Source organism: Lissotriton helveticus, chromosome 8 (genome assembly GCF_964261635.1).
Source record: "Lissotriton helveticus chromosome 8, aLisHel1.1, whole genome shotgun sequence".
Lineage (NCBI taxonomy): Eukaryota > Metazoa > Chordata > Amphibia > Caudata > Salamandridae > Lissotriton > Lissotriton helveticus.
The window spans coordinates 583,556,060-583,628,148 of NC_136069.1; positions in this window are offsets into that span (position 1 = coordinate 583,556,060).

The window sequence follows — 72,089 nt, forward strand, 5'->3', positions numbered from 1 at the left end:
GAAGACAGAAGGTTGGCGAGCCGCCCGTGTATAGCATGGTACCCAAGTTACCTATCCCAGGGGAGCTGGTTGCATAGATGTGATGTGGTGTCGGAAACCACAGTCAAACCCAACTGGACGACTTCAGGAAAGTGCCACTGCTGGAAGAGGACAAAATGTCTGGAGGAATCCAAACCAAACATGGAATCTTGAAGAGGAGTACCTGAAAGCAGAGAGAAAAGAGTCTATGTCACTCAAGGGTGACCAGGAGACTTGGACGACAAATGCCTTCCGAAGTCAGGTGCTTCAGGGATGATGTTTATGACCTTCACTCTGCAGCTGTGGTGACCAGGCAATGCTGAGGATGACCAGGAGCCGTATACAAGCTATCGTATGTAGGATGTTGAGTGCTGATGGGTCAGTGTCCGGCAGAAGCACAAATAAGTCTTGGCAAATGCAACCCATGCAGAAAGTCAAAAAGGTACAAAGTTGGGACCAGCAAGGTCCTGGAGACTCACCAAGAGCAGGGTCCTCTGGGCAGTTCCTGAGCAATCACAGGAGCCCAAAGGATCAAATGTGACACTCAAGTGGACCCACAGGCCAAACGCACTAGAGTCGCGAGAGGACCTCAGTAGCTCACCAAAAGTTGCAGGCCACGATGCACACGATGCGATGTGGCCATAGATTCTAGTCACAGGAGGTGCTCAAGGTTGGGGCTACTTGGAGCCCAAAGATATTCTTACAAAGTTGACAACAAGCCTTTGCAACTGCAAGGTGGATGCAGTAATCAGGGATTCAGGTATTGCAACCTCCACGAGTACTACTGGCTTCAAAATTGTTGAGAGGGTAGAGCAGGCATTGGGAGCTGTGGAAAACTACCACCTGGAAAGCAGAGCCCACGGAGTCCATAGGAGCTCAGGATCTGCAGACCAGGTGAATTAGTTGGGGTGCCTGCGAATGCAGGGAAGTGACTCCTTCACTGCAAGAGAGATTACTTCGGTTGTCCTGGATGCTTCACAGGCCTTGGACGGTTTCTGTTTGATGCACAGGCACAGACGATGCAGCAGACTGGAAGGGAGACAAAGTCAAGCCCTAATGAAGTCCAGTGAAGCCCAGAGTGCCCAGACGGGAGAATTGTAATGGTGTCTGATCTGAATCTTATCCCATGGCGAATCTTAAAACCTACACCGAGGTAAGCCCTTAAATACCCCAGGTAAAGTGTTGAGAAGATTGAGGGGAGGAGGGTCTGGACAGGGGGGAGGTTACTCCCATGTACTTTGTCCAGTTTCGCCCCAGAGCGGGAGCCAATAGCTCCCAGGACTGTTTTGAATTGGACTATGCACAGGGATAACTAATGTGCCCCTCATGCAGACTTTCTGGTGCTGGTAAGCGCACCCATCCATCCCTAATCCTCTAAATCCTGTCTGGGAGGTGGTCAGACCTCCTTGTGACAGGATGATGATTGTTCCCGAGCTTGGCTCAGCAGCAGGGGGGCAGAAATGTGTCTCTGGTCGACAGCCACCATTTTGTGCTGTCCGGGTGAAGAAGGCTGGCACCGGGAACACTGAGAGCCTAACAGAGGGCTCTTCTAGTGCTTGGAATCATACCTCCTACACTGTTTGTGGTATGGGGGTATGATTCCAACATGTTTGATAACAAACATGATAGGATTTGTTTCAGCCATTTTTGAGATGAGCATTGCATGATTATGCGGCGCCCCTCTATATAGTATATGGATGCTTCACTGATAACCCGTGAGAATGGACTTCGTAGGCTGCAGGGGTATCCTGCTCATGCAGGGGCACCCTCTCACTTAGAAGCAAGCACCCTGCCTTCAGGATTGCAAAGGCCTGCTAATAAGGGTGATTTATAGTTTTTAAGTGCAGTGGCCCTTAGATATAGTAAACCTAAAGCTTTATTAAGTAGTGCATGTACTAACTTACACAAGCTGCAATGGCAGGACTTTAGTTCCAATTTGAATGGTCTCCCATGGGTGACATACACATGCTACAGCCCATGAGGGACTTCTGGAGTACCTATGCTATAGGCACATGGGCACCATATACTAGGGAGTGACAAGGGTACCCCAGTATCCCATGTGGGATGTACCTAAGTACTGAACGTACCCAATTATGGGAGAAAACAGATAGACTGGGATCCTGAGTAGCAGAATTCTAGTCAGACTAGTCAAAATACAGCTTAGCACCAGGATAAAAGTAGGGTAATCATGAAGAAGGACTTAAGAAGAAAGGAAGATGCACTATAAGTGGATAATTTGCTATACTGAAGTTTGGCAATAATGAGATCTTGGAGGCATTCTTTTGATTTAGAGGTGTAATAAGAATATTCAAATTGTTTGGTACGTTGGAGGAGTTTGGTATTCTTTTTCTTTTTGATAGTAGTACAATCTTGGACAAAGGCTTTAAAAGCATTCCAGATGTAATGGAAGTTAAGTTTGTCTGTATGATTTAATTTAAAAAAGTCAAGAAAGAAAGCTGAATAAGCAGAAGTGAAAGATGAGTCTAGAAGTACAGCACTGTTAAATGTCCATCTATTAGATTTAATAGTGTTTGGTAAAATACTAAAATGAATAGATACTGTTAGAACGGGGGTCTCTAGTTGGTGAGGTAGGTACCTTAGTTCAACTAGGGATCCTTGCTTCTAGTCAGGGCAAGGGAGTTACACGCGGAAGATAACCCCTGCTTACCCCCTTGGTAGCTTGGCACGAGCAGTCAGGCTTATCCCAGAGGCATTGTGTAAACGTTTGCGCAACACACACACACAACAGCAACACACTAGGCGCACCACAAACAAAACTCCACACAAGGTTATATATAAAAATACCCTTTGTATTGTCCAAAACACATTAGACTAGTATACACTGTACCGATATACAGGACCAGGCCATGGTCAGAACCATCAGAATGCAGGGAGTAAATATAAAACAACCAGTAAGTACTGGTGAAATACTGTACTTAGCAATATACCATCTTAAGCCTAAAACACATCCTGCATAAACATCAGAAGCCAAATTACATTATGCATAAGCACCATAGCATAGATCATATTGGATTAGGCATAATCAGCAAAATAAACACATTGCGCAATAGACATCGTAAGGATATACCGGACACCTCGGTAACACCTTAGGACCTTGCGCTCTGCCAACCATAGAGGTGAGCCCAGGCCAACTGGCCACCAATAGGCTTCAATGCCCTTTGTCCAAAATGTCAGGGCTTACACGGTGGCCTTCTACTGGCTCCTTGGCTGCCCATGCAGCAGAAAGAAGCAGGGCGCGGGTTGAAACTCCTTCCTAATGAAGGAAAATAGCCTCCACACGCTGCAGCTGCCTGCAACGGCGGTGCAGCTGGGGAGAGAAAATAGGCAATGGCACAAGGCATGTCTCAGGAGCAACAACAAATGCTCAGGGTAATCCCCCCTCACTGTTGCTCTGCGGGGACTTTTGACCACCAGGGGAGGGCTCCGACAATGTGCCTTGACAAACCCCCCAACAGCACACGCAGTGGCCCCACTCACCAGGGCTCTCTGGAGGCTCTCTGGTTTAGACACAGGACTCAGAAGGGGAGACTCTGGTCCCGCTTCTCCTTCCAGCTTCACTTTCTCAACTCCTCACTTCACCAATGGAAGCCACCACCCACCCACCAGGGACTCCTCAGGGTCACGCTCAGGGAGACGTCGACCCTGGGACTTCTCATGCTCCTCCGGACTTTTTCTGGCAACACCACGGGGCTCTCTCCAAACTCAGGGGAATCCCGCTCCGGCCCTTCCAAACTTCTGGTTGACTTTGCAGTAATTGGCTGCCCCGGCAGCCTCCTCCAGATGCCCCAGCCCCGAGTCAGGCACGGGGGCCTGACTTTCTGTCATTCCTCCGCGATCGTCGCTCTCAGTGATTCCTCGAGCAAATGGACGGTGGGCTCTTGCTCTCGCAAGCATGAAATGCGGGATGGGCTCCCGCTCACACCGGCAAAATGCTGGGTGGGCTCCAACTTACAAATCTGCAACTTAGGGGGGAATCCCATGCTGGGATTTCCTTGCAGCTTCGTGCTACAGCTGAGCCCATTCCTCTCCTTAGCCAAAAAAAGTACAGCGCTCACTTATGTGCTGAGCCCACAGTTCCTGAAAGTCCTCAAAGCTCAATGGGGCACAGCTGGGCCTGGGCAGGCCAGCACACAGGGGCCTCCAGCAGGGAGGTAGCCACTCGTGGCGGTCTCCTCCTGGGGCCCAGCAGCAGCAATTTCTCCCAGTCAGTCGAACCACAGCCCAAACACATGGGGCTCTAATACGTACACCCCTCAAAGCCTTTGAAGTCTTTGTGCTCAGGGGGCACTGACCCCTGTCTAAATCAGTTCTGGGGGTCTCCCTGCTAGTGACACCATCCTCCTTTGATAGTGGGTGTCTGGATCCTCAATCACTCAGCAGGAGGTGGAGCCATTGTTTTATGGCAGCAGCCAAGGCCTCTTTACCTCCAGGGTCTACTCCTCCCCCTACACTCCAGATGCAGGTCGTCCTGCTGCTGTCTCACCTCCTTCCCTGGGTCAAGACATTCCCCAGAGCCTATCACATTCACATCCAGAAAGTCAATCCACAACCAGGCAGAGACACACAGAAATGTTAAAACACAAAAACCCAGCCACTAAAAGAGTGGTTTCTAAACATACAATGCAAAAACCTTCTTCACAAAAAGATGTGTTATTAAATTGTGAGTTCAGGCACACAATACTTCACCTCTCCATCTTAAGCCTTTGGGAAGATAAGCTGGAAACATATTACACAGGCAACCCCATTCTGTCCTATGGGCAAGATGGCCTTTCAACAGTGAAAAACGGAATGGAGAGTATTTCACTGTCCTACCTTTCACATACACTGCACCCTGCCCAGGGGGTAACTTGGACCTACCATAGTGGTGTCTGATGTGCATAGAAAGGGAAAGTACGGCCCGGCAAGTGGGTGCACTTGTCAGGACAACATGGCATATGAACAAATTGCATGCAGGCACCGTAGTGGCAGGCCTTAGCTCCCTCTTTAAGGCTAACGGTGTGGGTGGCACAATTAGTGCTGCAGGCACGCTAGTCAAAACCAAAGGGGATGATGGACAGAGTTTTAAACAATGCGAGCACTAACCCCAGTCAACTGATCTGGGTTTAATCCATCATCATTCTTTAGCTCACTCCACCACCCCAGTTCAGACATGGCCATATGCAAATCAGTCTGACCCTGTGCCTCATGGGAACATTCTAGCCCAAACTGCCAAGCCATGTCTTCCCTGGACCAGAACAAGCTTCTTGGAACCAGTTTCTGGCTAATTAGCCGTCATCAGCCAGGCTTGCTTGAATCCAGTGGCAAAGTGAGCAAGGGACCCACATCTGGGCATACCCTGCCAACTTAGGGCGAACAAAGCAAAACCAAAGGAGATGATAGACGGAGCGTTGAACAATGCAAGCACTCACCCTCAGTCAACTGATCTGGCTTAACCCATCATTATTCTTTAGCTCACTCCGCCACCCCAGTTCAGACATGGCCATATGCAAATCAGTCTGACCCTGTGCATCATGGGAACAGTCCAACCTGAACTGCCAAACCATGTCTTCCCTGGACCGGAAACAAGCATCCTGGGACCAGTTTCTGGCTAATTAGCCGTCATCAGCTAGGCTAGCTTGAATGCTGTGGCAAAGTGAGCAAGGGACCCACGTCTGGGCATACCCTGCCAACTTAGGGCGAACAAAGCAAAACCAAAGAGGATGATGGATGGAGTGTTGAACAATGCAAGCACTCACCCCCAGTCAACTGATCTGGGTTTAATCCATCATCATTCTTTAGCTCACTCCGCCACCCCAGTTCAGACATGGCCATATGCAAATCAGTCAGACCCTGTGCCTCATGGGAACGAGTAGCATTTGCATTACCAGCCCTGTTACACATTGTGCACTTCACTAGGAACTTGACTAGTAAGGCAAACATACCAATTATGGTCAACCAAATACCATTACACTTTATACAGGGAGCACTTGCACTTTGACACTGATCAGCAGTAGCAAAGTGCCCAAAGCATCTAAGTTGGCACCAATATGTCAGAAAAAAGGTCTAGTAGGAAGGCACAAAGTTTTAGGGAACTGTGGAAATGGCCACGTCCCACGGATATCGGGTGTGATCTGAAATTAGAATGTGAGTGAGAATAGTAAGTGAACTTGCACAGAGTTTGATTGGAAAGTCTCCAGGCATCAATCAGTGCACGCTGTGAAACGGCTTGTAGACATAGTATCTGAGATTTTCGGGTACATATGCAGAAGAAGAAACTCTATTGATAAAGTGGTCAACAATCTGATTATATTCTCCTGCAAAAATAAAAACATAATCAGTATATTGTACAAGTTTTTAAGTGATATCAAACAGATATCGACTGTCAGGACTAGTAAGGTCATAAAGGTTCAACATAGAAGCCGGATCATTGTTATTCAAAAGACAAGTGAGTAACCATTTCCCCTCAAAATCAGATTCTTTTGAAACTAAATGAACATTAAGTGATTTATGACAAAGTGTAGCAACAACATTTTTCTTACTATTGCCTGAAAGGAAAACAGTACCAACCCACCCTCTCTTCATCTTTATAGATCCGGCTTCAGTAGGTACAGTGCGTTTCTTGGATAAGAGCAATATCAGTAATCAAATGTGATAAATGGGCTAGAACCCTCTGAAATTTAATTGGTAAACCCAAGCAAAGAAACAATTTTAAGTGTCATGGAATTACTAATAGAAAACGGTTATTTAAGCATGAACAGAGAACAAATACGTTGATCCAAATTGGAAGTAACAGAAGACAACTAAAGAAAGACAGAAGGGTGAGGGAGAAGCAAAACCTACTCACAAAAATGTATAGAAATATGCTCAAAAACTGATGAAACAGCATAGGAATATAGACAGACAGGGGAGTAGAAAAATAGAATGAGGACCACAAGTGAGAGAGAACAAACCTATACATATTGTCAATCAAGATGGGGGTATTAAAGATCACACAGAAGGAGAACACATCTGAGCTCCAGGGACGTGACAATAAGGGTAGAAGGTTGATGAGGTAAGAGTATAACTAGGGTAATCACAAGATAATGTTGGGGAATGGAGACCTGTTAGGAGAAAATTAAGGTTAGTATATTAGGACAATTGTTAAATTAGTATTAAGCAGAAGGATAAGACTAATCTAACATTATGTCAGTAACAGACATAAAAGATGCCCAAAGAGATCTTAGAACAAAATACAAATCAAGTCTTGGTAGGTTTGGAGGTGTCCATAGACTCCATCAACATTGTGTTCTGGAACACTAGCTTGCAAGCTTGCAGGGTCCTCATAGGTGTAATTCTTATAATTGTAGGTGACTTTGAAGAGGCATGGATGAAAGAGACCAACAGGGATCCAAGGAAGTGTAGTGCATGTCTGAAAGAAAAAAATCTTTGCACCCCTATGCCACATTTTTTGTGTAATCCTGGGAAAAGTACAAATTGTTGTCAGCTAAAACGTTAAAATGTTATGCTAAAACAGATAACCTTTATTCTTGCTATCAGCTAAGGGTCTTTAATATAGCTATGCAAACAATAATATATCTGGTACGAATATGTATATAGATATAGCCAACGTAAAGAAAAATATGACTCTAATCATTAGCAATACAAGTAACATCAGGAGCAGAACCTGCAAAGGAAATAGTTGAACCAACAGCTCCCTAATCCAGCTGCATGATGGTATCAAGCTATTTTTGAAGCTTTATTTTTTATTTTATTTTGTTTATTTTATAGAGTTTTATATAGCACTGGCTAGACCTGAAGGTATCAGAGCGCTTTACAAGAGAATCAACAATGTAATAGAAAAAGATCAGCAATTACACAATACATCAAAAAATAGGCAATACAATTAGGAGAGGTGGGAAAGGAGAGATAAAAGTGGTGGAGGGAGCAGGGGAGGTGAGAAGGGAGGATAAGGGAAGAGACAACAAGGAGAGATGAAAGGAAGTCAGTCTAAAGCCCAACGGGGTAGGTGACGACCTAGGAGGGAATCCACGGCCCATCTCCCCTATAGCTAAACCAAGTAGAACCATCGGGCATCAGACAGAATAGTTCAGTCTCGATACATTGAGAGAAAAGAGAAGGAGAGACATAAATAGAGGGAGGTGAGAGAGGGAGGATAAGGGAAGAGACAACAAGGAGAGACGAAAGGAAGTCTGTTTAAAGCCCGACTGGGTAGGTTACGACCAAAGGAGGGAATCCACGGCCCATCTCCCCTATTGCTAAACCAGGTAGCTCCATCGGGCATCAGACAGAATAGTTCAGTCTCGATCCATTGAGAGAAAAGAGAAGGAGAGACATAAATAGAGGGAGGATGCGGGAGGAGACGACAGGAGAGACGAAAGGAAGTGCAACAATGTGGTTCAACAATATAACAGAAAAAGATCAACAATTACACATTATATCAAACAATCAGCAAAACAATAGGAGAGGAGAGAAAGGAGAGAGAGAAGTAGTGGGGGGTAGGGGAGTGATAAGCGTGACTCAAATCCACCCGAGTGACTTACCACACTCACCTATAGTTACCCAATAATAAGTCAGCTGGACAGTGGAGAAGAATAAACAAGGCAATTTTATTAGGCCACAAACTCCCAAATGAGAGGGCCCCGTCCGACCTCACTCCTAAGAGTGCGCCGAGAGGACTGACCCATCCCATCACAGTAATACATTATAACAGGATACATTAGAGTAAAATACGCCCAGTCTGGAAAAATACTGGACCCCTGGAAGAGCGAACAATGGCCTCAAACAAGAGGCATCTGCACCTGCAATGGCAACATTTCTTATCTCGGTCCAAGGCCGCGGAGCCAGGCCTCAGCGTCTCCAGCACATGAGAACACCACTGATAATGAATTTGCTATAGTTTCGATCACAGTTAGCCGAGAAAGGAAAACTACTGCGTTAGCATTTCTTTCTCTATTCCTACGGGAGGGGGAGCGAGTGCGACTCGCACGCAGAGAGAAACAATCCAAAATGGTGGCACACAAGCTAAGCTAAGAAAACATAATAATGTCACACGCATAGATGAATATTAGATGAAGAATATGAACGTAAATGCATAAATGAATATATCATTGGTTAGACACATCATGCTAACTCATAAGCGTAAACGTAAATGTAAATGGGCGGGGCATCGGGAAATGAAACCTATCAGACCTCCTTTTAGCAGGATGTGGCTAACATGAGCACAGCCTTTATTAGCTAAAAGAAGTGCCTTTACAGCAAATGCTAGGGACAAGGTATCAGATCACTCGAAGATATCATCATCAATAAGCATCAACCAATGAACATTATGAAGTTCCACATCATTGGAAACAGGATATTGGCGTGTGGGTCTCCTAGGAACTCGTAAATTGCTGGCACACATGGAGCAACAAGGGGGAAGGCAGTAGATGCATAAACAGCAGGTCAGTAATATACCCACGACTCCCACAACACCCATCAAAATCTTCCAACCCCAGGAGGAGAAAACACTCCACAACCATGTCTTTAACGACCAGGTGCCCGTATCCTGATGAAGTTCAGCTGCCAATCTATGGAGCTTCTGTACAGCTAAGTTAACAGTCGGGCCGAGTCAGGAATATATACACAACAAGACGTCCCGATGACGCGACAAGCTCCACCCCTGTCTGCAAGGATGACGTCAAGCACCATCCTGTTCTGGATCGTAAATAATCTCATAGCCTGCATCTCAATGGACATATTGGCTGCAATATCAGCCTCCGTATTCACTACCTTTTCCATTACCCTTGAGAGTCTCCTAATAGCTCTACTGTTAAAGATAGAACCCCAGAATGGCAGTAAACCCTTAGAAAAATCTGTAAATTGCTGCAAAGAAGTATCAGTCTGATCAACATCCTCAACTTGGAGTGCCCTCCTTTTACGCTGTCCAGGCATTATGGCAAACCTCCGATGAGTCTTATGATAATCTGAGGGTACCACATAAACAGGGGGAAGCAAATAGGCCAGGTAACAGACCCCACCCCAACCCTCAGGCAACCACAAGTATCCATTACCCCCGCATACAAAATAAATATTCGGAGGAGTAACTAAAGAAGGACTAAGGGGCAGGCAAATTGAAGCAGTCACATTGCAGGAGCTGTCCCCCACCTTAATAGGACCCCTCCCCAAAATACAGAAAAAGGGTGAAGGTCCAACAACTGCCAGAGGTACCAGAGAACGACCACTACTATTTGTCGCAGGAGGATGTCTATAGGCCAAAGGAAGAGTTCAACTGTAGAAAACATTCCCTCACTTTGTCAGTGTCGTTGGGTGTCACAAATCGTTCTACCTTCTTCGAGCAGGTCTCTAAGAATGTCTGATCAAAACGTCTCTTTCAGGTGGCTCCTCACCCCTCAATGAAGCATCCGAGAAGGGGACATACTGAGGGAGCGACTCGCATTCGTGATCTGCAACACCACCTTTCACCCATTCGTCATACGGCAGTGGTAGAGGGACCCTCTTCACATGCGAGGCATGGGTCCACGCATTCCGGCCCTCAACCCGAAGTGTGGGGCGGGTGGTCAGGAGCACCTGTCGTGGCTCTGACCACCTGGATTCCAAGCAGGACTTCCGTTGGTACTTCTTCACGACGACCCAGTCTCCTGGTTGGATGGTATGACCCGGCCCCTCCGGCAGCGGCTTCAGGGTGTCTGCTACCTGCTGATGAACAGAACGGAGATCTTTAGTCAAAGCATACAGGTAATCTATCAACAAAGGGTATTCAATTTCTGAGAAACATTTAGGTCTAGGAACACCCCACACGTTGGCAGGTCTGCCAAATATGACCTCGTGGGGGGAAACTCCTGTCTTGGAATTGACTGTCACTCTAGTGGAAAGCAAAGCCAGGGGAAGTGCATCTGGCCAGCGTAACCATGTACTCTCCTGTATCTTGGCCATTTTGAGTTTTACGGTCCCATTGAATCTCTCAACCAAACCCGCAGCCTGAGGGTGTTGTGCTGCGTGGAATTTTTGAGATATCTGTAATCCTTTACATATCTGCTTCATTAATTCCGCATTAAAAGACGTGCCATTATCACTCCAGATCACCCGGGGCAAGCCATATCTCAGAAAGTACTCTTTAATCAGCATTTTAGCTGTCGAGATGGCTGTACAATCCTTAGTTGGAAAGGCCTCCACCCACCTACTAAATGAGCATACCACCACCAGGACGTATTTAAGGTTGTTAACCCTCTCCATCTCAATATAATCCATCTGTATTACTTCGAAAGGAAAAGATGGAGGGGCAAAATTTCCAACTGGGACAGGTGTTCCCTTGCCGAGATTGGATCACTGACATAACCTCGACAGACCGAATATCGACTGGACAAAATATCGATGACTAATTATCGACAACAAAATTATCGATTTACTATACTTACACAACAAACATCAAAAATATCGACTACACAATATCGACTACTAAAAACAACGACTACAACAATATCGACTCACAACATTATCGATTTCTAAAACACCGATTATTAAATATTTATATAACAACAGTCAAAATATCGATTACACAAACATAGATAGCAAATTTATCGATTGTAAAAAAATCGCCATTAATAGATCCTAGAATAAATGACTTTATTATTTAATAATTAAGTCATACTGATCATAAAAAATCAGATTGAGTTAATATAAATAGATGACATATATTATATATTTTCATAACATTTACAACACACAATAAATAATAACATACATTTTATAATACATAAACAATGTTTCGACCTTCTACACATTTCTTACAACTAATTATATATATTCCTCCACTTTACAAATATCAAAATAACATTACCTAGAACATTACCTATACAAAATAAATCCTTACACATTCTATAAACGTTAATTGGCGTCACCCATATAAGGTAACCAATTAGCATAACAGAAAAAAAATTCAAATCAACAAATAAAAACAGACTATCCATTTAAACAACCAATCCTATTTCTGAAACAATTAACCTAATACTATATAAATGAAATAATAAGTAACTAAAAACGCAGTATACATCTCCTAAGTAAAGGAAGACGAAACTCTGCTGGATTTCGGGAAGAAAACTGATGGACTTCAACAGAAAGAGACCTACACATATCTAAAGTAAGTACTACTACATTATTAGTCAGCGAAAATGTAACTCTCAAAGCTCACACCTATATTTTAAAGCAAAATACATCAAATATATCTTTTTTTTTTAGCACTCATCCTACAGACGAAAAAAAATACAGAAGACCTACACAACACCTGGACATCAAAAGTTACATATAAAAAAGTAAGTATATATTAGAAATGTAAAATCGAGAACTAATAGATAGCTAACTAAATCTAAACTAGCAAAAAACGTCGAACATATTATCATAAATAGTAATAAAATATTTCTACACATTTTCTCAACTTCCACAGGTACAAAAAGATATACACAGAAAATAACAGTTTGAAGAACATCAACAGCTGAAAATAACGACTTGAAAGCATCAAAACATTTACAGGTAAAATACAAATGTGTGAAACTGCATAATGTGATTAGAACATTTTTTTTTCTTAAAAAATATTTACATTCTCTTTTAATTACCTCCTAGCACTACAATACTATCATGACTGAAGGAGCTAAATTCATTTATTCACAAAAAGGGAAAATGCTTCTTTGTTACATGGGATATGTCTACACTCAAGAGAAACAAAAAGATTTGAAAGTGTTTTGGAAGTGTACGAAATATTATGCCAACAAATGTTATGGTAGAGCTATAACTCAGGAAACTACTGTTACTTATACTAAAGAACATAATCACCCACCCAATGTAACAGAAATAGAGATTAGACAAATGCTAGATTCCCTTAAAGAAGCTAGTACTAGCACTGATCAACCAACAACTGCTATTCTGAAACACCATTTAAGTGTACTTCCCCAACATGCTTCTAGCCAATTACCATCTATAGAATCCCTTAAAAGAACAGTAGCTAGACAAAAAAGAGCAACATGCACTACTCCTCCCACACCAAAAACTTTAGAAGAAGTCCAAATTCCCCCTGAACTCTCTGTAACTCACAATAAAGACAATTTTATACTCTATGACAACAAATCTAAAGATAAAAGAATTATACTGTTTGCCACAGCAAACAACATGACAAAACTTACCCAATGCCAAACTTGGATGATGGACGGTACTTTTTCTGTATGCCCCAAACCTTTTTATCAATTATACACCATCCATGGTCATTTCCAAAATGCAAATATTCCATTCCTTTATGCCCTTCTACCAAACAAACAGCAAACTACCTATCAAGAAATACTAACTGAAGTCAACCAACATACTAACAACTATTTTCCACAAAAAATTATCATTGACTTTGAAAAAGCTATGATAAACAGCATCCTTAAAACATACCCACACACAGCAATACAAGGTTGCTATTACCACTTTAATCAATGTATCTGGCAACATCTACAAAAATCAACCTTGAGTATCCAATACGCCACTGATAGCACATTTGCTTATCAAATCAAAAAACTCATCGCCCTAGCCTATGTTCCACTAACAGATGTAACTGAGCACTATAACTTATTAATAGACAGCCCCTACTATAAAAGAAACGAAGATAAACTAAGCCCTATGCTTGACTACTTTGAAGACACATGGGTAGGAAGGCTACACAGATCAGGCCATAGAAGACAACCCAAATACCAAATAGCTTGGTGGAATGTCTACCTTAGCACACTAAATAAGGAAGCAAAAACAAACAATGCAGTTGAAGGATGGCACAATGCCTTCCAAGCAACTACAGGCCGAGGAACACCTACCCTTCACAAATTAATACAATCCTTACAAAAAGAACAAAGTTACCAGGAGCTCCGAATGGAGCAATCAGTAACTTTGATTGGACCTAAACTCACCAAAGAAACTAAAAAAATGTATAACACACTCCAAAGTCAAGTTACCCTCTATCCAACTAGCAAAGGACTAGAATATCTATCAATGATTGCCAAAACCATTCTTTAAAACATTACATAACTATACACGTAAAACTAAACATATTTTTCCTAAAAATCTTCATTCTAATATGTAACAAATTGCAAATAAATTATCAAATACATAATATTAACATATATAAAATGTGTTTAGATAATGTATTTACAAAATGTTACATACAACGTAATTAAAGCAAAATTAAAAACAGTTTTCCCACCCATTAAAATTCCAGAAAATACTTACATTTCTGATGCAGCTTCAAACGTAATCCAATTCCAAGCAATCCATAGGACACCATTCCAAAAACCTATACAATCCATGAAAGCCCAAAAAAAAATGCAAAAATACAAGCAAATCCATAGCGACTCCTTTCCACTTCAGTAGACACCAGATACCATAGAAAACCCGAAAAACCGTAATGGCGAAAAATAAACGCTCCAAAAAATGTAAAAACCCAAAAAATAGTGTGCAAAAATAAGAGTATATAATACTCGTTACACAGCTGTGATCAAAAAAGAAGGGAGTCCTCCAAAACAGCGAAACGCGACGATAACCTAGAAAAAATAAATAACATACCCACCCACATAAAAACACCCATACATATATAAAAACACATATTTATACATCAAACATATTATCTTAGTAACATTTAAACATATTACCTCACCTCACACACCTACAACAAAAACGCGGTAAAAATCCAATATCGTACACTCTATCTAACACCGAACACACAATCTTCTCTAATTAACTCTACCTACATAAACATAAACACAGCACACATACACTAGCAATAAGTTCAGAAACTTATAAAACACAATTAAAACAAACTTACCCTCTCTAACGCGAAGCAGCACCCAACCGCGATCTGTTGAAGCACCAAATACGCCTAAGTAACATTACGCGGTTAAAAAGTAGTCCCTGTATTAAGCTCAATACTATTTAATTTCTATATTCCAACACTTAAAAAAATACACAGAGTATTATATTAAGTGTAAATATTTTTTTAAAGTGTATAAAATTATTTCATAAATATTCATAAGTTTGAAATAATTATTCAACTGTTATGTTATAGTTAAAAAATTATTTTTTGATTTATAAATACATTTAATAAATAATGTTTATGTAAAAATAAATTGCATATATAAGTTTGTTACAAGAAATCATTTTTTTAAATTTGCAAATATTAAGTAAAACATTATGTATGTATATAATAAATGTTTTTGGTGTTTATGTATTTAAAAATGAATATTATAAATATGTTCAATATTCATAATAATTATTTCCAAAAATATAACATGACTTGGTAAAAAACAAAAATGTTACAATAACAAAAAAATGTACATAATTTTCAATCACAATAAATTCAATGTGTATCTGAATAAATATTTTGTTATTAAATAAAAAGTACATATTACCAATTTGTTTCAGAAACTATTTAAATGTTAATATATGTAAAATATAATAAAATTATGTTAATATAATTTATGTGTTAAAAACATATATATGTACTTCATATTTTTGTTATGTTAATAAAAACATTGAATGAAAATTTTTCAATATAAATAAAAAATGAATCTCTACTTACAAATAAATTTTTATATGTGAATAAACAATTTTTCATTTATGGCATTTAACCCTGTCTATGTTTCCTTCTTTATTATTGTATATAAATATTATTTGCATATTAAATAATCTATTAAAAAATACCTTATACATTTAAATATTTGTAAAAATGTATTAATATTTAAAGTCCTACAATACCAATAATTATGTTTAATGTATATTAATAGAAATATTTTATATAAAATATATTAAAAAATAACTAATTTAACAGACATTTAAATTGACCATATTTTAACCCTGTATCCCTCTAACCTAAAACCCCAAACTGACCCAAAGCCCTAAAAACACCCCTTTACCCACAAACTAAAAACTGACCCAGAACCCACAAAATACCCCTTTAGCCACAAACTGAAAACTGACCCTGACCCCTAACAATACCCCTTTACCCAAATACTGAAAACTGACCCTGACCCCTAAAAATACCCCTTTACCCACTAACTGACAACTGACCCTGACCCCTAAAAATACCCCTTTACCCACTACCTGAAAACTGACCCTGACCCCTAAAAATACCCCTTTACCCAAAAACTGAAAACTGACCCTGACCTCTAAAAATACCCCTTTACCCACAAACTGAAAACTGACCCTGCAACCAAAAAAATACCCTTTACCCAAATACTGAAAACTGACCCTTAACCCTAAAAATACCCCTTTACCCACTAACTGAAAACTGACCCTGACCCCTAAAAATACCCCTTTACCCACTAACTGAAAACTGACCCTGACCCCTACAAATACCCCTTTACCCACTAACTGAAAACTGACCCTGACCCCTAAAAATACCCCTTTACCCAAAAACTGAAAACTGACCCTGACCTCTAAAAATACACCTTTACCCACAAACTGAAAACTAACCCTGCAACCAAAAAAATACCCTTTACCCAAATACTGAAAACTGACCCTTAACCCTAAAAATACCCCTTTACCCACTAACTGAAAACTGACCCTGACCCCTAAAAATACCCCTTTACCCACTAACTGAAAACTGACCCTGACCCCTACAAATACCCCTTTACCCACTAACTGAAAACTGACCCTGACCCCTAAAAATACCCCTTTACCCAAAAACTGAAAACTGACCCTGACCTCTAAAAATACCCCTTTACCCACAAACTGAAAACTGACCCTGCAACCAAAAAAATACCCTTTACCCAAATACTGAAAACTGACCCTTAACCCTAAAAATACCCCTTTACCCACTAACTGAAAACTGACCCTGACCCCTAAAAATACCCCTTTACCCACTAACTGAAAACTGACCCTGACCCCTACAAATACCCCTTTACCCACTAACTGAAAACTGACCCTCACCCCTACAAATACCCCTTTACCCAAAAACTGAAAACTGACCCTGACCCCTAAAAACACCTTTATCCACAAACTGAAAACTGACTCTGAAAGAAAAAAATTACCCTTTACCCAAATACTGAAAACTGACCCTGAACCCTACAAATACCCCTTTACCCACTAACTGAAAACTGACCCTGACCCCTAAAAATACCCCTTTACCCACTAAATGAAAACTGACCCTGACCCCTACAAATACACCTTTACCAAAAAACTGACAACTAACTCTGCACACAACATATACCCCTTAATACCCAAACAGAAAACTAACCCAGAACACTAAACCAACCTCTTTCCCCAAATACTAAATAATATATATATGAGAATATCTATAATTATATATATATATGTTATATATATCTTTATATATCTAATTATAAATATATTATATATATGTAATTAAATGTAATTATACAATTATATTTCATATATATATATTGTATATTAAATTATTATAATATTAGTTATATCTATTTATATCTATATAATTAACATATTTTATTTATTTAACAATTATTTCATTATGAATACCAATTAATTAATTAACATATCTCATTACTTATAATTAATTTACTTCCCACCCTATACCCCTATTAACACACAACCCACTACATAACATAAAAAAGTGAGATGTAACATTATTAACTGTAATTGCATTAATTTAAATACATTTACAATTACATAAAATATAATTAACATATTTTATTTAATTTACAAATATTTAATTATTCATAACAATTAATTAATTAACATAAATAATTACTTTCAATTAAATTACTTCCCACCCTATTCCCCTATAATCCCACAACCCACTACATATCCTAAAAAAGTTAGATTTTACATATTGAACAATAATTCCATTTATTTAAATAAATTAACAATTAAATTATATATAATTAACATATTTAAGATAATTAACAATTAATTACTTATTCTTACCAATTAATTAATTAACAGATTTAATTACTTACTATTAAATTACTTCCCACCCTAATCCCCTATAATCCCACAACCCACTACATGACAAAAATGATTTAAATAAGCATAATTCTCAAATAAGCTATTACAATAACATATTTACCAATTACATATTATATATTTAATTAAATAGTAATTTAACAATAAATTACATATTAATACCAATAATTATATTTACATATTTAATTAATTAATACCAATTAATATATTTACATATTTAATTAATTAATACCAATTAATATATTTACATATTTAATTAATTAATACCAATTAATATATTTACATATTTAATTAATTAATACCAATTAATATATTTACATAATTAATTAATTATATTTAAAATACTTCCCACCCTATTCCCCTAAAAACCCACTACCCGCTCCTAGAAATTATTATAGTAATATAAAAAATTTTTAATGTATTAATTATTTTTAACATTCATTCTATATAAATAAATAAATAAAATTAATACATTTTGACACAAAATGCTATTATAAAACATTAAAACAGTGTACATTGAACTATTACATATTATATATATACATATTAACATTCGATATCATGAGAGTCGATATTGTGACAGTCGATAACACAACTTTCGATATTTTTTAACTAATAAACATATCGATATTTTTTACTTACGATATTACTTACTCGATATTTTTTATGTCGATATTTTTTACATACATTACAATCGATAAAAAATAAATCGATATTACTTACCTCGATATTAATGCCATCTCGATATTCTCTAGTCGATATTATGTCCAGTCGAAATAAATGACTCGATATTAAGACTGTACACCGCCGAGATTATGTCTTAAACAAACCATGCACTGCTGCACTAAATGCGTTGCCACCTTGGAAATGTTCTTATTGCTCCACACTGGGTTTAACAATTTACATATTCCCCTAGCACTAATATGAGCTGGCCTGTGGGCCATTGTCACCACTGGGAGGACATATGCGTCTGGGAGTAGCCATCGTCTTTTGTCTGTCACATCCGTCCAACATTCATCCGAATCCAACCTACCCCCGCCATCCTTCCATGCCCTCAACTCGAAGTCAGTTGCTTTTTCCTGTATGTTCCGCACACTTTGTACAATGTTCGCGAACATATTAACGTCCGGCACCCACGTGCTGGTCCTGCCACAAACATCCGTGGAAGTCTCGCCCTAGCCGTCTCCTTAGCTGTCTGATCTGCAAATGCATTTCCCCTTCCTACATCATCTACCACCACTTTGTGTGCACTACATTTGATCACTGCCAGTCGTCTGGGAAGCGTCAATGCTGTCAATAGTCGTAGTATCAATGGGCCATTCTGAATCCTTTGTCCGTGTGATGTCAAAAATCCCCTCTCCGCCCACAGTCGCCCATAACTATGAGCCACGCCAAAGGCGTACTGGCTATCAGTATAAATATTCACGTCGAGTCCTTCACTCAACTCACACACACGCATCAATGCTATTATTTCTGCAGCCTAAGCTGAATGGTACGGAATCCTAGAAATCTCCACCACTGTTTTCAAAGTCGTGACTGCATATGCTGCTGTTGAGGTACCGTCTGCAAGTTTGAAACAGGAACCATCAACATACAGTTCCCCGTCAGAATCGTCTAGGGGGGTGTCTGTCAAGTCTATCCTTCCCTTTGTCTCCTCCTCTGTCCGAAACACACAATCATGTACTTCATCGTCCTTTTCATCTGAAGGGATAGGTATCAATGTGGCCGGGTTCAGCGTAGCACATCGTTTAATCATCACATGGGGTGCAAATAACGTCATCTCATAATCTGTAAGACGAGCACTAGTTAAATGCTGCGTCTGTGTTCTGTTCAATAAAATGTCCACAGCATGCGGTACCATTACTGTGAGAGCTGACCCCAGGACGAGCCCTGCCAATTGTCTAATTGAAACTGCAGCAGCCGCTGTAGCCTTTAGACAGCTCGGCAAAGCTCTGGCCACATTGTCAAGCATTGCAGAAAAGTAAGCGCACGGTCTCTGTTTCCCGCCAAAACATTGAGTTAGGACAGACAACGCGCAACCTTCCGCCTCGTGTACATAAAGCACAAAAGGCTTCTGGTAATCAGGAGTTCCCAAAAAAGGTGCAGAGCATAAAGCAGTTTTTAGTAACTCAAACGCTTCTTGACATGCTGGAGTCCAGGGTAGGGGTTCGCACACCTCTTTAGTAGTCAGGTACAGAAGGGGTTTTGGTAATAAGGCATAATTAGGTATCCACTGGCGACAATACGAGGTTATTCCCAAAAACGCGCGCACCTCTCGCTGCGTGTTAGGTACAGCCATGTTAGTTATCGCCTTGATGCGTTCCGGTGTCAGCCTCCTCCCCTCCTTCGATAGGAGATGACCTAAGTAGGTAACCTCCTGTCGACAGTATTGGAATTTAGGAAGGGACACCTTGTGTCCTTTGTGAGTCAAATGGTGCAGCAATTTAACAGTGGACTCACGACACCCCTCCTCGGTGTCTGATGCTATGAGAATATCATCTATGTATAGCAATAAAACATTACCCTCAGGAAGTTTCAAATCATCCAATTGTGCCTTCAAAGCCTGACTATAAATGCTGGGACTTTCTGTATAACCTTGGGGAATTCTACAAAATCTAAAACTTCGGCCAGCCAATGAGAATCCGAATAGGTAACGGCTATCTGGGTGCACAGGAATACTAAAGAACGCATTCTTTAAATCCAGAACAGAGAAATATTTGGCAGAGGGAGGAATCATTGTCAAGATCGTGGTAATATCAGAGACTACCGGATATTGGGGCTCAACCACCTTGTTAATGTGGCGTAAATCAATCACAAAGCGGCAAACATCAGGTGTACCATCACTGGCATCGGTGGAGGGCCTTTTAAGGATCGGAAGAATAGGACTATTACAACTGTTAGAGTCCGTCTCCTCCACTACCCCGGACCGGATCAAGTCCTGTATTATGTGTAACAAAGCCTTCTCTCCATCCCTGGATATCTTATACTGGGGTATTCGAGGCAGCCGGGCTCCCACCTTAACCTTGATGGACACAGGGGCAATATCCATTTTTCCCAGATCGGTATCACTACTAGCCCACAGACTCTCGGGAATCCCCTTAAACTCAGCCGGGAGGGGCTCATCCTTTGAAAAGCACTGCTGTGCACACGAGACAGTAGGACCTAACGTGAGGTACACACCGTCTGGAGAACAGTAAACGGTAGCATTCAATCTGTTCAGTAAATCCAAACCCAGCAAATTCTCGCCACAATTCGATGTCAGAAGGAAAGGGGAATCAACAGTGAAAGGACCAATCGTAAGAGCAAGAGGCTTAGAAATGGGGCTAATCACCGGAGTACCTGAGAACCCTACGGAGATATTATTTTTGCCAGACAGAGCCGCCCCTGGGACCTGAGAATGTGCCACCAAACTTTTCATAGCACCCGTATCCACTAAAAATTTCTGGGGAGACCCTGACAAATCTGCAGTCACGTAGGGTCCTCGTTGATCAATATCCACAGAAACCGGTCCCATGCTCTGTCCTACGCTGTCCTAGTTGTAAGAGAATCCATTCAGGTCATCCATAGTACATGCGTCGTTGTAGTACTGTCTATCTCTACCATTGTCACCCTCTGTTTGAAAGTGTTGTCGATCCCTGTCCCCATCAAAGCAATTTCCCCCGGTCGCCTGCCTCCGTCAGACTGTCTATCATCCCTACGAAATTCACCCCGACCTCGTCCCCTGCCTTGTCCGGCGGTGGACCGAAGTTCTGGACAATCTCTCCACCAGTGCCCCTCCTTTTTACAGTTGGCACATTGATTCTGCCCCAGACGCTCTCTTTTCTCTCCCCTTCCATAACTACTTCCTCCTCGACCAGCCACAATTGGTGGGGCTCCACGTCCCCGACCCTTCACCACCTGCTGCAGTAACACTCTCGTCTTTAAATCCTTGGCTGAGCCATACTCAGAATACCAGAGGGGGTGGATGTCGTCCACGTACTCTCTGACGCCTGCAATCGAGCCGATTTTTCCAGTAACAGATTTGTTACGAATCTATTAATGAAAAGGCGCAGGCCACCATCTTGGGAGATATCCTGACCACTGAAATCCATGAAAGTCTCTTCAAAACGAGTGAAAAAATCTGAAACCACCTCATCCTTTTTCTGTCTACATGCAGTCAACTTATCCCACTCTACCTTCTTAGGAGGAATAAGGGAGTGCATATATTTTATTATGCGTCCTGGTAACGCCAAAATCTCAGCCTTCGGCTTCTCCCCTGGCTATCGCTCCTTGTCCCAATCCTTAAGTTCCTCCCAGGTACCACCCAGCTCTTCTGCATGGTCCGTACCCTTTACCTGTCTCCACACATCCACCGGAACCAACAGCCCAAAAAACAACTCTATATCTGCTAATGTCATGACTGTCGAGGAAGCTGCTTCTGTGAGCTCTTTATAATAGGCAGGCAGATTTTTTCTCGAGTCGGGCAACTGGGCCTTCAATGCTAATACCTCGCTCCTTTTCCAAGGCGTATATACCCCTTGTTCTTGGAAATGCGCATCGACACGAACTCGGGTGACATTATTAGTGACCGGGTCTACCACCTCAGGCACTTCAGGGTGAAAAATAGGGTGTACCTCCCGCATTGGATGTACCCCAGGGAAACGGGGCTCTCCCGCCGACGGCAACTCATTTCTATACTCTAACAAGGACCTCAAACTGCATAACACATCTTTCATTCCAGTGTTAGCGCTATAGGCATTATTCTTAATGTCATGAAGAATCGCCGGTGCCTCCCCACCATACCCCTGTTCCCACAACGCTATCAATGTCGTCGACATATGCCATAAAGCATGCTGTTGCATCAGAGGTTCACAATCCTTCATCGTGGACCAAATGATTTCAATTGAATAAATATTATTTCTAGCCCACTGGCAAGCCTGATTAGCCACCACCGTTTTCTCATCCAACCCGACAGCAGAACGCGTGAGCAACTTCCGTACCTGAGTAAGCAGCCCACTTTCCACACCCCGAGCCGGGGTCACCAATCCACCTTGAGGGGTAGCGCTAGCAGAAACAGTAGGAAACGCAGGAGAGGCCACAGAGAGGGCAGGCGAGCTCGCTGCCAAGAGGGAGACCAGGGGCGCTGTCAATGAAGAAGTGACAGAAGACAGAGCTTGTTCAACATCACTCAACAATTTTGGAGCGGAAACGGAGGAGGTGGTGGGGGTGCCAGACAAGGGAGAGGCACTCGTCTGCGGAACCGTAACCACTGCAGAGGAAACAGAACCCGTCAACACAGGTTACAAGGCTTACGGGGCATTAGGGGGTATGGGGGCGAGCGTTCAAAATGTCCTCCATCTGATCTTGTTCCTCTTCTCTGACCACATAACTTTTGCTGTCCTGTAACCTGAAAAGCCTGTCTGCGCGCTCAATCCGCTGCTCATTCTCTCTCTTAGTGTGTTCTCTCGCCTTCTGCGCCATTGTCTGTGCTGCTCTTTTCTGAGCTGCCTTCTCTTCTCTTAGCTGTCGCTCCTTCACTTCCTTCTGCCACATTCTCAGGGAATCGAACATACTCTGGCGACTACGCCTAGCAAACAATCTGTCTTGTAAATAATCTAATTTTGCCACATCGAAAGAACCAGTCAAAGGCCACCGCAAATCCACATTTCCTTTCGTATATCTGTGCCACAAAGTGTTAAACAAAATCGGAGGCAGTCCATGTTTGACATACATCTTGAAATTAGGGGAGCCCGGCCAGTCTAGTGTCTGAGGCGCCACAGCAGCACCCAAGACACCGCAGTTTACTAAAACACGGCATCGCCACTCACTCAATCTCACACCAACACGAAACTTTCACCCCCCTCTCACGAACTCGCGGGTCACACAAATACAACGAAAAACTCACACACACACGTAGTCGCACTTCCTATTTTGCCAAAGAAACCCTACCAAACACGTGTTACCAAAATGGGACGAGGCCCGTCGACCAAGTCCTGGGGAACCTGGACCCTACCGCAGACCGAACAGTGCACACACTGTTCCAAAATTGAGGAAGACATCCGCCTCCCAGGCGGCACTACAGATCGCTGCGCACTACACCACGTGAGATCCGGGACCCGCGCCCAGCGAACCACACACCCTAGGGTTCGGGTAAGTCCCAAAATCCATCCACAGTGAGCCACGCCTCGACAGCAGTACCATCCGGTCGGATGACAAAATAAACGTCCCCCCAATCTCCACTAAGTCTGTCAGGGCGCCACTCGCACCCTGAGTTCCCCGGAGCACACTAGCCCCAGGAGCACACCAGCTCCTCCAATCACCAGAGACACACCGGTCTCGTGGAGCATCCCAGCTCCCTCAATCAACAGTCGGACCACTCACCTTCTGTACGCGCTAACGACCTCTACCGTTCTCCACCACCGGCTTCCAGGACCAACACGGTCAGCTCCAAAGTTCCGCCTTCCGGACTCTGGCGCAGGATCATGAACCGGGACCTCTCCTCAGCAGGGTGGGGCAGCGCTGCGAGAACCAAGCTCGGCATCAGAGTGGGTACCCAGAACCACCGTACTGACCAGAGGGTCCTCGGCCTTCTGCTGCCCATTTACGGGTGAGAAAGATCCTTATCACGGAGTCCCTGTTCGGGCGCCATCTGATAAGTGTGGCTCAAATCCACCCGAGTGACTTACCACACTCACCTATAGTTACCCAATAATAAGTCAGCCGGACAGTGGAGAAGAATGAACAAGGCAATTTTATTAGGCCACAAACTCCCATATGAGAGGGCCCCGTCCGACATCACCCCTAAGAGTGCGCCGAGAGGATTGACCCATCCCATCACAGCAATACATTATAACAGGATATATTAAAGTAAAACACGCCCAGTCTGGAAAAATACTGGACCCCTGGAAGAGCGAACAATGGCCTCACACAAGAGGCATCTGCACCTGCGATGGCAACATTTCTTATCTCGGTCCAAGGCCGCGGAGCCAGGCCTTAGCATTTCCAGCACATGAGGACACCACTGATAATGAATTTGCTATAGTTTCTATCACAGTTAGCCGAGAAAGGAAAACTACTGCATTAGCATTTCTTTCTTTATTCCTACGGGAGGGGGAGCGAGTGCGACGCGCACGCAGAGAGAAACACTCCAAAATGGTGGCACACATGCTAAGCTAAGAAAACATAATAATGTCACACGCATAGATGAATATTAGATCAAGAATATGAACGTAAATGCATAAATGAATATATCATTGGTTAGACACATCATGCTAACTCATAAGCGTGAATGTAAATGTAAATGGGCGGGGCATCGGGAAATGAAACCTATCAGGAGGTGAGAAAGTGAAGGTAAGGGAAGAGACGAAAGGAAGTCTGTCTAAAGACCAACTGGGTTGGTGACGACCAAAGGAGGTAATCCACGGCCCATATCCCCTATAGCTAAACCAGGTAGCTCCATTGGGCATCAGACAGAATAGGTCAGTCTCAATACATTGAGAGAGGAGAGAAGGAGAGAAATAAAAAGAGGGAGGAAGCGAGAGGAGACAACAAGAGAGATGAAAGGAAGTCTGTCAAAAGACCGACTGGGTAGGTGACGTCCAGGGAGTGAATCCCCGGCCAGTCTCCCCTATAGCTAAACCAGGTAGCTCCATCGGGCGTCGGACAAAATAGCTAGATCTCAAAGGACGAGGGAAAAATTCACAGATAGAACGTGGGGGGCTAAAGGGCCCAGACAGGTGAGGGCAAAGGTCAGAAGCAGGAAAGTGGTTGCATTTGTATCATGAATCAAAATTCTCTTGGCAGTGAAATAAGTAGCACATTAGGAGCAGCATAAGGTAAGACACTGAATCAAACCACAGCAACAAATTAAGAGGACAATGAAATATATCACCTTTTCTAGAATCCAATCCCAACCACCAGACAAAGAACAGCTTCCACTCTCCATCCTTTAACATTTTCCAAAATGTCTAAAACATGATGAGTAATATTCTTTTCCATATTTGTGGTATCGACCACACACCGCTCTCCTATTATTGCGCATGCACCACCGTTCTTGGCCAAAATAAAATCAACTGCAAATCTCGTTTGTTCAGAGTATATGAGCATACTTTCCAACTGAGTTTTGATGTCTCGTAAAGCTGCCACTGTAGAGTTAGATAAAATTAGCAACTTACACCCAAAATATTCTCTAGCTCATTCACCCCTGGCCATGGCAGTACAGCCAAATGTAATAATAGAGGAAAGGATATATCCAAAGGTGATACCATTACTATAATTATTAACTTCCAAATCGGTAACTCTCTCACAGAATTCCTTGGTCAATGTTCTTTTTACCCATCTTATATTTTGTCTACTATACCTACAAGGTACCCCAACAGGTAGCACCATTTCCAAAGCCAAGTCCTCTGTATACATATTAGAATATGTCCCATTTGAGAAAAAATAAAATCCTGGATGTGCATTGAGTGGACCTTGATAATCTAATGGAGCATGTCTAGTATTCATTCCCTTCATACTAGGATCATCCCACGCATTACATTTTTATACACCATTTCTCCAGCACAATTTAGATACAAACAAGCGTCAGTATTGTTTATTTCAGGGCAACACACAGGATAAATACCTGCCTCTTGAGTAACAGTCAGATCTTGGTAGTGCCAACCTGTCAGGGTTATATTCCTTTTACCAAGGTACAAATCACCATAATACATTTCGGGCATGCATCCAGGGTACCCTGTGGCCCTCAGCTTTCTGTAATATAAGCAAGGTCCAGGATATCCCAAGCCAAATTCACCTTTTACCCCAACGAACTGGGGAGGGCAAACATATGTGTAATTCACCAATGACAAGGGGTAGGTGGTCCATATAGATACAAGTCGTGTTATCCCCAAATAATTTTCAATGTGTGTCTAAGAAGATATTGCTATACATGGCTCTTTTGCTATGATATGAGGAAACAGCCTGATATAAGACACATGATTAGGTAACTTCAGAGTATTCCAATATCCAGAACAGCCCCCCTCCCACCATTAGGAACAACAATGTAACCACAACCCAAAATATTTTCTTCCTCAGCAACCAGTCAAAACCAACCTGCCCGTGGTGCAGGGCAACAAGAAACCGTTCATCTTCTGCATGAGGTCGACCAAACAGATACATGTTTACTACAATTTTACAAATCAAATCACCAGAGAAAGAGACGTTATATGATTGAGCCAGTGATCCAGTGATGGAAGACACAAATAACAAAAAGAAAAAATGTCAAAAGAGAATCAGGGTCCGTTTCAAGCCTCCCTGGCCGGCTTCTATTGTCCAATACTCGTGGTGCTATTGAGCACGCCACGGTGGAGCCATACTGTTGTAGCCCATCTACAACTGTTCAATGTTCTCAGGATAGGGCACTCTCCCTCCTTGGAAAATACCCTCAGCTTATCCTGTCCTGTGTCACAGGTAGTGCACCAAATCTTCCACTCTCTAATCTAATGGGAAAATGCAAAAACAAGGGGCATTGGCACTAATCTTATCCAATAAAGTCCACACCTAACTACACTCACTTCTCATCTGGTGTACTACCCTTCCGTCAAGGATGCAAAATTGTACCTTTCTACTTTAGGCACTGTCTCATCTCGGAAAATAATTTGAAATTCAAGGGGTGCCGGGGACTGAGAATCAGGTTCCTGCAGATCAGATGAAGTGAAACCCGAGCATCCCTAATTTCTGTGGGGAACTGCCGCATTCAAAATGGCATTATTTTTTTCCTCGATCTGCATCCAAACTAGTTGGGCATCGGAGAATGGAAGAAATCTTGGGACTTTCTCTGTCTCGTGGTCTCTAATGCTATCACATACCCAGGCATCGTAGGGAAGGGGTAGCGGCACCTGTCTGCAGTGGGAAGCGTGGATTCAATGCTTCCGATCTTCCACTCTTACCACCGTCCTCGTTGTGATGAGGACCAGTTAGGGTCCCTTCCATCTAGGCGCCAAACTGTCTCATCTCTGGAAGCTCTTCACCAATATATAATCACCAGAATGAATGGTGTGCCCAGGCCCCTCTAGGCTGAATGTAACACCTTGTGTATCTGTTGATGAATAGAATGCAAGCTTTTAGTGAGTTCATACAAATAATCAACCAATAAAGGATAAACTGTCTTCGGTCTAGGGCCATTGCAACCCAGTACTTTCCTTAATTTTTGCCAATTTTAGCTTGAGAGTACAATTATACTTCTCAACTAAACCTACTAACTGAGGATGATTGGCTGTATGGAATTTCAGCTTGATGTGCAAACCATCGAACACCAGTTGGATCACCTTTGCATTGAAGTGACTTTTGTTGTCACTCCAAACCAAACGGGGCAAGCCGTAGGGTGGGAAAACTCCTTAATAAGAGCCTTTGCCATTGCCATGGCATTGTTTTCCTTTGTTGAGTAAGCCTCAATCCATTTGCTAAATGCACAAACTAGCACTAACACATATTTCTAATTATTACCTCGCTATAATCCTCTGTAATCCAACTGGAGTACCTCAAAAGGGAAAGAAGGGGGTGAAAAATTACCAGAAGGTGTAGGGGTACCCTTCCCAGGATTGTGTTTCAGACAAATCATACAGTGTTCACTAGATGAGTAGCATCTTTTTAAATATTGTCATTTAGCCACACAGGTTATTTTTATTTACAAATGCCTTTGGCTCTAATATGGACCGAACCATGTGCAGTGATAGCTACGGGAAGTACATATGCATCTGGTAGCATCCATGTATGTTTCTTGGATTTATCTGTCTAGCATCCTTCCTCATCTAGATGCCCTGTACTCTCCTGCCATACTGCCAACTCCTCTACTATTGCATCACCCTCTATCTCTCTAACCAGCTCAATTCTCAAACATACCAACGTCTGGTACCTATCTAGCAGGACCTGCCACAAAAAATGTTGTAGTTCTCGACCTTGCTGTCTCTTTTGCTATCTGATCGGCATTTCCCCTCCCCGCATCATCCGTAATTGCTTTATGAGCACTACATCTGACTGTTGCCAATCATTTGGGAAGAGTCAAAGCTTTCAGAAGTCAACAGACCAAGTTGAATTTTGGTCCCATGTGGAGTCAAGAATCCTCTCTCTGCCCAGAGGCGTCGACAATTATGGGCCACCAAAAGGCATACTGGCTGTCAGTAAAATATTGACAGCCAGTCCTTCACTTAACTCACATGCTCGCAAAACAGCTATCAGCTCCGCAGCCTGGCTGATTGATGAGGAACATGTGACATCTCAACTACAGTATGCAGCATGGTAATAGCATACGCTGCTGTAGTGGTGCCATCTGATAATTTGGAACAAGAGCCAATGACATATAGTTCTCCTTGAGGATCAGATAGGGGAACATCAGTCAGGTCTACCCGTCCATTTGTCTCCTCATCTGTACGAAACAGACACTCATGTACATCCTTATCCTCTTCTTCCGAAGGGAGGGGTAGTAACGTGGCTGGATTCAGTGTGGCACATCTTTTAATAGTAATATGAGGAGCAAACAATGTTTATTCTTAACCAGTCAGACGAGCACTGGTATGGTGCTGCATCTTTGATTTAGTCAAAAGTACATCCACAGTATGCGGTACCATTACTGTGAGATCATGATTGAGAACGAGCCCTGCTGATTGTTGCATAGAGACCGCCGCAGCGATGGCTGCTCTTAAACAACTAGGGAGGGCTCTGGCGACAGGGTCAAGCGTAGCAGAAAAATAATCACACTGCCTCGGCTTACCTCCAAAGGCTTGTGTTAACACAGAAAGTGCACAACCAGCTGCTTCACGTACGTACAACATGAAGGGCTTCTTATAATCAAGAGTGCCAAGCACATGTGCAGAGCATAGCGAAACTTTTAATTGTTCAAAAGCATGCTGACATTCATGCGTCGAAGGCAAGGGTTTATGCAAATCTTTAGTTATCAAGCGCAGCAGATGTTGTATTCATAAAGAAAAAGCTTGCATCCAGTGCCGACAATACGAGGTGATGGCTATGAAAGCTCGCACGTCCCTCTGAGTCACAGGGACAGGCATCTTGACAATGGCATCAACTCGCTCAGGTCTTAGCCTCTGACCCTACTTCGATAGCAGGTGACCTAAATAGGTGACCTGCTGTTGACAATACTGGAATTGGGAAAGGGACATTTGATGTCCTTTGTCTGCTAAATGCTTTAACAATTTGACCGTGGCATCCCGACAACCCTCTTCGGTGTCAGAGGCTATCAAAATATCATCCACATCATGCAATAATAAAATACCTGCAGAAAGAGAGAGTCCAATTGACTTTTCAAAGCTTGGCTATAAATACTAGGACTTTCAGTATACCCCTGAGGAACCCTACAGAATTAAAAAATGCTTCTGCCGGCTAAATCGAAGCCGAATAAATACCGTCAGTCAGGATGGACAGAAATGCTGAAAAAACATTTTTCAAATCCGTAACAGAAAAGAATTTAGCTGTGGAAGGAATCATTGTTAAAAGGACGGTAATATCAGGGACTACTGGAAATTGAGGAACAACTATTTTGTTTATTTCCCGCAAATCAATCACAAAACGATAGACATCAGGATGTGCATCAGGGAATCCACAGGTGCTTTTTTAAGAATAATGTGAATGGGGCTATTGCACACGTTCACTACTGTCTGCTCTATCACCCCTGATTTGATCAGGTCCTGTATAATCTGCATCAAAGCTTGTTCCCCAACTTGTGATATTTGGGAATATGAGGAAGTACAACACTATCTTTGACCTTTATTGAAACTGGTGGTATGTGTAACAACCCCACATCCGTATCCCCTGTGGCCCACAATGAGGACGGCAGATCCTTAAATTCAACAGGAAGCGGTATATCTTTTGCAAAATACTGGTTTGCACCAACCACATCATCTCCAAAAGTAAGATAAACATCATCCGGGGAACAATAAATGGTGGCATGTAACGTCTTCAACAAATGCAGTCCTAATACATTTTCCCCACTTTTTGCCGACAACGGAAATGGGGAGTCCACAGTAAAAGGACCAACAGTAAAAGCAAGAGCTTGGGATATGGGGCACACAACCTGTACGACTGAAAAACCTACCGAAACATTGTTATGGCCAGACAGCGCTGCCCCGGGGACCAGCAAATGAAAAACAGAGTTTTTTATGGCACCTGTATCCACCAAGAATTTCTGTGCCAAACCATGCAAATCTGCTGTGACATAAGGACCACGCTGACCTACAGAAATTTGGACAGGTCCCTCACACTGTCCCTTGCTGTACTAGCTACAGGACATCCCTCTAACTTCATCCATATCGTAATCGTTATGATAGTACTGCCTTCCCTGGGGTCATCAAAATAATTCTGATCTGAACAACCCCCTGAAGATCTACCAATGTCATCCTCATCCCAACCAACCTGTCCAAGGCCTCTTTCACCTGGACTCTGGGTACTGCAAGTTTCTGCAACAGTTCCAGATACTCGCTACGCCAATGTCCCTCCTTTTTACAATATGCACACTAATTCCGCCCCAAGTGTGCATCACCTCTACCAGCACCCTGTGACCTTTGCGCTGGACCAGTGCCTCGACCCCTTCCAGACCCACTTGCAACCTGCTGCAGAAACACCTTCGTCTTCAAATCCTTACTCATTTTCTCCACTTTATCCTTTTACTCATTTTCTCACTGCTCATAATATTGAGCCATACTCAATATCACTGAAGGGGAGGAAGTAGTCCAAGTACTCTCAGAAGCTTACACGTGAGCCGCAATTTCAGGAAGCAAATTCTTAACAAACCTATTAACAAACAAACAAACACTGCCTTCATCTGACAAATCCTGCCCACTAAAATCTAGAAACACCCCTTCAAAATGAGTGAAAAAAATTGAAACACGCTCCTCTTCCTTCTGATAGCATGCCATTAACTTGTCCCAATCCACACGTATAGGTAATAATGTGGCTTGGCAAGGCCAAAATCTCAGCTTTGGGCTTTTCACCAGCCTTTCTCTCCTTATCCCATGCCCTAATCTCATTCCAAGTACCACCCAGCTCCACAGCATGGTCCTGCGTATGCACTTGCCGCCAAATGTCTACTGGCTCCAAAACCCCAAAAAACATCTCAATGTCTGCTAAAGTAATAATTTACAAGGAGGCAGCCTCTGTTAATTCTTTATGATATGCGGTAGGAGTTTTTCCTAGGGTCAGGTAACTGACTCATGAGAGCAAGCACCTCACTTCTCTTCCATGGGGTATAGACCCATTGTACCCAAAAATGAGCCTCTACCCACTGCTGAACCACATCTCCATTCTGGTTACGCTGTTCTGGGATCTCAGAATAAAAATAGGGTGCACCTCTCACATTGGAAATTGGGACACTGTAGTTGGAGTACGATTATGCAATCTTTCTCGATAACCGAGAAGCGTCCCAACATTACCAAAAACTTCTGCAGAGGCCATACCAACTGAATATACACGATCTCGAATATCATAAATAACTTGAGGAGTTGTGCCTCCAATACACTGTTCCCACACACCAATTAATGTAGACGACATATGCTGAAGGGCATGCTGTTGTACAAATTGCTCAAAATCTTTCATCACACTCCATATATCTTCCACACTAAAAATGGGATTCGGAACCCATTGTGCTACCTGATTTGCAACTGTCATCTTCTCCTCTTCACCCACATTGGACCAAATCAATTCCTGCATCATTTGCTCCTGTGCCACCGCCCAATCCACTCCATCTGACACTCGCTCCGGTGTCCCAACACTACCCAACACCATGGATGAAATGCCTGGGAAAGACACAAGAGGTACAGACACGGGTCACATTGTCAGCAATGACTGTGTGGTGGATGTAAGAGAAGGAGGAGAAACATGAGGGGAAGCAGCAGACAATGGGGGGGTGCCTGCAGTCACCACATTCGCATGTTGCGAAACTGGAGGGGAGACAGATAGTGCTGGAGCTAAAGCTGTTGAATCTGCTGAAAGACCAGAAGGGGGCGGTGGGGCAACAGAGGACTGAGGCGATGGAACAACAGGATGTATTCTCTGAGGGGCATAGGGAGGTGGGGGAAGAGTGTCCAACAGATCATCCACAAAAGGATCCTCACCCTCTGGTACAACATAGGACTTATTACATTGCAATCAAAACTTCCTATCTGAACTCTCAATACTCTTTTCAGTTGACTCCTTATCATAAGCTACAGCTTTCTGAAGCACTGTTTGCATTGCTTTTTCGTAGACTCCTTTTCGGCACGTATACGCCTCTGTTTAGCTTCTTTCTGCCATACCTGCAAAGTATCAAATCGACTGCCTACTTCTTCTAGCAAATAATTTGTCCTGCAAATAATTCCGTTTTTGTTCATCAAAGGTACCTTCCAGTGGCCACTGAAGCTCAGTATTGTCCCTCATATACTTGTGCCACAATGTGCGAAACACAATAGGGCCAATACCGTGCTTCTCATACATCTCAAAACTCAGAGTGCCTGCCGGAGGTGCAGGCTGCCATTCCTACAGCTGATGCTCAGCAGAACAACAGCGGCACCCCAAGCACAACACTTTACTCCAACAAGGCATTCTAGCATCAGACGCATTCTCTCTCCACCTAAATCCTTTTATCAAGAGTCTATCGATTTCTTTGGGTATACCTTCACTAGAGAAGGACTGAAAGTTGACCCCAAAAAGGCGGAAGCGATCAAAGCAGCCAGCACTCCGCGGAACCCTACAGAAATGCGCAGCTTTCTGGGTATGGCGACCTACTGTGGCCAGTTCATCCCAAATCTGGCGGATCTTGCAGAGCCCTTGAGAACTCTCACACGGATGGACCACAAATGGGAGTGGACGGTGTCAGCAAACAAAGCATTTCAAGACATAAAAACTAATCTCCTGGACACGGCAGTGATGGCATATTTCCAACCGCGTCACAAAACAGAACTAATAGTGGATGCCAGCCCAGTGGGCCTAGGGGCAGTGCTCCTGCAGGAGCACGGACCGGAGGTATGGAAGCCAGTAGCATACGCAAGCAAAGCGTTATCAGACACTGAAACTCGATACGCCCAAATCGAAAGAGAGGCCCTAGCCATAAAATGGGTGTGTCAACATTTCCACCTATACCTGTGTGGCCAAGAATTCACCGTGGTGACGGCCCACAAACCGCTGTTGCCACTGTTCGCGGGGTCCTTCAGGCTGGCACCCCCACGGATAGAGCGCTGGGCCGTCCAACTCCAAGGGTACAACTTCAAAATCGTCTTCCGACCGGGAGCACATAACCCGGCTGACTATCTATCCCGGCACCCGGACGCCGCCAGTCAAGGCCCGACGCAGGAAGATGGGAAGGAAGCGGAAGAGTTCGTCCACATGATATCGCAAGCCGCGTGTCCAGAAACAATGACACTGAAAGAGATAGGGGAAGCAACTGCAAAGGATGAAACGTTATCCAGAGTGTGCCACGCTCTTGAAGGGAATCGATGGGCACATTTCCTCGATGGGGCACAAACCCTTCATCCAGAAGTCAGACACACCCACCAACAACTATGGCAAGTCAGAAGTGAGCTAAGTGAGGGAGTTGAAGGGGTCATCCTCAGAGGACATCTGATCGTCATACCTGAGAGCCTCCAGCAGAGGATACTAGCGCTGGCCCACGTCGGACATCAGGGAATGGTCAAGACGAAAGCCCGCCTGAGAAGTAAAGTCTGGTTCCCCACCATGGACAGCGTCGTCGACGAGATGTTGCGCTCCTGTCATGCCTGCACCATCACTGGCAGTGATCCGGCACCCACACCGGTGATTACAGAAGACGCTGCCCAGACACCGTGGTCACACCTAAGCATCGATTTTGGGAGTTTCCCAGACGGACGGCACACGCTAGTCCTGGTAGATTCATTCTCCAAAGTCCCAGTGGTGGAAGTAATATCCTCAACGGCTTTTCCCCAAGTCAAGAAGGCACTGAGTCGCATCTTCGCCACTATGGGACTTCCGGACGAAGTCAGATCAGACAATGGGCCACCCTTCCAAGGGAGAGAGTTTCAGAACTACCTCGAGAGCCTACAGATCAAACACCGGAAGATTACCCCTCTGTGGCCCCAAGCCAATGGGGTGGTCGAAAGACTGATGAGGACAATCAATCGAGCTCTGAGGATCACAGTAGACAATGGAGAAGACCCAGAAACGGCTCTGGATCAATTCCTAGGGGCCTATCGGCAAACGCCACATAGTACCACCAAATGTGCCCCAGCACATATACTGTTCAAGAGAGCGCCCAGGGATAGCATCCCAAACGACAGCACGTGGGTGCCTGGAGACAGGAATGACGATGCCATTCAGGCTCGGAGGCAAACCACCAATCTCAAAGCGAGCATGGCACGTCATGTCAAGGAGCCTACACTGCAAGTAGGAGACACCGTGGTGGTTCGCAACCAACACCCGGGATGGAAATTCCGAACACCCTACGAGCCCGAAGTGTGGGTTGTTGACCGGATTCAAGGGGGGACCGTGGTCACCGCCCGACGGAATGGGCAGGTAGTGACATGCAACGTGTCATGCTTCAAGAAGGCGAGAGAACCAGCGACAGACCATAAAATAACAGAACACTCAGAGACTAGAGAGGACGGAGATCTGGATCTTGGGGCCTCGTTCCCAGGATTTCCGATGGCAAGGCATTGCAACGGGGGCTCACCCAGGGCGGCAACACAAAACATCACGAGCAAGCCCAATCGACCGAGCATGCCCCTGCGAGGTGAGGCGGAAGACACAACCCCGGCTGGGGTTGCCACACCCCCATTTGCCCGGAGCCAGCGGTACAGTCTGCGATCCAATCCAAGACCCAGTCAAAACCTGAGAGACTTTGTCTGGACATCTCCCTAAGGCAAGGGTTTTGATTCCTGAAAAAAACAGACTAAATTGAAGGAGGGATGTAGAGAGCCACCCGGGCTCTCCTATACAATGTTACTACTCTGCCACGCATCCACGCATACCCCGGGGCGGGCTCGCACCGGGGTATAAATAAAGAAAGCGGAAGACCACTCAGGGTCTTTCCGGCTGCCCTGCAATACTGTCTCTGTGTCCCTTATTGCCTGTGATCCCGCGGCCACGTGTCAGGCCCCGACCTGGCTCTCTACAATTAATACCAATGTAATACATGCCAACAGTTCAGATCAAGAAAGTGGGAGATTTTCAAAATAATCGGGAGTATGTATTTTCCCCTTTGGCGTTTCTATTGGAAGCAGAGGCATTTTCAGCGGAAGACATCCAAAATGTAGCCATTTTATGCTTCAGAAATCGGGAGTCTCCCCTGGAATCAGGTATATTGACATCTATACAATGGACACAAAGTGCACGCTTTTTGCCAGCCTTGTGCAAAATGTCCAGATTATATTGTAAAAGTTCCACTATTTTATTGCAGTTCTTTTTCATGTTAAAGTGCTGTCCTACAAACACAGGAAATGCACCGATTGTCTAAACATGAAACTGATTAAAAAAAACTTCTAATAACAAAATATAAATCAACAGCAAAAGGCTGAGTAAAGAAAAGGGAACGCCATGTAACTTCCTTGCACGTGACAGTTTAAAGTTTCTTATTAAACTTTGCTACATTTAAAGTCAATTTTATTTTGACTTCACCTTTATTGGAACTGCTGCTTTTGCTGACTTTGCAATGCATGCCAGAGAGAACCTGCTGTGTGTTCTCAGAGACCTTAGGCTACCCAATTAACCTCTGTGTGTTTTGACCCTTTGCATTTCTACTACTCATGCTTTTTTTCCATAAATATTGTATGCTCTTTTTATTTCTTCCCTTGCTCCGAAATGACCTTTGCATTACTTTGTGAAATGAAACGCCACTTTAATTGTTAAAAATGGGCACTAAAATGGCTCTGAAATATTTTTCAGTACACTATTGACATAACATTATTTTTCTTTTTGGGAAAGAAAAAAAAAGTAGTATGTAAATATAAGCACTTAAATTAAATAGTGCCGGCACTGGGGCGTTATATTTTTTCACCTGGACTTATCACACAAAACATTCTAGAGCAAATTTATCAAGCTCATTCCCAGACTTCTGTTGTAATTAAAGTACCAGCTGGGATTTGTCCCAGTTCAGTTTGTTATTGCTAAACTTGTTCAGTCACATTTATATTCGATGTCTTTTGCCACATTCATTTCATGTTGCACTTTAGATGTCCATGGATAGGAAGCACTGGCGAAGCCAACGGGTTTGCCTTTAATGGGCAAACACATGTTGACTGCAATCGTGCTTGGCTGTGCGTCCACGTGTAGGAAAGTCATCCTTTTTGCCCTGATTCTCGACCCCCCATTTTGTGACTGATGCTTGTGGTTACTGGCTCTGAACAGGCCCTGGGCTCTGCTAACCAGGGCCAGTGCTCTATTCTCTAAAGGTGTAAGATATTTGGTATGATTCTAATTGGCCAAGACAACCTACCTGTAAGTCCCTAGTATATGTTAGGGCATGTAGGTTTAGAGACCCTAGGGGACTTAATGCACGTAAGTGTTCACTGCTGTTGTGCCTGCCATCATTTTAAGTCACCACTACTGCACAAGAGTGCCCCTGAAGGCGGATGGCAGGTTGGTCGGACAGGGAAGAGAACCAAAACAAAAGTCTAAAATGACCCGAGCTGCCTGATAACTGATACACAAGTGCTAACAAAGTCACTGATACTATATGGCATCGCTATACAAACAGATAGATTCCCTCAAGGGAATAAGGAAAAGTGGAATGGAGAAAGTAGATTTTTTTTTATTATTTATATTATTTTATCAAAGTTCATCAGAAAATCCTGAGACATAATAACAGATCAAAAGACATGGATATATATGAGGTCCCACATTTACACACTCAATACACACCAACAACGACAAATACACGCATGCTCATACATTCTCCCCACGCATGGAAAATTCACAGTTTGTGATCTAATCAGGATTCAAATTTGTTCACATATGTGATACAATCTACAGGAAAAGCATACAGTAGTCAATAGTCATTGATATGTTCTCTTGTTATTGAAGGTAAAAACAAACAGAGGCACAAGGTTCTCCAGCGCCAACGCGCGTTTCGGTGTCAACCCAATATGGGTCACACGTTCATTGGGGAGGTCAAATCAAATGTGGGACCCAAGAATAGATGCGTCTGGATTGGGGGAATCTGCGTAAACTGATAGCGGAGAAGAGGTCAGTCGGCAAAGAGCTTAGCAAACAAGATTGGTGGCCTTGGATAAGTACAGCTGATGTGTGGGCATTCATGATGGTCGTCCAACTCAACTTCACTTGAGGTTCAAATGCCTTGGGGTGATTTTTTGGATAGGTCCATTCTCCAAAAGGAAGGCGCTCAATGGCGCTTATTCAGGACAATGCACAATTTATTTCGAATAAGATATTCGACGCGACGGCCGAATTCCTCCTGCAGCGTAAAGGGGGTACGTTCCCGCTCAATGTCAGATCAGCTGACATCATTTTAAGTCACAGCTGCCTGGTATGAAAATATACCTATTTTTAAATTCAACTTTGGAATTAAAAGTACTTCAAAAGCCAAAAACTACTGTTTTAGTACATGTATTTCACCCCTAAGGACTGGCCTATTGCCCTAAGAGTAGGGTGCATTGTTTTAAAAATCAAGGGCATTATAAAAGATATTTTTTAAGCCCTGTCCGGAAAAAAGCAGCCAAAGACATTTTTCCATATTGTAGTGCTACTAGCCATATAGCATAACATGGGAAGGCATTATTAGAACTTAATAAAATCTACCTTTACTTGGGAGCTAGCTGGCAATCTCATTCACAGTATCGAAATAATGGTTACAATAAATGCAACAATTTGCCAAGGTCAGATTTATTGTAACTACTACAGGAAAGTGGTTTTAGAACTTAATACCCTGAAGTCGCCTGAAGCAGCCTTGTAGCAGCCTCTTCTGAATTGATCATCTTTGACAGCATGGGCAAGCTGCTCCCTGAGTAGCTGTGAAGAGGCTTGGGGTTAAAACAATACATAAGCACAAAGAGGTATCCTCACCCACTGTTTACTGGTTGGGCATGGCTAGTTAGCATGCTTCATCATCGGGTCTCATCTTGGTCCCTAAAAACCAGGATGGACTCAATCATATTTGAGAGCTCATTCAATAAGTAGTAGCAGTTGGGGTCTTGGAGGTAAAAAATATTTTGGACAACCCAGTTTTCCCCTTTATTGGTGGTTGTTCAGGTAGGTTTGACAACTAAATGGTGAATAAAGAATGGGAATAATGGCCCTATTACCCTATTCACTTGTTGACATGTTTCAGCCCATAGAGTGTGGCCACTAAGAGTCTTTGGGGTCTGAAACAATACAGTCATTTGGTAGGAGGAGATGTGCTTCCTTGAGAAGCCAAGGAGAGGGAAGGGGATGGGAGATAAGCTGGACTTCAAAAGCAGGAACACAGTTGTCACAAGACCTAGGCCAGGCCCCACATCCTTGCTCCCAAGTCAGATGGAAGACCCCTAATTAGATTGAGAGAGGGGTTGGACGAGCATAGTGAGTTGTTAGTCACACCTTTTGGATGGGTTTCACAGACGCACACATAAAATAGCAATTTTCTCCATTTTGATTTTTGATGCACACTTGCATTCTGTGTTAAACATATGTCAAACTTCACAAGAAGTGGTCCTAGCAGAGGGAAGTAATTATCACCCCTATAGGCTTGCCAGCCCAGAATAGAGGATAAATATGGGAGAGCTTCAGAAGCTCCTCAAAACTCTGCCTGGAACAAAAGAAGGACTGCCCGGTTGGAAATTTGGACTGCACCAGAGCATGCTTGTACTCAAAAGGACTGCAGCTCCTGCACTCTCAAGCTTCCACAGAGAAGGACTGTGCCTGACGTAAGGAAAAAGAGTGGACTCCCTAATCAACAACAGGTACAACATATCTGGAAGTAGTTACCTGAAAGTACCAAGAGAGGCTCACCCCAGCTGATCAGTTACAACTGGATTTTTCCTGGACTGAGCAGGTGTATTGTGAGAGATTGAGTCTTGGCACCCAAGAGGCAATCTAGAGTCTCTGAACCCTTGACTGGTGCTGCTGGACACTTCTGTCCCCAATGGAAAAAACAAGGAACAAGATCTAAAACTTTGGAACCTTTCTACAAAGTTTTTATAAAAAAGTCTAGGAGGAGACTTGGTTCGACCTTGAGAATTGCATGGTTGTGCTGGTTTATCCTGCTGAAAGTTCCAGAGGTCCTCGCTATCAACGCAGAGGACAAAGACTGCCAGAGACTAAATGAGGTATTGTGCTGCAGCAGGCCACCATCTTTGACTAAAATGTTGGATTTAAGAAGCCCAAAAAACCTCAGATGTGCCTGTCAATGAGAGAAAAGCTTCCAGAAAAGACTAAGGGCCTCATTTAGACATCAGCCGATAGGTTACTCCCTCACAATGGTGACGGATATCATGTCTGCAGAAATATAAATCCTGTAGCATGCAATGGGATTAATAATTTGGCGGACTGGATATCCATCACCGTTCTGACGGAGTAACCCGTTTGCCAACATCTAAATTAGTCCTTAAGTCCAAAGATAAACTTTTGACTGAGAAATAGCCCTCATCCTATTCGACTCGCACTCCATTGCGGTTGACATAAAACTTTTACTTTGTCACGTTCCAGCTTGACCAGCTAGCTGGTAATATAGCTATAGCTTTATGATTTTAGGGGCTAGCATGCACACATTTTTATCAATCTTAAAAATGTCATATATCTGGTTTCCTACACTGGATTTCTTATGTTTTGGTGTCATTTTGATGATAAATACCCACCTGCCAAACACCGCCCTCAGAAAGTCGCCTGGTTCATCACAGGACTACAAGAAACCAGAAAATCCTGCAGACGCCTAGAGAAAATCTGGCGAAACCAGAAAACCACAGAAACACGGAATAAACAAGGGAGCGCCATGAAGGATACCGCCAGCGTATAAGAGACACTAAATGAACCTTCATAAGAGACAAGATCCAGACCAACACGACCAACGCCAAGGAACTGTTCAATGTCATACAGCAGTTTACTAAACTCCCCAGCGAAGCCACGGACATCACTCCTACCCAGGAACTCTGTGTCAAGCTCAGCACCTACTTCCACCTAAAGCTCGAGGTCCTCTACGACAACTTCAGCAAACAAATGCCGGAAAGCACCCCCCCCTATGCCGCTGATAAGCCATCCATCATGACCTGGTACCCCCCCATCATCGAACACATCACTGCGACCATGAAGAAAACTCACTCAGGCGCCCCGATGGACCCCTGCTCCCACACATATTCCACAGGGCCGCCACCGCAATCTCACCTGAACTAGGACGGACCATCAACGCCTCCTTTCTATCCGGCATCTTCCAAGACAACTGGAAGCGGGCAGAGGTTAAACCCTCCTCAAGAAACCGAAGGCAGACCCAACAGACATGAAAAACTACCGCCCATCTCTCTCTTCCTCTTCGCAGCCAAAGTCACGTAGAGACTCGTAAATGCCCAACTTACCACCTTCATCGAAGAGAACTCCATCCTGGACGCCTCTCAGTCTGGATTCCACCGCAACCCCAGCACCTAAACTGCCCTCCTTTGCGCCACTGATGACATCCGCATGCTACTTGACCAGGGACACACTGCGGCCCTCATCCTTCTAGACCTCTCTGCAGCCTTCGACACCGGGTCACACCGCACGCTCCCAGCCAGACTTAACGATGCAGGGATACAAGGAGCCACCCTCGACTGGATCCAATCTTTCTCTCCAGCCAGACTTAGAGGATCAGCCTCCTTCCCTTCCACTCTGAACTAACCGATGTCAACTGCGGATTCCCCCAAGGATCATGGCTCAGTCCCATGTTCTTCAACATCTACATGGCCCCCCTCACAGCCATTGTCAGACAGCATGGGCTCAGCATTGTATCCTACACCGACAACACCCAGCTCATCCTCCCGCTCACGAAGAATCCTGAAGATACCAGACTCTGTTTACAGGAAGGAATGAAGAACATGGCAGCCTGGATGAAGATCAGCAGTCTGAAACTCAACTCAGAAAAGACTGAAGTCCTCATCCTGGGACCCTGCACCTCTGCCTGGAACAATACATGGTGGCCCCCCGCCCTCGAGAATTCACCCAAATCTACAGACCACAGCATCATTCTCGACTCCTCCCTCTCCATGAACCGCCAAATCAACGCCGTTGCCTCCACCAGTTTCAACTGCCTGTGCATCCTCCGCAAGACCCTCAAGTGGATCCCCCCTGACTACAGAAGGACCGTCACTCACGCACTCATAACCAGCAGACTGGACTACAGCAACACACTCTATGCTGGAATCAACAGAAACCTTCTACACATACTCCAAACCATCCGGAACGCAGCAGCCAGACTCATCTTCGAGGCACAGCATCACAATTACATGACCCAGCACCTACCAGACCTACTCTGGCTCCCCGTCAAGAAGAGGGTTACGCTCAAACTCCTCGCCCATGCCTACAAATCCCTCAACAACATCGGACCCAATTACCTCAACGAGAGAATGTCATTCCACGTGCCCAAGAGGAACCTCCACTCCGCTGACCTTACCCTGGCAGAGGTCCCGCACATCCGCAGAAACCAACCAGGTCGGAGAGCCTTCTCCTACATCGCAGCCAAGACCTGGAACACGCTCCCTGTGACCATCAGACGTTTCCCGACCTTGCACACATTCAGAAAGGACCTCAGAACCTGGCTCATCGACTGAGCCGGAGCTGCTCCCTTCCAGTGCCTTGAGACCTTCACGGGTGAGCAGTGTGCTTTACAACCCCTGATTGATTGATTGATTGAAGTATATTTTCATGAATTGGTGGTGGATTTTTATTGTGTTGCATCTTTTACTTATTTACTGTTTTGTTGATATCAAAAGCTTTAGACATCCCTCTCTCTTAAGTCTGACTGCTCTTTTGCCAAGCTACCAAGGGTGAGCAGGGATTAATGTATTGAGACTATGGGCCCAATTCCGATCCCTTTAGGAAGGCCTCCAGACAGGTTTCCAGAATGAGCAATTCCAATTCTGAGCCTATATTTCCGACCTAATCGCCCCCCATTCGGAGCGATCAAGTACGATGCAAAGGTCTCGTCTGCGCCAACTGAAGCATTTCCGAACCTGATCCTGGCAGTCCGAATCATCTGCAGCCAAAATGTGCTGCGCAATACAACCGTCTACCAAACGAGCAAGTATGATGAACAATTCAGACAGCCAAGATATCTGTGGGAATCAGACTTCTGGGGTTGTAGCTGGCCCCCCTTCACCCTGGGCAATCAGAATCAGTCCTGTGGGGGTACCCATGGGTCCCCCCTTTTAATGCATGCACACTGTGGTGGACGCCACATGGTGCACGCTTTTCCCCAACAACCCCTTTTTGCAATGGGAGCCTGTGTACGCATTCGGTACACAGGGTCCCATAGAGTTCAAAGGGAGTCAGAGCAAACTGAGTACATCACTATATGGATGCATCGGAATCGGTCGCACGGACTCCCAGAGCACGATTCACTTGGAAAGCTCTCCGGGACAGAGTCGGTCGGAGAGCTTTCCTAACAGGATTGGAATCGGGCCCTATGAGTTTCCAAATTAATGCCAGACCTACTGGTTTGATGATGCTTGTTTTGTCTTAAGCAGATGGAGTCTGTACTATCTTCTGCACGTGTGTGTAAGCTTCTATGTGTATATGTGTGTCAGACTCCCCCACCTTTCTTGATTAAAACATTTACAAATCCTATTACAGTGCAAAACACAAGACAAAAATAGATTATTTTCTGAATACAATGCTTGCATTACAATAATACTTTATTATTTGATCATTCAGTTTGCTTTTAAGATGTAAAATAGTCCCTCCTGCATTCAAATGCAGTCAATTCATAGGAAACAGAATGATACATAAAACAACCAATGGTGGGAAGTGAGGGAGAAATATTGCTCTGGGTAGAACCATATGCCGATCTATGTAATTTGCATCAAAAAGTGTTGAAAACAGCTGTACCTTCAAAGCAGACCTAAAAATGTGGTTCTTTGTCTGCACATATGCATTACTTCAGAAAATGTGCAGTCCTGTATAGAAAAACAACCACTTGCATTCTATCCAACATTTCCATAAATATTTAGTTTATATTTCAAAATATCAGAAATAATTCCTTTGGTTAAACATGTGCAAATCACACAGTCTGGAATTTGCTAAATCCTATCTTATTTATCTCAAAGATTTGTAGCCAGTTGATGAGATGTTGAAAGACAGGAAGAGCTTTTTAAAACTACTTTCATCACGAAGTCGACTGATAAAAACATTTGATATATCTGTAAAGAATCACTTGAATTGGGGGGTGGAGAGGCACAGGAAGAAAAAGACTTTGTTCCAGGCAAAAGTGTTTATTCTGAGTGACGTGTTATTCCATTAGGTAACACTGCACCCGATAAATACGCATAACATATGATATATTAGTAATCAGGTCAGTATTTTTGATCATTCTAAGTTCTACACCACAGAATGGCATTTTTCTAATATGCATTAGCAATTTAGAAAATGCTAATAGCTTGTTTTATTCATTCTGAGCTGTAAAACTCAGATTCTTTTAATACTGACAGTGGTTACCAGGCAAAGTTAGCACTTGGGAAACGTGTGTTATTACATAAATAATTATGATACAGATGCAAACTCCTTGTTGAGCTTAAATCAAGGTAGTCAGGGAGTCAGAATGAAGCCTATTGGGTAAACGGAAATTTACTTTTATAATATTGATCCTTCATGTATAGTGTATCTTAGTTTACAGAATACAGTTCAGAAACTTTGTTGGGGAGATGCATGTGGCTGTACAATGATTCTAATAATGTTAATCAGTGGGCTCCCCTGGGGCTTAAATATTTTTTTAAATCAGCTGTTTCTACTGTGATTCTGCAGGACTCCTGTGGAATCGCAGCAAAAAAAAGCAAAAGGCTACTGTCATTCTCTTCATGAAATATATGTTGAAGGGATTGTGAGTAGGGTCCCCTCTCTGAGCTCATTTTGGGCCCCGGGACAGGAATTTTATTAAAATGGGTGCAGGGCTTGGCTCCCCTCCCTAAGCATTGAAAGTCCTGGGTGACCCCATTCCCCAAAGTCGATTTTGTTACAAAAAGGGAGAGTCGTGTTCCCCACTCCTTGAGCCTGTGAAGGCCCCGGGGCATCATCCCTAGGAAAAAACACACAAGATGGAGTGCCTCAAGAGTCCAACAATTGTATTGTAGCGTTTGTTCTCTTTATTTGTTCTCTCCTCCTTTCATGTAGTACACATAGTTCAATGGTGTCAATATCAATGTACTCTTCTCGAATATCAAAATACCATGGCGTGGTATGAAGTCTCAAAACTATTCTCTTTATTATTCTTCAATACATCAGAGAAACAGCCTGGCCAACGCATTTTGTCCTCTAAGAGGACTTTGTCATGGTTAATGTATTTCTTTACAGCAATTTCACATTGAAGTCTAAGGGCTTGATTTCAATGCTGTTAGGAACGGTTCTGAATCCCTTCTTACCCTTGAGCCCTTGTTACCAACCGAATCTTACCTTGTTCCCAATGACCAAGTACGATGCCTAGAAACCGTACAGGCTGTCCGAATCAGTTCCGAAAGGCATCCGGACCGGTCAAGCCTTCTCGAGCTGAATTGTACAGCTCTCTGCACTCAGTCTCCGAGCAAGCGAGTACGATGACCGATTCGGACAGGCGTTCCGCATCGGTTTGCCCCATACAAAATGGCCTTTGGAATCGGTATCCCGTGGGGGGTAGCCATGGGACAAGTCTTCCCAGCCATGTACAAGAGGGCAGGCATCATGGCGTGCCCACCGCAGGGTGCAAGGTTTTCCTTAACCACCCCTTTTTTCAATGGGAGCCTGTGTTCTCGTTCTGAACACAGGCTCCCATTGAAGTCAATGCGAATCCAACCGAACGATGTTGGGAAGCAATGTAGTAGGTCGTCCAGACTAGCAGGACCCGATTCAGTAGGATACGCATCTGGATCTGATTTGTTTGGGGCAGTTTCCTAACTGCATCATAATCAGGCCCTAAGTGTGAAATGAATGAGTTCTCCCCGAAATTCTTGACTTGTCAGTGAAAGTGGTGGTATGTTTTATTATCCGGTCTGAGCTTACAGAACATAGTGGAATGTGAATATTAAGCTGTGATATTTATATATGGTCATCTGGTATTTCTATACAACAATATAGGAGTAGTGCGAGTGTTCAAAGAATTCAGGGAGAACTGATCCATTTCAAACTCAAATTTAAACTATGCAAAAAGAAAAGGCAAGTAATATGGCATAAAGTGGCTTATTTTGTAATAGTATTACTTCATTATTTCATCATTTTTAAACTTGGTAACACAGTCTGGTCATTGCTTGCACCTCAATATTACCAGCTTCATACCCAAATATAGCAATACATAAGAGAAAGTTCACAAGCTCTTGAAAGTTTTCCTCTGTACGCCAACAGGTGTTGCGACATTTGTAATAACTTATGAATCATTTGAGCTAGAAACACATTTATTATTGAGCAAATCAACGGATTATGCAGGAGATGATGGATTATGTGGCAGCAGCAGCAGGAGAGGGTCCCAGGCAGCAGCAGGAGAGGGTCCCAGGCAGCAGGCTCTTCAGGCAGCAGCAGGAGAGGGTCCCAGGCAGCAGGCTCTGTGAGCAGTAGAAATGTGAGGCTCACTCCCACAGATTTATAGCCCCCTCGGGTCGTTTGAAAGCTGCAAAGCAGCAACAATTGCTTGTCCAGGTCTGCCTCTTTCAAAAGTAACCAATGACCGCCTCCGCGGTGGCGGAGCACACCTTCTGCGACTTTCAAATCTGCATCATGCCACCGTGATCATCGCTACCATTGGCTGTAGGCAATGCTCCATGGCGGTGATGCACCACGGGTGCCCGGGGTGCACTACCGCGATGGTGCATCATTCAAAAGTATTCAATGACCGCCTCCGTGCTGGCGGAGAACACCTTCCACGACTTTCAAATCTGCATCATGCCACCGCGATCATTGCTACCATTGGCTGTAGGCAATGCTCCATGGCGGTGATGCACCGCGGGTGCCCGGGGTGCGCTACCGCGATGGTGCATCATTCAAAAGTATCCAATGACCGCCTCCGCGCTGGTGGAGCATGCCGACCACCATGTACACATGTTCATATGCCAATGGCTACCGCACTTGTTAAGGGGGTGGTGCTGGTGTCATACCGCCGGGGATAGGCGGTAGGTACCGCGATGCATGCGGCGGAGCATGCCCACCACCATGTTCACATGTCCATATGCCAATGGCTACCGCACTTGTGAAGGGGGTGGTGCTGGTGTCACACCGACGGGGACAGGCGGTAGGTACCGCGATGCATGCGGCGGAGCTTGCCCACCGCCATGTACACATGTCCGTATGCCAATGGCTACAGCACTTGTGAAGGGGGTGGTGCTGGTGTCACACCGCCGGGGACAGGCGGTAGGTACCGCGATGCATGAGGCAGAGCATGCCCCCCGCAATGTACACATGTCCATATGCCAATGGCTACCGCTCTTGTGAAGGGGGTGGTGCTGGTGTCACACCGACGGGGACAGGCGGTAGGTACCGCTATTTTCATAACCATTAATGGCTATGTCAATCCTGAACAGTGTATCAGTACACAGCAGCAACATGGTGAAGGGCACATCATTGTACACACAATGCCACACTTCCATGTCATCCACAGGTGGACGAACGTTCAGTGTGACACACTTTGGTCTGTGGTCCCTGCCATGTTAGTTATGCATTTGATGGCTGATGATGCTTGACACTCTTGAGCTGGTGTTAATGATGTAGTACAAATCAATTTGTTGTGGGTCAGTGATGACCTTGACAAGGTTTGTGTCACTGCCTTGTATCGTATCAGAGTGGTGCATTCACAACAGCTCATGCACACAACTGAAAGTTTTCCTGATACTGTGATCATTGTGTTTATGGATGTGTACAGAGTTTACATGATGCATTGAGGTGTGACAGGTACAGCAGATGGGTATGATACAGATATGGTAATTTCTAAAACATTGACGGATGTTGCAGCACCTTGCCTGCACATGTGAATTGTATTCTCCCGTATGTGCGCATTCACATTCCCCGATGTGTTTGTGGCACTTGTGTATTGTCAGTGGGGAGGTGTGCCCTCTGTGTGTATCAAAGGGCCACTCATGTAACCTGGTGTGTCATGCATCTCTCAGGCAGTCTTTGTTTTTCCATGACCTCATTGATGGTATGTGCTGTGGCTATCTCATGATGGTTGTCACTGACATTTTCAATTTTACATCTCGTCTCCAGGAGGAGGCCAAATCTACTACGTCACCTGACAGTGCTGGAGGACATGGAGAATGAGGCAATAATACGGAAATTCCGCCTGGATAGACCAACACTGAAGATCCTATGGATCTATTGGAGCCCCACCTGCATCCTCGCCGTCACTATCCAACGGCATTCACACCCACATACAAGGTGATGGCAGCACTCCACTTTTTTGCGACAGGCTCCTTCCAGGAGACCATGGCTAGCGCTGGAGGGATGTCGCAGCCCATGTTCAGCATGGTGCTGAGGGATGTTCTTGCAGCCATGATGCTGTATCGGAATCGCTACATCCATTTGCCTAGGGGAGGAGAATTGGCTGCCATGAACGGGGACTTCGATCCCCTTGGGCACATCCCACATGTTGTTGGTGCCATCGATTGCACCCATGTAGGTCTGGTGGCACCACAGGCGATGGAGCACATTTATAGGAACTGCAAACATTATCATTCCATCAATGTGCAGGTGGTGTGCCTTGCGGACATGACCATGTCTCATGTGTGTGCGAAGTATCCTGGCTCGGCGCATGATTCGTACATCATGAGGAACAGCATGGTGCCACGGATGATGGAGAATCTGCATCCCGAGCGGGCTTGGAATGTGGGTGAGTATGCCTACTGATATAGCGTGCTGTGTGTTACCTGATGCACTCTGGCTGTGCAACATTGCAATGGGTGTTTGTCATTCACAGGTGACTCAGCATATCCCAGTAGGCCATGGCTATTAAGCCCCCTCAGGAATCCCAGGACCCCGGCTGACATCCGCTACAATGAGTCAAGATTCCGCTGCCTTGACAGGACCGGAGGTGCACTGGCATACTCGCCTGGGAAGGTGTGCATGATCGTTGTGGCATGCTGTATGCTGCACAACTTGGCCATCCACAAGGGCGTCCCCCTGCTCCTGGACGATGGTGAGGAACCAAGGCCACCACCTGCTCAAGGACCTGAGTCCAGTGATGAGGACAGTGGAGAGGAGGAAGGAGTAGACCTGCACCAGCAGCTCATCGACCGCTACTTCACTTGAAGGTGGGTGACGAGGTACAACGTGTACATTGTCTGGAGTGGTTGCTGTTATTGTGAAGGGCTATGCGCGGATGTAACCGACAGGCACACGTTTAGTCACATGTGTGTGGTAAATGTGACATTGACGTTCCATATGGGGACGTATGCTGGACCCTATTTGTTCACACCTGCAGCCCATTGTCTAGTATGCCTGTTGTGTCTTGTGTATGTGTTGTGTAGTGTTCTACCTGTGATGCCACAATGAGACCAGTGACTGTTGTTCTGTTGTGTCTGTGTAGGTGCTACAGATGAATACTGCCCTACATACTGTACATCATTTGGACACATCATGGACATTGTAACACTGTACATATTGCACTAAAAACGATAATGCACAAAATCAGGTGTGTCAGGTATTTTATTTTGAAAGTGGACATGCGAATAGTGCGGGAATATTTACATGAAGGTGGGGAATGAGCAGTGAGTTGACAGTTTTGTTCGATGAGATGCAAGAGTAGACACCACATGGATGTGGTGACCCAGTCCAACAGACAGGTGCCATTGCCAAGGAAATATGGGGGAAGACAGTCCAAACAGTGAATGCAGTGGGGAAGAGGGTTTTCATCACGGCTGGCTCAGTGACTGGCATGTGGCAGGTGATTTGCCTACGAAGACTCCCAGGCTCTTCTTCAGATGCCCACTAGATCATTTTGGCGGTGGGGGGCCTGCTGAATGGCCAGCGGCGTCAGAGGACTCGCCCCTCTCTGTTGGCCGCAGGGGAGGAAGGTGCACTGTTATCCTGCGGCACAACAGGGGGGTCGGAGGTGGTGGTTGGAACACAGGCCTGTCCCTCTGCAACGCCACTTGCTGGCCCATGAGGTCCACCATCTGTCCAAGGTGGTTGTCGATAGACCTCATCAGTAGGATGAGCTCCCTTAATAGTTCATCAGACCGGCCACTTTGTCCCTGGACTTCTTGGTATCCTCCACAACTCGGGTATAGTGGTCCAGGGATGGTGTCCACTCCTCCCGAGGTCTGGTGGTGACCCTGGCCCTCCCACCTGCTCTGCAGCCACGGACCTCTTGCCTCGCCACTGTGGGTCCACGCACTCTCTCCCTGCCCTCCACAGTTGTTGCTGTGGGCTGGTCATCCCCTGGGACAGGGAGGGTGCTGCAGGTGGTACTGGTGGTACTAGTGATAGTGGCGGTGATGGTGGTGGTGGCTGCGGTGGAGGCAGAGGCCGTAAGAGCAGGAGTCTGCTGCGCTGTTGTGGAAACAGACGTGGTGGTGGGGAGGATGGGGGCCTGGGACCTCTGGGACCTCTGGGTCTGAGGCACACCAGATGGGCTCGGCCGCAGCTCATCGTCCAAACTGTCCAGGGAGTCCACATCTGAGAGTCCATGTGCCGGGGGTGGAGACTGGCGCTGCTGGTCATTGGGGTGGTCCTCAGCAGTGAGTTCTTCATCACCTGTGGAGTAAATGGGGAATGGTCAGTGTTGGGCCCTGTGCAAGTATTGTATCATCTGCGTATCATTGACTGTCTGTACACTACACAATTATGAAGTCACCAGTAGTACAATTCATGGCAACACTGTGTATAATATCATAGTGCAGAGGAACATCATTTACTCATACATGTTGAATGTCAATGCAAAGCATGCAATTGTTCTTGCGTTTAGGGATGCAGGTCTACCACACACACACACCAATCGGAAGAGTTAAGATAGCTACCTACCTGTTAGGTGAGGGTGGAGAGTGCAATGGCTGCACATGCTCCTGGGTGGGGGTGGCCTGTATCCTGCTCAGCTGTGGGCCAGGGGACATGCTGGGAGTAGTGATACAGGCCTCCCAACCCCACACAGTGCACCAATACCAGGTGGCTACCTACCTGTAAGTCTGCTTGTTGAACTGTGCAATGGCTGACACTTGCTCCTGGGTGGGGGAGGCCTGTATCCTGCTCAGCTGTGGGCCAGGGGGCACGGTGGGAGTGGTAGTGCAGGCCTCCCTCCAACAGACAGACATCACAAGCAAGATAGCTACCTACCTTTTAGGTGAGGGTGAAGAGTGCAATGGCTGACACATGCTCCTGGGTGGGGGTGGCCTGTATGCTGCTCAGCTGGTAGCCAGGGGGCATGGTAGGAGTGGTAGTGCAGGCCTCCCTCCAACAGACAGACATCACAAGCAAGATAGCTACCTACCTGTTAGGTGAGGGTGAATAGTGCAATGGCTGACACATGCTCCTGGGTGGGGGCGGCCTGTATCCTGTTCAGCTGTGGGCCAGGGGGCATGGTGGGAGTGGTAGTGCAGGACTCCCTCCAACAGACAGACATTACAAGCAAGATAGCTACCTACCTGTTAGGTGAGGGTGGAGAGTGCAATGGCTGACACATGCTGCTGGGTGGGGGAGACCTCCATGCTGCTGGAATGTGGGCCAGGAGGTATGCTGGGAGTAGTGATACAGGCCTCCCAACCCCAAACAGTGCTCCAATACAAGATGGCTACCTACCTGTAAGTCTGTTTGTTGAACTGTGCAATGGCTGACACATGCTCCTGGGTGGGGAGGCCTCCATGCTGCTGGAGTGTGGGCCAGGGGGCATGCTGGGAGTAGTGATACAGGCCTCCCAACCCCAAACAGTGCTCCAATACAAGATGGCTACCTACCTGTAAGTCTGTTTGTTGAACTGTGCAATGGCTGACACTTGCTCCTGGGTGGGGGTGGCCTGTATCCTGCTCAGCTGTGGGCTGGGGGCATGGTGGGAGTGGTAGTGCAGGCCTCCCTCCCCCATATAGGCCTCCTAAGCAAGATGGCTAGCTACCTGTTGGGTGAGGGTGGACAGTGTAATGGTGTTCAGGTATTGCAAGGAAGTACTTCTCAGTGTGTTGTTTGGCATTTGTTTGTACTTACCAGCCTCCGCTCCCCAGGCTACTCCTGTGAGACTCTCAGGAAGCAGTATGGCAAGCACCTTCTCTTCCCATGGTGTGAATGTTTTCGGTCGGATGGGAGGGCCACTGCCAGTCACGTTCACCAGCGTCTAGTTCTTGCTCCTCATCTCCTTGACAACCCTCTTGAGATCATGCCACCGCTTCATGATCTCCTTCTTGGATCTTGGGGTGGTCCCTACTGCATTCAACTTTTGGACTATCCTTTCCCACATTTGTGTCCTCGTGGCTAATGGTGTCTGTTGGACCAGGCTACCAAACAGTTGTGGCTCTACTCTCACAATATCATTGACTATGACTGTCAACTCACTCTCGGTGAATTTGGGCTTTTTCTGTGCTGTCATGGTGTGTGGTGGTTGAGGTGTTTGTGGGTGCAGGGGTGTGGGTGCAGGGGTGTGGTGTTGATATGTGAGGTGTGTTGTGTGCTGGGGGATTGTTTGTGCTGGTGTAATGGTGGTGGTGCTGGTAGTGGTGGATGTGTGTGTGTGCTGTGCTCTTTGCCTCTCCTGTTAAATGTGGTGTATGGCCTTCTCTTCTGGAGTGTTGCAAAGGATTGTGGTTAGTGAAGGGGGTGGCTTTATACTCAGCTGTGTGGGTGTGTCCAAGTGGAATTTGGGTGTCAGGTGTGTTGTGGAAGTTGTCCTGTGCTGTTTTATTTTTATTTGCATTTATTTGTTTTATTTATATGTGTGTTATGTATTTGGGGGGCATGGCTACATTTAGTTGTGCAATGTTTGGCATCACTGTGGTGTTTTGGCATCGTCCGCCATGTTTTTCATGTCCCGTCCGCTGCGGTTGCTATGCTGCACTCTTCCGCTATTTCTCCCATTCACTCCTGTGTACGTCCGCGGCGGTCGGTAACAGCGGTTCCGACCGCGACACCCTCGGGGATATCTTAATTTCCCGTGCGGTGTGTCCGCTGTCCTTGCAGCGGGTTTTTGCTTTTCCGCAGCTTTTCTGACCGCTGCGGTCGGTTTTTGGCCATCACCGCCCGCGTCGGACAGCTTTGCTTGGCCCGCTAACGCCGCGGTCGGTCTTTAGTGGCAGTTGATCCTAATGTGGCCGCCGGTGTATCCGCGGTGCAGGCGGGCGGTTGGTTTCCGCCCGCTATCCTAATGACCCCCTATGTGTTAATAGCCCTCTCCTATGCACCCAAATTGTGAGATAGCTGCCTCAAGATTTAATTGTTGCATAAAGGAGGTGGTAGAATGGATGCAGGAAAGCTGCCTTAAAATAAATTCAGGAAAAACAGAGTTGATGCTTTTCAGGCAATACTACATCTTTTTGGAGCTCAGCTTGGTGGCCCTCACAGCTGAGCTCCCACCAATACCAGTCCACAAAGTTAGGAATCTGCGGGTCATTTTTTACATCAAATTGATTTTCTCTGATCATGTAAACCAGATTGCCTCTGCTCTTTTCACTTTTAAGGTTTTGAAAAAAATCATTTTATTTCTTCCTCTAGAACTAAAGAAAACGGTGATCTCTGCACTTGTAATTTCGATGCTGGATTAATGTAACACATTTTATGTGGGTGCACAACAGAATATTCTTAAAAAGCTTCATATACCGTAGAATGCAGCTGCTCATATCCTGTTAACTATACCTAAGTTTAGCTCTATCTCTCAGAGCATTCCAATCTCCACTGGCTGCTGTTAGAGAGCGGATAACATTTAATGCTTCTGCTTTGCCCATTAGGCCCTTCACAAAGTTGGCTCTCTCTTCTTACAAATTCAGATTAACTGGTACATACCTTCGCACAACCTCCGATCCCTAACTGCTAATAAAGTGGTAAATCCCAGGATGAAGAAAGCCACCTGAGGAGGAAAAAGTTTTTCCTAAAATAACTGTAATTGGTGTAATGCTCTGCCTGCTCACCTGAGAACGCACACAAACCTGCTTCACTTTAGAAAGCTCCTAAAAACCTGGTTATTCCCTGCTGTCCTTTAATCAGATCTTTCTTTTACCCTAATGTGACACTCTTTTAGACACAGCACCAAGACGCCTTACTGGTAGATGCACGCTTCACAAAGTATATTAACATAATATAACATAATTCCAGAATACTCAATGCCACACTATGACACTGTACCCAAAGACATTCCAAGCAACAACACCCCACTTGATAACATGGCACACACTGACACCTCACTCAAGAACGCTGTACTCTATGATTTGAACAACAGTTTTATAAAAACTTAAAAAAAATAAATTCAATGAAAAAATTAAGGTTAAGGCTTAGTTAAAGTTCTGATTTTTTTTTCTTTCTATACAAAACCAACTTAAACTACACAAACCATAGGCCTTTTAAAGTTGTAGGTATAACTAACACTTTGAAAATGTGCCCCATCTGAAACTTCCTATAAATTGCACACCTCGATACACAGTCTTGCGAACTTCCTAGCCACGCTACATTAACTATACCTCTGCACAATGACATGGACAGCGTTATTTCATTAGACATGTCATAAGTCTTTTTAGGAAAATTATCATGTAACATGCTATAAGTGATGCAAAATGAATGGGTTTAAGAAGTATATGGAGAAGGCAGTTTTATTCAGAAAAACATTTTCCTCAGGAAGTATGCATGCTCTAGATAAAATATATTTGACCTGAATATGCCAAAATGTTATTCCCCTAATGCTTTTCTCTTTGAACATGCTAAGATTTCATTCCCCCATACCTTTTCCCCATCTATGTTTTCTTCCCAATTCTCATAGCCTTGCAGAGCAATAATTTCCACAAATCCATGGGATAATATCGGATTGTGATTGGTAATTAGATTATTGTGAGGTTTTTCTTCTTTTTGTAAATAATGGAAAGCTGTTGGAGCTGATCTGTTATCCTTTTTGAAGTAAGGGAATTTTGTTTAAAAAAGTGTGTGACTATTTATGGGTGGAACCCCCTGATACTCCTGCTGTGTATAGTTTTATATTTCTCAAGGAGTGCTGGTTCTGCATATGTAATGGCATCTGTAAATAAGGGTCCTAATTAACTAAGGTAGTGTATACCTGTATGTGCTTTAATATCCCTTTAACATATGTTATGTCCCATTGGACAGTAAAGGAACCAGATATTATAGTATCATCAAGAGCAAATTTGTTAAATATATGGAATTTGTAAATGTTCAGTAGATCCCATGATTTGATAAATAACCTTTGCCCAAAGTATATCTTCTACTAAAGGATATGCAGTGATGGTCACAGTATGAACATCCCAACACAGTTTTGAACTACTGGAAATGGTACAGTTATATTGGAAATGTAATGTCCATTCGATAACCACAACACTATGATCAACAAACTAATCCACATTAAGAGAAAAAACACTCCAGTAACAATCCAGAAATAAGACCACAGTGATTTGCATAAGTACCTGTCCAAAAATTGGTAGCAAACAGAAAACCAGCGGTGTCTCAAAGAAACTGTGGAGTGTGTCAATATTTCGTCTAATTCACAGTCAAGCTCATTCTCATAAAGTGCAAGTGCATAATTTCAATTGATGTTGACTCATTTGGTGGTTCAGTATAAAGCACAGCAGCAGTTGAAACTGTTTGGTTTGTTGAAATCCCAGCATCAGACTCTTACATGGAAATTGGCACTTGGTGTTAAGCTGGAGACATAACAGGCTGGTTTGAAACTCAATATTTTATTATGACTGATCTTTTCTTGGTAAAGTTCCTTAATAGTAGGGCTCTAATCCGAAGGAATTTTGGTGTCAAGGGTTGTCTATTAGACAGAATGTGCCACTTAATGTTTTTTAACGTGATAGATAGACACCTTCCTATTTTGCCTTGAGCCTGGCAGTGGTGGAAGGATTACAGTCTACATACGGTCTACTCCAGGAAATTAAATGGGTGGCCATTAAGAAAGCCAAAATACTTTTTTATCAGGAATTTTTTCTTCAACTAGCTCACTACCTATGGGTACCACCGTCTGCAGTTTTCAAAAGCTTATCTTTGCAGGTTGCCAAATTAGAATTCTTCAAATTATGTGACTTGTCTCTGACCTCTTGGACTCTCTGAAAGACATTCAAAAGTTGGCCCTGGTCAAATTACTTTTCTTCCTTCATCTTTCTACCACTCTCAAGATCAGCAAATATATAAATGTGCCTTGAGCCTTGTATATGGCGTGCAACCACCTATTACTCCTGTAGGCAATTTGTTTAATGCTCTTTGCGCTCCATACAGATTATGTAGAAAACTCAGTTGTGCACTTAATACCTTAACGGTCAAGGTTTGCTTAAGTGTACTGATGGCGGTCTCTATTAACCTATTGATCTATGAGAGAGAAATGCAGACATACTCCCAGATCCGAAAAAGCATCCCTGAATGCCATTTTAGCAAATGCAGGGCCATTACTTGAATAACAGGTATGAACTGCATCCATAGCTACTAATCACTGCAAGTGTTCTATGACCAATTGAGGATCAGCACTCCTTTACAGCCAAAATTCACAGGATCATAATCAGCAGTAACTAATATATACCTATATTGATTTAGTGGATCGATTGGCCTGATACATTTGAGGTAAATTACCCAGAAGGAGTTATTGGAGATAGTAATGGGAGACTGTGCAGCGGAATAGTAGTACTAGTTTATTTTTGGACAGATGTGCACATCCTCACACCTCCCTAGAGGAATCCCGTCATAGGGTTTCACACTGGACCTCACTCCCTCCAATTCTATCCTCTTCCTCACAGGGCAAACTGGTCTTGGCAAGCAAACAGGAGCTGTTGCTCCAGGCTACAGGACAGGTGATCTTGCTGACCTAGACAATGTCCCCTCACCTAGCAGGGAGACTAGCAGAAATCTTGTAGAGCTTACCCTTCCCACATAGCACATCCGGCTGCTTGGCACACACAGACTTTGGGTGTACATATCTTCTTGTACTGAGTCAACTTGCCCAGTGATTGGATGGAAGTTTGTAAATTGCATTAGACTTGTTTTCTGTTGAATGCTGGCCCCAAGTCAATATGTGCTGCTTGATTTGCTCTAACCACCTGTGGTAGTACACCCAAAGCATTTTATTCTCTCTTCGCATTGGCAAAATGCTCCTTTTGTGTTAAGTGTATGAAACTGTTAATGTGCCTCATCATTGAACAACTAACTTCTAGTAGCACACCACTTAAAGTAGGCTGTGGCATTCCTCCAGATACTACAAGAGGTTATAGAACTATCCTGTGGCCACCAAATTGAGTAATGCAGGCATTCATGACAATCGGTGTTATTGTTGTGCAATTCCTATTATGAGGCAGAATATCTGGCTCCAGCTGGTGACATAATTATATAATATTTTGCCTATTGAATCTAATTGTTTTAATTATATCTCCTTCTTCCATTGTGGCAAGGTGTGGAACTCTAAATTTTAAAATGTTACTGAGTGTTTGTGTGGTGTATGGTTTGTTATGTTTCAGAAACGTTTGATGGACTCATCTTTTTCAAACATAATAAAATACTAGTTGGTTTTTTGTATTTGTATTTTGTTGACATGGTAGAAATGTGTGCAAAACATTACCTACTTGCAATTCATTCATAACAATTAATCATTTGATTAAAACTGAATTGTAATACAACTGTCATTAGAAAGATAAATGTGTTCAGAAAATAGTACACAGAGATAAATGGTAGTCACACATTTGCGAAAATTAGGTTCTGCTAATCTTGGTGGTGGTGGTCTTACCATCTTCTCCTGGTTGTCCAGACAAAAGTGTGCTTCTGCAGGGGCTGGAGGATTCACAGTTGCAGGTACATATAATAGCTGCAGGTGTTTCCTCTTGTGACAGGGCAGCGCCGTCTGTGACTGAGGCCCATGTAGTTTGCCCAGATGTTGTTGGAACACAGAAAGGGGTAGATGGTTGTCAGAATTGGGGGTCTCTGGTTGGCACAGGTATGTACTGGTGACAAGCAGGGACCCTCTCCTCTAAGTCAGGGCAAGGGAATTACCCCTTAAGAATAACCCCTGCTTACCCTCTAGGTTGCGTGGCGCGAGCAGTCAAGGCTAAACTCAGGAGTGCTGTCAGTTAAGCATTTGTAATCACACACAATAAATACACTGATTCCCCCACAAATGGACACCAGGCTGTAGGTTGTATCAAAAATACTTCTTTATGAAAAATATATGCAAGCAGGTAAATTATCACAAGACCTTGTATAACGTTTTCAAATTGGGACCACAGTATTTAAAAATGGCAATTGTTCTTTGTAGTTTCATAAGAATATGTTAGGCTGCTTCCCTATGGTTCTAGTTCTCTTGAAACAGTTCCTTCACACTCTCGGGGCTATTCCTTGGCGCTGGGGCAAGGTCCGTTCGGGCTGTGCGCCTTGTAGCGCTTCTGTCTGCCGCATCCGGGCGGGGAGAACAAGCCCTGCGAGTTCTCACGCGTCTCGTGGTGCGCCACGTACAGCGCGGTCAATTCTGCCATGGGGTACGAGTCGTACCACTCCTGTGCAACTCGCTCTCTTTCAGACGAACGAAAAGCCTCACACCTGCGGCATACAAGGGTGGCACTCAGAAGCGTTCGGGAACAATTGCGCAACGTACAGTGCCTATGGGTAAATAAGAACATTGCGGGCCACGAGTCCGTGACCAGCACTGTGCGTAAGGTACGGTACCTGGAAGTGCGCGACGTACAGTCTTGGGTCGTCTTTCTGGGCAGGAGACGAGTCGTACGCTGTAAGTGCGCTTCGTGGCACCAACATATCTTCTGGTCTTTTCCTCAATCAGCGGGTGTGCTCTCATGGGCAGGCGGGGCCCATGACCTCTAGTACGGACGGTACTGGGGTCACCTCAGAAGGGCGGCGCGGCCTGTATTGTGACTCAGGAGGCAAAGCGGGCAGCCGGGTACGTTCAGACGTACTGGCAGCCGTCCAGGCGTAGATCGCTCTCCGAAGGGAAATTCCGGCGGGAGGGGCGGGAGAGCACTTTGGCTGCTCCAATAGCAGGCGGGGTGGCAGAGGAGCAGGCGGCCTGACCCGAGGGGCAGAGAGCGGCTCTACACGAGCAGAGCTCTCAATGGGTAGAAGGGCAGGCAAGCTCCCAAGTGCCACGGCCCTAGGAGGGGCGAAGGGGCACCGTCTCAGCTCCGGCGGGAGGAACACATGGCTCAATTCACAAGACGAGCGAAGACACAAGGAACCCACTGGTCCTGGGGTTCCGTTAAGGGGGCAAGCTCAGTCAAGCCATTGGAGATAGTTCTCAGCACAATAAAGCAAAGTCCTCTTAGGTCTTCTCCTCTCCTTCCTCAGCAAGGCAAACTGCAGGCCAGTCCTTCAGCTTCTTCTTGGGCCTTTTAGTTGGGCAGAGGTGCATTGAGGGAAAACAGGATCTGATTTCTTAGGAGCAGGGCTTCTACATTTATAGTAAATAATATCAAAAAGGGGGAGGGAAGAGGTGGTGCTCAACGGTACCAAGGTGGGCGCATCCTCCTCTCCTGAAAGTACAGTTTATCAACAAGGTTCACCTTGAATTCATTTGTCATTGTTTATTAATACAACAGGGAAACAAGCGTGCACTACAAACCCACACAGGGCTGGGGGAACCACCACCAGTCCTCTGAGCCTCCAGGTGATGTGTTGAGGACAGGGAATGCACTCCACCCGCAGGTCTTTCCATCTCTTCCTAATTTCCTCGTGTGTGCGCATATTGTTTGCTCCACATTCACTCTGTCAACTTTTCTGGCCCATGTTTGCCTTTTCTGAGATAATTTGGACTTGGGCTCCAAACAATTGTGGCTGTACTCTAATAATTTCATCTATTATGACTGACAATTCTCCCTCAGTTAAATGAGAATCTCAATTCAGTGCTATTCAGAGACAATAAACTTAAAAGAAATAAATAACTCACAAGATAATAGAGAAAAAGGACTAACAGCCAGATTCATCAAGCCGAAATCGGCTCGCAAAGGGCCAGATTCTGAGAATCTGGCCCTTTGCGAGCGCTATTTTTGCATTTGGGATTCATCATCCCAAATGCAAAAATCACAATTTTAGAAATCGCTAAATTGCGAATTATTGCATTTAAGGAATCTCAATTTGAGATTCCTTAAATGCAATTCATGAACCATTTTAAAATTGCGAATTCGCAATCTGGGGCCGCTATTTACTGCGAAGTCTAACTACGTGGTAAATAGCGAAAACTTAGAAAAATGCACTTCAGTGCATTTTTCTAAGTTGTATGTTACACACACACATGTCCTCTGGACATGTGTGTGCGCAACACCAGTGTACCTTAACATTTCAGGGGCGCTACAGGGTGTTCTTTGGACACCCTGGCACCCTTGAAATCGCTTCCTTATTTGCGATTCGGTAATTGCTAATCGCAAATAAGGAATGACTCCCCATTCATTCCTATGGGCCGCTAGGCCTATAGGAATGAATGGGAATGCCATTCCTTATTTGCGATTAGCAATTACCGAATCGCAAATAAGGAAGCAGTAGAAATCACAAAAAATATTGCGATTTCTACATGCATCCCGTTTTGCGAGTCTTTAATAGCGATTCCTTAAAAATCGCTATTAAGTACTCGCAAAACAGGACTTTGATGAATGTGGGGGTAAATCAACTAGAAATAGAGAGCAAAAAAAAAAGGTTACCAACATTCTGCTGTGCTGGGATGGCGATGGAGTACTAATCGCCAGCATAGGAGTCTGGCGCGTCGGCAGTAGTGAACCACTTATGGGAAGGTAAGCACTCTGTAAACGCAGATGGAGAGTCAGATTGCATACATCTAAATATGGCGGACAGGATTCCGTCAGCTAGAAGGTGTATTTGGATCCTCTGCCATTGTCAGGTCCCAGATTCTTCGCAGAGGCAGAACCGATGCTTGCTCCCAATACCCTAACCCCAGTGTCGCCGCTTAACAAGCAACTGCACCAGAGACAGGGAAAGGGGAAGTGGACAGAAAAGAGAGACACTCCAACGACAACTGGCACCCACTAGTCCTTCTGAATTCGACTGGTTTTCTGGACTGCACTTGGGTTCCTAATGCACAGAGGAAAGAGAGAAGACAATGCAGCAACTCCCAACTACACTTCCTTGACATACAGTTCTAACTTCCAATTTATCCTACCAGCTGTCTTTAGAGTCTTGCCCCTCTCTGTAAAAGGTGATGAGCAGTTACCATGAAGGAGTTGATATTCCTAGAAAAGGAAAACACCTCATTAGTAAACTGAAGTGGTGGATGTTCCCTTACACTTCTTCAAGAACCTTTCCTACCTTCTTCATGGATAACGTTTTCTTTTAATATATATATTCAATCCTCAGGTACTAGCAGAGTGCCGTGACACTCTCGAAGTCAGTCTTAGAGCTCTTGTAGGTGCGCGCAAAAAGGAACCAGGAAGGGAAAAGATGGAGGGAAGAAAAGGGAAGCGCAATGGGGGAGCTCAGGTAGAGAGGACTGGAGAGTTCTCCAAAGTAGGTCTTGAATAGTCTTACTTTACTCGTCGTTTGAAGGTCTGTTGATGAAGCTTTCCACTGCGTCACTATTCGCTGAAGAAACTAAACTGAACTGCCAGGTTGAAGATTCTTCTCCCAAGGAAAAGTTCGAGAAGAGACTCTCAATCTCCTGACTCCGCAGAAGCTCTCTGCTAAACCTCCTGCTCAAGCGCTGCCTCTTCACGACGGTCTTTTCTCACAGAACACGTCGGAAGACTATCACCTTACTCCGACTCTGGCCAAAGATACACCAAACTCAAGTTCGTCTTAAACTAAGGTTTTCTGAAACGGTGTTTACACCTCCAAAACCCAACAGAAACTGAAATTCTTGTGAGCGCCTTGAATGACGGCCACTCACGGTAAAGTCTATTTTGAAGTGCGCAGGGCTCTGCGCGCTCGTTCCTCAAGAGTACTGGAAACTAGAACGATGCTGATCTTTCACGGCGGCAATAGCGGTGGCCATCTTGAAGGTCCGGACTATTTCACATTTACCCAGAAATTCACCATCCGAGGTTTCACCACCACTCTGGATGTTTTCCTGGAACGAATCACTTTTTGCTGAAGAAACTATACTGAACTGCCAGGTTGAAGATACTTCTCCCAAGGAAACGTTCGAGAAGAGACTCTCAATCTCCTGACTCTGCAGAAGCTCTCTGCTAAACCTCCTGCTCAAGCGCTGCCTCTTCACGACGGTCTTTTCTCACAGAACACGTCGGAAGACTATCACCTTACTCCGACTCTGGCCGAAGATACACCAAACTCAAGTTCGTCTTAAACTAAGGTTTTCTGAAACGGTGTTTCGATTTACACCTCCAAAACCCAACAGAAACTGAAATTCTTGTGAGCGCCTTGAATGACGGCCACTCACAGTAAAGTCTATTTTGAAGTGCGCAGGGCTCTGCGCGCTCGTTCCTCAAGAGTACTGGAAACTAGAACGATGCTGATCTTTCACCACGGCAATAGCGGCGGCCATCTTGAAGGTCCGGACTATTTCACATTTACCCAGAAATTCACCATCTGAGGTTTCACCACCACTCTGGATGTTTTCCTGGAACGAAAGTGTCTTGTAAGGTATAAGGAACTGACCGAATGATTCCTGACAGCCATTTAGTGATGACGGTAGTCCTGCCAAGATTTAAATCTGGCCCTTTGTCTATTATGTTGTTTTGTTGCTCTTGTCTATGCCTGTCTGTTTGAAAATCATGTATTTTGTAGGTGGTTATATGTAAGTTGAGATAGACATATGTTGGTACTTGCTTAAATTATCGTTCGTTACTTGATCGTATGACTGTAGTGCAGACGTCTTCAATCTGTGGGGCGTGACCCCAAGGGGGGTCGTGGAGTCCTGAGAAGGGGGTCGCGCATTCCCCAGCCTCACTTTGCCTGGATTCTAAAATGTTTGCTTTTGTTTTGGAAAAAAGACAGCCCTCCTGGGACAGGACATGTCACTTGTTAAATGCTTTATTTGAGTCTCCTGTGCTCTGCAAGGTTTTGTGCCAGGGTGCCTGGTCACCTAAAAGAAATGCAAGTGTGCCCCATTAGTTTATCTGCAAGTGTGAAGAGTGCTCAGTCCTTTGCCCCGGGTAAAGTTTACTTCATAATGACAAGATATTTTTCACTGGATAAAAAATAAAAGGTCCATGTTGATTGATTATTCCCAAGCTGGATAATTCCTCATTAATGAGGCCCTTTGTTTTTAGCTACACCTCTGACCACGCCTCCACGTTCACTGACCTTTGGTTGGCTAAACACTGTTTAATATTATTTCTTCACTGTAAAAATTATTTTGTGTGGGAATTGGGGGTGTTTTTGGTTGTCGATGATGAGGAGTAACAGGCTGTATATTCAGAATTTTCCTGCAAGTTTACCCTTTGTGAAGTTTTGCTGTGCAGTAAAAATACTATTTTGTGTGCAGTGTCCGCTATGAAGAACAATTTTGTTAGTGTTACATCAGAATGTGGGTGTCTTGAAAGTGTCACAAAAAGTCCAGCAGTTCACTTTGAAGTGGTGGAGGGTAAAACATTGTAACATTCATTTTTCCATACCCCTTTGCAAAGGTGGCAAAAAAATTATGTTGTTTTATGTGGCCCAAACATGGCCTAAAGTAGTTAGCACTTTTATAATAGAACAGTTAAGTTACAAGACCATGCAAAGAACAACATAAAAAAGTTTTTAATTTAGTACCTGCTGTTCACAACCCTCTTTCTGTAAATATTTTAATTTCACACCTCGGCCTGCCCCTCCCCTCTTGAGTATGACAGTCCCACCTAGTCCTGGCAGTAACTCTATTTTGTTGACTTTAACACTTTAACTTCTGTGTTACACGAGCCCTGCCCCTTGTCCCCACCAGATTCCATGTTTACATTCATGTACCTCCCCCCGTGGGCTTGTGGGGGGACATGTGCAGGTGCTGCAGTCAGGGCAGAAAAAATAACAGGCTTTCTCTCTCGGAAAACATGTATGTGTGGAAAGTAAGTGTGTGTATGTTGTGTGTGCGTTAGACCTGTAAATCCCCCCCCCGCCCGCTCCTCCCCACTTTGTGTCTTTGCTGAGAGAAGGCAGTGACATACTCCAGTGATTCCTGGTAGAAACAAATACATAATGTCATACTTCAGAGGCTCATGAAAGGAGAGCATACCTAAAAATTCAGCTGCGCAGTAAGACTTGACCTTGGATCCAAAAACCGGGACATGTATTAGAAATTAGCAATAGTGTTGGGAAACCTGGATTGTTCAGGGAAATCCGGGATGTCTTGTCTTGTCACCCTAGGGCGGACGTCTTTTCACCCTAGGGCAGACGTCTTTAATCTGTGGAGCTCAACCCCCAGGGGGGCTGTGGAGTCCTGGGAAGGGTGGTTGCTCATTCTTCAGCCTCACTTTGATTGGATTCTAAAACATATGCTTTCGTTTTGGAAATAAGACAGCCCTCCTGGGACAGCAAATGTCGCTTTTTAAATGCTTTATTTGAGTCTTCTGTGCTGTGTAAAGGTTTCCTGCCAGGGTGCCTGGTCCCCTAAAAGTGATGCAAATGTGCCCCATTAGTTTATCTGCAAGTGTGAAGGGTGCTTGGGATCCCATGAATCACTCCAACCTTTCTGATGACAAAGAGTTGTGTTTTTGAGTGGGAGTGCAAAGAGTGAACAACTGGGCTGTGAAGTGTTTGCTTTTAATCATAACTGAACTTACACAGCCCTTAGTACCACTAAGGAGGTGTTGAAGTGACAGTTATTTAAAAAATAAATTGCATTACAAAAGCCCTGGTATTCCTAAAATCTACATTTTCGAAGAACCATTTTATTGTAAAACTATTTACACATTTTGTATCAGTCTATATTTCACTGAGTGTAATGCAAGTATAAAATAATGATTTACACACTCATAGTGCTTTCTGTCACAGGCTGAGACCTCACAGCACTAAAAATAAATTGTTCTCCACTGCACCAACCCAGATTTAAATCTGTGTCTCTCTGGTTACACACAGACCTCTGCAGTGCATTAACTAATAGAGGTTTCATAATGTACTACAGAGCATTTCCCACTGAGTAACAGCTTTTTTCATTTATTTTTTTATTTATGATGCCCTTTATTTTATATGTAGGTTCCTGATGTTGGAAGACCTAAAAAACATACAGAATATTTTGAGGCTCATTTAGGAGAGGCTTGCGCAGCCAGAGCACCAGTTTTAATTGACGCTCTCGCTTTGCATGGCCTCATAGATATTCAGTAAGAGAAAGCCGGGCAAGTTGCTGCCTTGCCTAACTCTGCATCAAGGAGGTGTTCCATGTGCGCTGCATGGGTGTTCCCACGCAACACACATGGATTTTGATGCTCCCCCATATTTACAAAATCACTTAAACTTGGGGCAGCGCCAAAAACGTATGTCTCCCCAGTGAAAAAATGACTCCTGATTTTTTCCTCTTTCCATGTGTGCTGTATTTTGCAGCTCACATAAAAAGAGGAAAACATCTCTAAGGATTGTTTTTGTGCAGGAAGATGCCTTCCTGCACAAAAACAATCCTGCCTATTTTGCTGCTAGGCAGCAATTTGTGCGCCAACGCAAGAGGAAAGGACAGGAATGGACAGTATTTCATAAATATGGTGCATTTCTGCCTTTTCACATTGGCGTAGAACAGCGCAGCAAGAAGACTGGCGGCGCTGCCCAACGCCAATTCCTCATTAATGAGGCCCTTTGATTTTTCTACACCTCTGACCACGCCTCCACGTTCACTGACCTTTGGTTGGCTAAACACTGTCTAATATTATTTCCTCACTGTAAAAATTATTTTGTGTGGGAATTGGGAGCGTTTATGGTTGTCGATGATGAGGAGTAACAGGTTATATAAACTTTTGTCAGGAGGGGCTCCTTACTCCTAAAAAGGTTTGACAAGCGGGTCTCAGCAACAAAAAGTTTGAAGACTTCTGCTGTAGTGTGAAGAAAAGTAAAATCAAGAACCCATTTAGGTTGAAGGATTAAGGGTAAATCAGAGTTTTGCATTTATCCTTCACATGCCTTTGATCTTACTGATTCTTTTTTATCTGCCCTAGGGATGTCATTTCTACCCTCAAGCAGTCACACTCAAACAAACATACACTTAACCACAATGGCTGCTTTCTAAGTACCTTTCCTCCTCTTTAGTTGTGTTCGCTTCATTCTGTGCGTGTAGAAAGAGAGGAAGTCAATGATTTTTGAGGCACTACTAGTGTGTGTTTTTGTGTTTCATTACTTCCTTACGTATGCGATTTTGTTGAAGTGCAGCTACTTTCCTTTTTTTCCAGTTAGAATGTTATGCTTTTAAGAGCTTGCCCTGTGGAATATTACTTCCACGACATTTCTCGGTAGTGTTGTGTCCTTTCGCAATACCGTGGTTGGCATCTAGCAGGTAGTAATAATGTATGCACAAGTTGTGAAGTATGCTGTCCAGAACCACCTTTCCATATGCATATCGAAACCTTTTGATGCATAAGTATAATTCTGAACGCTTGAATATTTGCTTTTGTCGATTGGGCACTGTTTAGCGGTTTTTAGTTAATGAAGCACACAGCCCCTGTCTGCCTGAACACATGCGCTTCAGGTACGTTCATGCACAAACAAGGGCTTTGTATTCCTCAAGTACATCTGCCCTACGTGCTTTGAACATTGTTGACATTTTTTCCACGCTGTGTCTTGCATGGTAATACAAGTTCCCGTGCTTGATAAAAAGAGGTTAGAATCTTTTCACATTGGGTTGGAGAAAACAAGTGAAATGTTCTATACAATGGGCACTTGAGGCTTTTTTTAATTTTCACACATCAGCAATGCCATACACGCTTCATAACATAATGAATAGTTCAATATTTCCTCTTTAGCTTGAGTTGTGAGACAGTAAATGAAATGTTCCTGCTCTAAATGGTACTCTAAGTAAGGAATTATTCCACTGTTTTTCTAAGCATAGGCCGAATGTGTATCTTTGGGGAACTCATTACAAACTCTTCTGCAGTCAAAGTAAAATCATGCTCAGTTTTTCTTTTACCATCTTTGTTTGCCTGTCTGTCAAGCAGCCCTTTTTTCAACCAAATAACATTTGTTCTGCAAACCGCGATCAGAAAGTTCTCAGAGCTGCCTTAAGTGGAGAAGTTTTAAAAAGCCTTCGGCTTGATTACATCCACTGATTTTCTATTCTCAAATAAGTTTTTAAATTTTTTGAAAAATATGAGTAACTTTGAAAGACGTGATTTCTTTTAGCAGAAATCATTTAGGTTAAGTGCCATTTTGCTGAAGAGAAAGACTCTTTTGATTGATTGTATTCGTTATTATATGACGTATTGATGTTAAAGGGACATGTTCGTAGTTGCTTTATGATCGTTTTGCTAAATATTTTAACCACTGACAATTAGATACTAATATTTCCTTGTAAGCGTTTGTGCATTGACCATTGTAAATTTCCCAGACAAGTCTCAGCTTACCAACTCTAATGACTACACTCCAAAATACATTCCATTGAAGTCTTGTTTTGCTTGACCAAATGTAGAATATAACAGTTCACAATATCCGGTAAAGAACAGAGGAATGTGATTCATCATTTACGAGCCAGCACTTTCATCATACCTAAATAAGGTGAGTGCAATACACTCATGGATCGGATTCATGAAAAAAGTTGTGAATCTGCACCCAAAGCCTACTACTTTTTGGAATTTGCAAATATTGCCTTAGACGCACCTGAGGCCTTATTACGGAATATGCCCTAGGGGCGCAACGGATATATGTGCCCTCTTTGCCCACCGCCAGGACATGTTGGCATTACAGAAGGAGCCCCAGGTGCTTGTGCCGCCCTTTGTGTAATACTGAAAGTGCCAGCTCTTTCTCAAGAAGGCATTCCCTCATTTCCATGGGGGCGTGTCCCTAGGCAAATGAATAAATCCCTCTGCATCTGTGCCCGCACCGTATTATAGATGCGTTGCAGAGGAAAAGAATCTGTCAGGACGTGCACTGACAGTACGTTGACTAAAAGATGGTGCACTGCCAATACATCCCTTGATGGCAGCATTGGATGAGGTAAAGGGGTCCTATGGCCCCTCAGACATCCCCTTGCAGGCAGGTGGAGTCACTTAATACACCCGCCTGGAAGGGGATCTCAAATCCCTCTTTAAAGTGCAGGTGGGTTGCTGTCTGCAAAGAGAAACCCGGAGGAACTTTTAAACAGGTGCTCTGTAGTTCTCTTGAATGCACTGTAAGCATGGGCGGATTTTGCGTATCGGCAATCCGCGGATTTGCGGATTTGCGTATTTCGAAAATACGCAAAATCCGCGGATCCTAGCGTATTTTTTTTTTTTGTGTTCGCACGGGTTTCTGCACGTTCGCGAGGGTTTTATTGTACAAAACGCTCGCGAACGGGCAGAAACCCGTGCGAACACAGATGCATAGGCCTCTATCCAGCATCACAGCTGATTTTCGACGGTAGATTTGGGAAGAAGGCACATCTGCCCAGCCTTGACAACGCTCATGATTGTTTTTGGGCTGATGAATGAGTCACTGAATTTAAGCTTCAACTAGGGCACATGCTTTATTGATATCTGTAAGTGCTTCCTGTTGAGGTTTAATTTTTGTGACAGGACAGCCGTGCCAGAATGAACCCTGCCCTTCATATTTATTCAAGAAGACGCCACCGGTGTGTGTTACTATGCAATGGCGCCGAAGGGCGCAGGGGTCCCTTGAGTGAGCTGTCCATCATAGTGGGTAAATGGCGGGAAGACGGTGCCCACCGCAAATGTGTGTGGGCGGGGCCAAACGGGCGGGCTCCCATGCGAGTGCACATGCCTCTTGTGTGTATAAAAGGTCCGAGACCGATCAGACCAGCAGATGAAGATACAGAACCTCCTGTCACAGGAACAGCACATGGATTGCGCTCGTGAAAGGCAAGGATGCAAAGGCCTCTATCCAGCATCTCAGCTGATTTTCGATGGTAGATTTGGGAAGAAGGCACATCTGCCCAGCCTCCACGACGCTCACGATTGTTTCTGGGCTGATGAATGAGTCACTGCATTTGAGCTTCAACTAGTTCCAGCGACCATGTGTGTGTTACTATGCAATCGCGCCGAAGGGCGCAGGGGTCACTGTCTATTTTACAATGGTGCCAGCAAGCTGCCAGCGCCGTTGTAAAATAGTTACAAAGTTAGCTTGCACAGGAAGCATTTAGATAAAATAAAGCAGGTGCTGCTTTATTTTATCTAAGTGCTTCCTGTGCAAGCTAACTTTGTAACTATTTTACAACGGCGCTGGCAGCTTGCTGGCGCCATTGTATACACGAGTTTGAACCCGTTACGTCGCGGGGATTTTTTTTTCGGATTTTGTGGGAAATCCGTAAAATACGCGGATTGCGGATTTCCCAAAAATCCGCAAATCCGCGGGCGTAGCGGATTTTACACCCACGCTTAATGCACTGCACAATACAAGTTACTTGCTGCCCTAAGGGCAGCAAATTGTATATGATAGGGCACACTTTTCCTGCTTGCACCTGACGCACCAGCCTAAAGTGTGCCCTAACTGTATTAAGGCTCCTGGAAATGTACACCAGGGGCCGTATTACATAAGGTGCCCTGGGGGTGCAACAGGCGGTTGAACTTTGGTATTATAGAAGGGGACGCAGACACTTGTGTGGCCCCTTATATAATACCGATAGCGCTGGTGCACTTAAAGCACCAGTGCTATCAACAGAGGGTGTTCCCTCATTTGCATAGGGGCGTGTTCCATGCAAATGAGGGGATTCCTTTGACTCTGCGCCCATGCAGCTGCTCCGTGTTGTCACATGAATTCGTTGCCCTGGAGGCAGAGCAAATTTCCAGCTGCCCCTGGGCAGCACATTCACCATACTGGGGCACATTACCATTGTTTGCTCCTGGCACACATTTTCAAAGGTGCGTTGGGCGCAAACAATGGCAATATGTAATATGGCTCCATGTGTAGCTTTCCAGGCCTACCTTTTGGAATCCTGGATTATTCTTTTTAAGGTTTCCTATTGCCACTGTATGGAGTTCTTAATATAAGAGAAGTCTGCAAGGGCCAAAGGAAGCCACCTGTAACTTTTTTGTTCCGCACAGGGAAAACAATTTTTCCCATTTAATTGGTGGAAAAGGGTCAGATCGGAGCTGGGGAAAGCCCACATATGTGCAGGTTTGTACATGTTCACCAACTACTAAGAGAAGCTACGGCTTGGAACACTTCCATTCCTCCCACATAACTTGGATTTAGAAATACATTGTTGGGGGAGAAATCTGTATTCGTAAATTCCCTTCTAGATACCATGAATGCCATGGTTGATTTCAGACAAGTGTAAAAAAATGGCAATTTGGTAATCAAATTTGTGTTTATGTGATTAAATTTACCAATGAAATTGGTCCCAATGCACTTTAATCTTTTGCATTATAATCAATAACTTTAAATTCTGATGTCATATTGTAACTTACTGCAGATAAAATTGTTAATTGAAAACGTTCTGATCATTAAACAAGTACTTTTCATTAGATTTTGCAGACATCCATACAATGTGTCGTTTATGATAGGCCGGGAGTTTAACCTGACTTGGCAAATAACCAGTTTTACCAACCAAATTTGTAATATAAATAGCACTGAAACGCCACACTTTTGAGTTTCTCTCAACACAGAGAATTCACCAGAAAAATATGAACCCAAGAACTGGAATGAAGGCACAATCCTGTCACGTAGGTACACAAAAACTGATGGCTATTCCTATTTCCTTAAAAAAACCTCAGAGACTTCAATAAAACATGTTCAGGATGCCATTCTCAAGGCACTTGCCAAATGTAAGTGATTTAAAAGGAAGGGTAGTTCAGGGCCAACAGAGTTATCTCTGGTTTGATGGGTTAATTAAAAGCCCATGATTAAATGCAAAGGTAGAGGTTATTACCATTATGGACATCATGAGAAAGACACCTTTTTTCCCTGATCACCCCCATTTTTGATTGATGCTAGATGTAACTGACTCCGACTGTGCCCTGAGCTCTGCTTACCGGACTTTGGGCCAGTGCTCCGATTGTCAGGCATATGGTAATTAGGTTTAATTACAATTGGTACTAACAGTCTAGCTATAAGTCCTGAATATTTAGTCTGGCATGTAGGTCTGGAGGCCCAGTAGACTTAAAAGACTTAGATGTGCACTACTGTGCTGCCTACTGTCATTTTAAAGTTAGACATGTTTTTCAGACTGCCTGTACATTAAAATTATATCCAAATTCGACTTTGGAATTAAAGGTACTTCCAAAGTCTCAAACTACCTTTACATATACACCACCCTAAGTGCTACCCTATGTGCCCCAGGGTTAAGGTGCCTTGTTGCTATCAGCAGGGACATTATAAAATATGTTTTATATGCCCAGGTGAGGGAAAAACAGACGATTTAATGTTTCCCCATTGTAGCACAATGGCTCAATAGGATCACATGGGAATACTTTATTAAATTGTAGCAATTGAAAGAAAGGAGCTATAAATATACTTCAAAGTATCAAAATGAAAGTTAGACTAAATCCAACAAGTTGCCACCGTTAGATTTAATATAACTATCAAGGAAAAGAAATGATAGAACTTTCTTTCCTATAAATCAAAATCCAGACGTCCAGTAGCCCTGCTATGATTGGTCAGCCTCTGCCAGGTTGAGACAAGCTTTGGTAATATGGAGAAAAGTAACCTGACTAGAGACAAAGGATTTCCTTTGGGAGGAGATCTACAAGCTGCTCAGCAAAAGGCAGGATGGGGCAGGAGTAGTCAAACTGGTCTTCAAAGAGGAAATGACAGTTTAGGGCTGCTCAGGCTTACCAGCATATTGTGTAACCCCAGCCAAATTGGAGCCCCTGTAATTAGATTACCAGAGGGGCTGGAAGGGGAGTGTTAGGGAAACCTAGCCACAAATTGGGTTTACTTAGCCAGATCTAAACCTC